General features: G+C 38.2%; 1 protein-coding gene and 1 long non-coding RNA gene across 2 annotated transcripts; one reads left to right on the top strand and one right to left on the bottom strand.

Annotated features, from left to right (window-relative positions):
- Window positions 1-25134: 25134 nt before the first annotated feature.
- Window positions 25135-36586, bottom strand: LOC146463947 (high-affinity choline transporter 1-like). The gene is made up of 7 exons (XM_085083953.1): window positions 36419-36586; window positions 35744-35851; window positions 31099-31403; window positions 30606-30734; window positions 29433-29586; window positions 28049-28281; window positions 25135-26735 (listed from the first exon to the last, which is right to left on the bottom strand). Exons 1-7 carry the CDS (start codon window positions 36579-36581, stop codon window positions 26211-26213), a joined length of 1617 nt encoding a protein of 538 aa, XP_084940079.1. The 5' UTR covers window positions 36582-36586; the 3' UTR covers window positions 25135-26210.
- Window positions 36587-55833: 19247 nt separating this feature from the next.
- Window positions 55834-65721, top strand: LOC146463946 (uncharacterized). Its single transcript, XR_014856799.1, has 2 exons — window positions 55834-56044; window positions 65426-65721. It is a non-coding gene; the product is annotated as an uncharacterized LOC146463946 (long non-coding RNA).
- The last annotated feature ends 6368 nt before the right edge of the window (window positions 65722-72089 follow it).

Below are 72089 nucleotides of genomic sequence, written 5' to 3'. Positions count from 1 at the left end.
AGGAGTTCTTACGTTTGGGGGTTAGTGTTCTTACGTTTAAGGGTGACGAATTTTTATTTTTTGGGATTAGTTTTCTTACGTTTGGTTGTTAGGAATTCTTACGTTTGGGGGTTAGTTTTCTTCCGTTTGGGGGCTAGGAATTCTTACCTTTGGGGGTTAGGTTTCTTACCTTTGGGGATTTGGAATTCTTACGTTTTGGGCTTAGTTTCATTAGTTTTGGGGGTTAAGAATTCTTACGTTTGGGGGTTAGTTTTCTTACGTTTGGGCCTTAGGAATTCTTACGTTTGGGGTTAGTTCTTTTTACGTTTGGATGTTAGGAATTCTTACGTTCAGGGGTTAATTTTCTTACGTTTGGGGGTTAGGAATTCTTACGTTTGGGGGTTAGATTTCTTACGTTTGGGGGTTAGGAATTTTTAAGTTTGTGGGTTTGTTTTTTTATATTTGGGGGTTAGAAATTCTTACGTTTGGGGGTTAGATTTCTTATGTTTGGGGGTTAGGTTTCTTACGTTTAGTGGTTAGGAATTCTTACTTTTTGGGGGTTAGTTTTCTTACGTTTGGGGGTTAGTTTTCTTACGTTAGGGGGTAAGGAATTCTTACGTTTGGGGGTTATATTTTTTACGTTTAGGGGTTAGGAATTCTTACGTTTCGGGGTTAGGAATTCTTACGTTTGGGGGTTAGTTTTCTTACGTTTGGGGGTTAAGCAGTCTTAGGTTTGGGGGTTAGTTTTGTTACGTTTCGGGGTTAGGATTTCTTACGTTTGGGGGTTAGTTTTCTTACGTTTGGGGGTTAGCTTTCTTTCCTTTGGGGGTTAGGAATTCTTACGTATGTGGGTTAGGAATTCTTACGTTTGGCGTTAGTTTTCTTAAGTTTGGGGGTTAGGAATTCTTACGTTTGAGGGTTAGTTTTCTTACGTTTGGGGTTTAGGAGTTCTTACGTTTGGGGGTTAGTGTTCTTACGTTTAAGGGTGACGAATTTTTATTTTTTGGGATTAGTTTTCTTACGTTTGGTTGTTAGGAATTCTTACGTTTGGGGGTTAGTTTTCTTCCGTTTGGGGGCTAGGAATTCTTACCTTTGGGGGTTAGGTTTCTTACCTTTGGGGATTTGGAATTCTTACGTTTTGGGCTTAGTTTCATTAGTTTTGGGGGTTAAGAATTCTTACGTTTGGGGGTTAGTTTTCTTACGTTTGGGCCTTAGGAATTCTTACGTTTGGGGTTAGTTCTTTTTACGTTTGGATGTTAGGAATTCTTACGTTCAGGGGTTAATTTTCTTACGTTTGGGGGTTAGGAATTCTTACGTTTGGGGGTTAGATTTCTTACGTTTGGGGGTTAGGAATTTTTAAGTTTGTGGGTTTGTTTTTTTATATTTGGGGGTTAGAAATTCTTACGTTTGGGGGTTAGATTTCTTATGTTTGGGGGTTAGGTTTCTTACGTTTAGTGGTTAGGAATTCTTACTTTTTGGGGGTTAGTTTTCTTACGTTTGGGGGTAGGAGTTCTTACGTTTGGGGGTTGGTTTTCTTACGTTTTGGGGTTAGGAATTCTTACGTTTGGGGGTTAGCTTTCTTACCTTTGGGGGTTAGGAATTCTTACGTTTGCGTTAGTTTTCTTAAGTTTGGGGGTTAGTTGCCTTACGTTTGGGGGTTAGGAATTCTTACGTTTGGGGGTTAGTGTTCTTACGTTTGATTGTTAGGAATTCTTACGTTTGGGGGTTAGTTTTCTTTCGTTTGGGGGTTAGGAATTCTTACGTTTGGGGGTTAGATTTCTTACCTTTGGGGGTTTGGAATTCTTACGTTTTGGGGTTAGTTTCCTTAGTTTTGGGGGTTAAGAATTCTTACATTTGGGGGTTAGTTTTCTTACGTTTGGGCCTTTGGAATTCTTACGCTTAAGTGTTAGGAATTCTTACGTTTGGGGTTAGTTTTTTTTACGTTTGGGTGTTAGGAATTCTTACGTTCGAAGGTTAGTTTTCTTACGTTTGGGGGTTAGGAATTCTTGCTTCTGGGGGCTAGATTTCTTACGTTTAGGGGTTAGGAATTCTTAAGTTTGTGGGTTAGTTTAGTAGATGAAAAAGGAGAGACCTGGGCCAATTAACAAACTCGCCGTGTGGTGTCGTAAAAATCCCAAGGTCATGAAAAGAATTACCCTGAAAAATTAGCATAAAAAATCCGAAGGTCATGAAAAAAAGTCCAAAAAAATTCAAAGGGACTTTTCATCTGCTTACGCGGAGGCCGGTTTATGAGAAAAAATCAAAGGGACTTTCTCTCGGCTTAAACTTCCGGTTATTAATGAGAAAAAATAAAAGGGACTTTCCCTCGGCAAGCCGAAATATTTCCAGAGAATTTCTCTGAAAATCACTCTCTTTTGAAATCATACTCAATGTCGCCAATCAAGATTTTTCCATTTTTGCAAGCATTTGCAATTCCAACCGCGCAAAGATTCATTCCATTCATCGCTTTCTTTCTTATGGCGAATTCAAAGCGACTTCCGGCGTTTGAAAAAACATAAGGCTTTTGGAGCTTCGCTCCGTCCCGAAGGGACTTCATTTTGTCCTTTTTTGAAGAAAGACCAAGCGCTTGTTCCAACTCATTTTTCGTAAAAATTACGTTGTTTTTTATTTGCTTCTTTTTTGCCATTTCAGCAAGTGAAGAACGAGAAGGTTGCACACTGATTTCATCGCTTTGTTTGATTAATTCAATTAAATCATTCTTTGTCTTTCTGGAGAGAAACAAATCGAAAAGACCTTTTCCTCTCAATTTCAGTTTAAAATCAATAAAATCGTTTTCCATTTTAAATAAATAGTTTTTAAATTTTTTTGACAGGTCTTTGTTTTTTTCAACCAATGAAGGAACAATGTATGTCACACGAACACGAAGGGACTTTCCCACTTTATTAATAAAAAATGGTATAACAATGTTTTATTAACAACAGAAAACATTATGGGCGCTGTTTCTTTGTCATTGCTACGGTCTGTCAATCCAAAAATATTTATCGGGAAACGCCGTTTCCCAAAATGCAAATTTCATTAATCTTATTAATATGCTTGTTTCATTTTGGGAAACGCCGTTTCCCAAAATGCAAATTTAACTAATCTTATTAATATGCGTGTTTGATGTCGGGAAACGCTGTTTCCCAATACGATAATTTAAGAAATGTTTTTCCAAAATGTTTCATCTTCTTCACATATTTCTCTAATTATTTTCATGTTTGACATAAAAGTACGTATTGAAACTCCACAGTAACCAAGTCTTGAATATTCTTCAAAGAGTTTATAAAGCGAAATTAAAAAATTACAATAACGAGTTGTAAATCCCGTCGCCTTCTGTGTATCTTTGAACATCTTCTTTGAAAGGTATATTTTTCCATCTTTAAGCAATTGTCCTTGTCTTGAAGCAAACCATGAAGTTTTCTTTTTATGCGATAAAATCGCTTTGGGCAGTTTTTTCAAAACTTGTACTAGTTGTTCTTGGGTCTTTGGTATTTCTTCCATTAAGCCTTCATAAGTCATCCACAAATGTGACGTGTCCATGAACTTCATTAAAAGATTCTTGATATGTTCTTTCTTCTCTTCATTTGGGCTTGATTTCTCCACGCCGCATTTTTCTTTAATGTCTTTGAAGCATTTTTCCAGATTAGATTTAATTCTGGGATATTTCTCACCAAGATTTGAAAAGCTTTGATGAACGTCTTGGAGCATCTGTGCGTTGTCCATACTTTTTTAGTTTGGCAAGAATCACTTACGTGTATGATTCATATCATACACGTGTATGATTTATTATTGGCTGAAAAAAGTCATGTGACAGTTAGGTCATTTTCGAAAATAGCACCAAAGTAAGTAAGTAATTTATTTAGTGTCAAATACACAGGGGGTGGTCTCCCAGTCCCCCGAGCCACAGGCTCATGATATAAGTGTTTGACAGTATAAAAAAAAGATAATAACTACTAATTAAATTAAAAAGTAACATCTAAATCCAAAGTCCAATGTCCACGGTAAAACTTCCTCGACTTTGAAAACAGGACGTTCTAACAGAGGGAAAGCCCCTCTCTTAGAACGTCTTGTTTTCAATGCCCACGTTAAAACTTCCTTGACTTTGAAAAAAGGAAGTTACAACCTTTCAGCGGGAAAGCCCCTGTATAATAATTTTTGAGGAAGTAAATCATTTCAAATAATTTTTTTATCTCTTGAAACAAACAACGAAAAACCACCCGCTCGCTTCTCAAATTCAACTATTAACTCGCTACGTCGAGAAGGGATCCGAGTTTTTTTTTTTTTTTTTTTTTAATCTCCTCTTTCAAGGCATCAACATCAACTGGCTTCGTCGGTTCGCTTTTGACTGTTGAATCCTTCCTTTGTTTATTTCGAAGGCGCTCTTTCATCGAAAAATATTTTTCAATCTCTCGCAAAATCGAGTCAAACTAACCATCAGAAATGAATCCATCCTTCAAAGCTTTCGAAATCAAACGACTCACTGACAAATGCGACGATTCAGCGAGAGAAATAGTCTTTTCATGTTTTCGCACTTTTCTCTCGCAATTTTGACTTCCGGCCATTGAAGCCGATGAGACGAGCGTCGTAATCAATGCCGTCAAACTCAAAGGAACTCCGACAGCAATCCCGATTCCACTCAATGAAGTTGCAACACTGCTTGATGCCAACAAGGTTGTCAAAAATACTGAAGCAGATGATATTTTCGAAGCGATTGATTTTGCTCTCTTGTACTTCTTGCTGACTCGTTTGTAATGAGAAATTTCATCCTCGAGTTGTTTTTGACAATCACAAATCTTTTTGAATCTGAATTCCGCACCAACTTCGTTCGCTTCGAGAGAAGGATAAAGTTGTGGCGCACTTGGGGCTACGCCCCGGTCCCACTCCGTGGGGCCTGGAATGATATTTTGTTCACTCATATTTTATTAAAGGATCTCAAATAATTTCAAATTCAAATCTCAACGGAAGCCCATTAAAATCGATGACCTCACCATTTTCTTCTGTCACTGTGATCCGCAAAGAATTGATAACTTTTTCTCCACCTGCTATTTTTCGAAACGGAATAATTTTTGAATAGTACAATTCTCTTTCGTAAGCTTCTCCTCTCACGTCAAAACACGCCAAAACAGTTGAAGGTTTTCCATTGAAAAAATTATCGTTTTTATCCACGAGATCACAGCTGATGAGGATGTTATTGAATGAAAACAAACGATTGATGATGGTATCTCCTTTTTTCAGAGTGTGCCGTTGGTTGTTCTGAATGAGGCCAAGAAGATAAGTCAGTTCACGATCAAGGATTTGCCAGGATTTTTAATCACAATTGAACCCCTTTCATCACCAAGAATTACTTTGATGTTTTCTTTTTCAAGAATATTCTTTATTTCTTTTCCAATTGATTGAAGATCGTAATATCCAGGATAAATTCTATTGACAGCATGAACGTCTTTATCATCAATCACTGTGATTTCTCCTCTCTTTTTCAAATTGTGCCAAGAATTATACAAAGAGCAACTGATCATCCGGATGACCTCAAAATTTTCGATTGGTTCATCAAGCCAAATTGTTTTATCATTTGAATTTAATAAGAAAGATAAAATAGTCATTTTCTTTTCAAAAGATAAAAAATGGAAAACTTGTTAAAATGGATAGATTCCCACCCAAAAGAAGCAAAACGACTTTCCGAACAAGCAGAAGAAAAAGCATGGCGAAACTTCAAAGCCAAATTTCCCAACGCTGACCTCAGCAAATGCGTTGCACAAGTGGATATGACCGACAAAACACACGCAACAGCTCAAATAAATTTGGTTATTGTTCCAGGTCAACATTGGCAAATTGTTTCACCCAATCCCAAAGATTGGTCTGTTGAAATGAAGAAAGCTCTTGGATTTGGAGGCTTTCCAATCGAGCTAATTCTCAATTCAAATCCTTCAAATCCAGTTCCAGCTGTTCCATTTTCAGACAAAATCCCCGAATCTTTTGGGGAAATCCTCAACCAACCAATCAAAATTTTTGTCAAACCAAATGAAAGCTTCACAACAAAATTCAGAGAAATATTCACGAAAACAAAGATCTCTCACAAAACAGGAAAAGAATCAAGAAAATGGCTGAATCAACCAAACATGGACCATTTGCCGCAACAACTCAACTTTGCCTTTTGGTGCGCAACAACAGCATCAGGCATTTCAAGAAATCTCGTCAATTCACTCCCACCTCAAATCAAATCCTTTCTTCTTTTCCACATTTATTTCACAACAAGGATTCTCTTCGAAATGGGAGGAATTAAAAGTAAATCTGCTCTCCCAGGTGATCCTACATTCAGTCAAATTGAAAACAAATTCAACATTCCTTCATACAATAGAATCTGTGCAGAATTTCAAATTTCACCAAACACAGACTTCAGATTCACTTTCGGTCAAAATTTTGGCTTGGGATATGTGAACATCTTTTATCCAGGAGAAGGAGACTTTGCACAAAAGCATTGGACTTATCCTCCAGCAACCCTTCAAAACCTATCAAGTCAAAGATTCTCCGATGAAGGCGGAACTGACACAAAAGGAAACAGAATTGATTTCATTAGAAATGATCAAGGAGCTGACAAACAGTTTGAATTTTTTATGTCAAACGGACCTCTCAATGGACTTTCTCAAGCAGGAATGGCAAGACTAAATCAATCAATTGAAGCATTTGTTTATTGCATTCTTGGAGCACAAGTCAGCCTCAGATCATCAATCCTGGGTGAATTTGGAGGTGCAAAGGAAGCTCAAAGAGAATTTCTCATCAAGATGGAAGATGCAATCAGACTGACTGACTTGTCAGAAAGCGTCCAAAGATTTCAGCTTGCGATTGATGAGGCAAAAGTCAGGCTTGATCTTGCCATCTCGCCAGGAACATGGTTGATGCCTTCAAATCTTGTTCTTAACACTCAAAGCACAGTTGGATACAACAACAATCTGAAAAAAGCAACTGGAAACATGAAACTCGGAGTCAACTCTGATGTCAATGTTGACTTAAAAAAAGTTGGAACCAATAATATGGATGGAGGACAATCAAAAACAACAGATCAACTTCGCATTCTTCAAATCCAGAAAATGAAAACAAAAATACAAAACCACCGTCTTTGGATTCACAACAAGTCACAAAACAACTTCAGGAAGCGAGTGAAAACCAAGAAAAAGAAGAATCAAGTCAACACGAAACTTTCAAATCTGGCGTCATCATTGCAGCATCACTCGGAGCATTTGCCATTTATCGGATTTTTCGTTGAGTCCAATCCAATGGATTAAACTCAATTTTTAACTCGCTATCGCGCGCTCGCTCCGCTCGCTTTCTTTTGAATCTTTTCAACCATGAAAACTGCAACAGCAAGAATCAACAGCCAAGCGTTTTTTCAAAGGAATCCAAAAACTTGTCCTGCAGTTTTGAAGATGAAACTGACGATGGAACCAATCAATCCAGGAAGAAGTTGACCAAGCTTTTTTCCAAGATCTTTCAAAGCATTTCCAACTCCTTTGGCAACAGATTTGAGTCCTTTTGAGAGCGCATTCACAATCACACCGATTGTTGTGCCAACAGCAAGGGAAACAGCAAAAACTGTGAATCCATATTTCTTGAAAATGTTTTTGATTTTCTCTCGAAGAGGCCTTTCTCTTTCTATTTCTTCAATTTGTGTTCCCAGCCTGGCAAGCTCCTCTTCATTTTCTGCAACTCTTGCCTCAACTTATGCTCTCAGTTGGGAAGAAGTGTTTTCATCTTCTAGGATTACTTTATCATTTTCAATTTGTTTTTTTAGTTCAGCCTCTCTTTCATTCAGTTCATCGATGGTTTTTGTCGTGTTGAGCCTTTCTTCAAGAGTGTTTCTTTCTTTTTGTTTTTTTTGCAAGATCAGATTTGAGTTTGTCAACCTTTGCTTGTTCTTTTTCTTTCGCTTTCACTTGTTTCTGCAAATCTACATTTTCTTTTTTTGCATTTTCAAAATCTTTTTGCAAATTCTTTTTCATTTGCTTCAGTCTTTGCAATTCTGTTTGATTTTCAAGACTCGAACCATGTTCTTCTTCCAGTGCATCAATTTTTGCTTGCGTTTTTTCGAGTTTGTTTCTATAATCTCTGATTTCTTGAGCATTTTTGTGGAGTTCTTTAGCATTCTTTTCTGCTTGTTTCAATTGTTTTTCTGCTTCTCTCAGTCTCTGCCGGTTTTCTCTTATTTCAGAATTATCTTTAGCGATCAAAGATTCAGCATCAGTTCCCAAAGCAGATAATATTTCTTTTGGCAATTGTGGGTTTAATCTTTCTTTTCCTGTTGTTTGCTCTTTGGTCATTAATGGGAAGAATTTTTTCCCACTTTTTTTCATCCTGACTTCTATCTTATCTTTGAAAAACGAAGCTTCAAGTTTATCATCTTCTGCATTTGGGTATAATATACTGAGATCATCCCATGCATCTTTTGTGAGGGATTGCGCTTCTCCCCACGTTTGTCGACCTTGAGTTTCACCTTCAATGAAAGATGTTTCTGCAGTTTTTGGTCTTGCTCCTTCTTTTCCATAATCTCTGTTCATTGTTGTCTTTGGAGTACTTTCACTGGGATTGTTTATTTCTTGATCAGAATCTTCATCATCATCATCATCATCATCATCTTTATCTTCATTTTTACCTTCTTCATCAGGATCAAGATCTTCTAAAGGAATGTATTCTGCCATTTTAAAAATAATATATTAAAATGGAAGTCAGTGAAAAAATCAATCCAAATTTTGAGAAAAAAACATCAAACGCACTCAAGGCAGACAGAACTGTTCACAGAGTCACATTCAACCCAAACAAAGCTTCCCCCGGTGAAACACTCAGGATTCCAGTCCCAAAGCTTCATGAGGGAACAGTCTTGGTTCCAGATTCACTCGCGTTGATTTTTGATTTGCTTGTGAGTGGCCATGCAAATAATTTTCTGGTAAACAATGTTTCAAGAGCGTTGGTTTCCAGATTGAAAATCAAGTTTGCTGGAGAAATTCTCGTTGACACAGACGGTTGGGATCTTTTTAAGCTCTGGGAAGATCTCTTTTTGACAAAACACGAACGAGAAAACATGTTGAGTGAGGGAATTCAATCTGAGGCTCTCTCAAAAATCAGATCCAATGCTGGAGACAAACCAACTTCTTCAGTCGTGAAGGAAAACAAGCTCAATGATATCTTCAAAAGCAAATACAGAATCAGACTTGATCACGAAATTTTGAAAGATCATGGAGTTTTTTATCCAAGAGCCTTGTCTGATGAACTGGTTTTTGAATTGACCCTTGCCCCTGCAAGCGGTGTTGTGAAGGGATCTGACGCAACAAAACTTGCATATGAATTGACAAACATTCAGCTTGAATATGAGGTTATTCAAAGCAAAAAGCTTTCAGATGAAGTCAATTCAAATCTTCTCAACGGAGATCGTTTCATGTTTGAGCATGTCACTCATCACAAAACAATCACATTTGCAAAGGGAACAGACTCAATTATCAACGAGTCAATCAATGTTCCGAGAAGATCAATGAAGGGAATCCTCCTCCTTTTCTTCGAACCTTACACTGCAGGTGCAAAAGATTCAGAAAAAACATTCAATCCTGACATCACAGAGGTGAAAGTTGACGTAAATGGAGTTCCAAACAAGATTTTCAGTCAAGGAATGAAAACGAGAGACATGTTTGACGAAGTTTTCAGAAGATTTGGAAAGGAAAACTTGTCAATGAACGCAACTGAATTCTTTGCTGGAGACAAGTTTGCATTGTTCATCGATCTCAGGAGCATGAAAGACAATGATCTTCATGGAAGTGGAATGAGATTGGTGAACACAAAAGACGGAGTTTATTTGTCAATCAAAAGAAGAGCAAGTGGTTCAGGAAATGTCAAATGCCACATCTTCATCTTGGCTGATGCGCAATTCAGCATTTTGAACAAAGAGCTTGAGAGTGTGGCATATTAATTTCTTTTTGATCAATCAAAAAGAAATTTCAAACCGGAGGCAATTCAGTTCCAGGAGGAACAATCATTAACTCTTCTCTGACGAATCCTCTTTTTGGACCATCTTTCAAATAATAAAGAACCGGTTCTTTTTATTCACAATTGCTCTGTCAATTGAAAAAACTTTCAGAGACCAATTGGGATCAGTTGCTCTTCTTTGGCCTCCTTCAAGTTCACCAGGAGCAAAAAGAAACCTCACATTCACTGAAGAATCGAGTCTCTTTTCATTTTTTCCAACAGGTCTTGAATAATTTGGTTTCTTTGAATCAACCACCTTTTCTTTGATTGCGTCAATTGGTTTCTTTCCTGTCAGTCGAGTTGTTTCATTGTTCAATGCTTTCACAACTTCTGGAAGCCTTTTCACCCATTCTGTGGATCTTTCACCAGATTTAAAGTTCATTTCTTGGGAATATTGAAAACTGAAAAGTCTTTCACCCAAAGTTCGATTGAATCTCTCAACAATTCCTTGATCACGGTGAACATTTGGATTTCCTCTTCTGATTCTTGTTTCATGTTTTGACATTTCCTTTGTGATATCACCCATGAATTCTCTTCCTGGATCAACTTGAAGAATTTTTGGCCATTTCAAAGGTCCTTTGTAGATTTTCTGAAAAGCCTTTGAAACTTCAGAAGAATCTTTTGAAGTGAGAGGTTCAGCAGCTTTGAACCTGCTTGCAACATCAACAACTGTGAGGGCATATTTGAAAATCTTTCTCCCTCTTGGGAGTTTGTCGTGAGGAAGAAAGAGAAGATCAGCTTGATGAACTGCATTGGGAAATTCAACATCAAATGTTGGTCTTTGGATGTTTTTTGGAACAGGCAGATAGATTTGCCAGATTGCTTGTTTCATCAACCAAAGTTTCGCTTCATCTTCTGGAACATTGGCTTCTTGAGAAAGTTTTTTCGCTGCTTGAAAGCCTTTCCAATATCCTTTTGGGGAATAATAAGTTTTTGACAATTTTTTGTTTGACATTTTTGAAGGAAATGACTTGCTGCAAATCCAAGAGCCAAAGCTGATGTTCCAACAAAGATTAACTCTCCCTGTTTTTGAGATTCGCTTGGTTTGTAAAAGTCTGAAAATTGGGGTTCTTTGAGATGCTCAATTTTTTGTTGATGAACCTTGTTATAAAGTTTTAAAGCAAAGTCAGTGTTTGCGAAATTTTGTTTTGCTTCATCTTTCATTCTGTCATTTGTTTGAATCCAATCATTCAATTTTGCACGATTTTCTTCGCATTTTTCGAGTTCTTTTTGATATTTTTCAACTGCCAGGTTGTGTCTCTTTTTTTCCTCAAGTGAGGCAGATTCTGAATCTCCAGAGAGAAATTTTGCGAGATAAGATCCGCCAACAAAGGCGGTTGCATTGATTATTGCTCCTCCAATCATGATTGCGATGCTTGCCATTTTAACTTGGCAATATTTTTTTTTTTTCAAGATAATCTTTTGTTGCCAATGAGGCAGCAATGATTACAGTGAATTTCACATAATTCATGAGATTTGAGGAAGGATCAGAAGTCATGGGTTCTTTGATTACTTTCTTTGCAATCCATCCAAATCCTGCAGCCAATCCAGTGATTGTTGCAGCATCAGTCATTGTTTTCACGAGTTTATTGTCTGACATTTTATTTCAGAAAACAAATTAATCCATTTGTTTTAATTTTGGAGATTTTTTTGTTGAAGCTTCAGTCACGTTTTGCCTCTCAACTTCTACCATGTGATCAATCAATTGTTTTTGTGCTTTTTCGCTTCCCACTTTGCATTTATTTTTGAAAAGATGTTTCAATTCTTCCCTCTTGTAATACAATCCAGCAAGTGAAACAATAATGCTGGCAACAGAAAGCACTTGAGTCAATGAAAATGAGCTTTTTTGTTTACTTTCGTTTTCAGTTGGAGGGTTTTCTTTTTGTTCTCCTCTTTTAGTGTCTGTTCGCGTGACTTCTTTTGCTTTTTTCTTTGCTTCACGTGCTTTTTTGTTGTGTTCAGCAAGTTTTTTTCCAGCTACAATTCTTCCTGGATTTTTCGGAACTGTTTGTTTTGTTGTTGTTGTGATTTGTTCAGAATCAACTTCTTTCTTTTCAGAACTTGTTTGAGGTTCTTTAATTTTTTCAGGTTCTTTAACTTCTTGAGTCTCCATTTTAAATGATTTTTCAATTTCTTGTCATTTCATTTAAAATGGAAAAATTAAACAAAGAAGAACTTGTAGTGCTTTTGGAATATTTCAAAAATGAATCAGAAGAAAACAGACAAAAACATCAGCAATATCTTGAAAAAGATAATCTTCAAGAAAATCATGAGTCAACATTTCATTTCTTTCGAAACCAAACGGGAGAAACAAAGACAAGACTCATGCAAGTCTTCAATGACAGACTCAAACACGAGATGAGGTTGAAAAAGGATGTCTTGAAGGATATTTAAAAACTTGTTAAAAATGAGAAAAAGACTCCTTTCTTTCACAAGTTTGTTGGTTATTCCGTTTCTCTTTTTCTTTTGTTAAAATCAATGCAAATAATAATGAAATAATTTTCAATTTTTTTAAATTTTTTTTTATTTTTATATAAAATATGACTCTTGAACCTGAAAAATTCAAATTGATCCCATCAAGTTACAAAGGCAACAATTTCGAAAAAATTCAATACGATGGCAAAGATCTTCTCCAAAAACTCAGGGGTGATTTTGTCATCACAAAATATGGTCAAAGGCTGCAACTTTGTCTGAAACCTGTCGATTACGAGATTTTTGATCGGATCCATTGTTTGGCTGGCAAAGAAAATGTTACTTGTTTTGGTGGTTTTGGAATTTCGATGAACAAAAATACTCCATTTTTTAATGAGTTCAACAAAAGAATGGATCAAAGCAAATGTTTCAATGAAAACAGAGAAATCAAGATGCGTGGTTGTGTTCTTGCATGTTTTTCATCATTTTCAAAGAACGGTGTGCTTCTCAACCTTTATGCAAAGCAAGTCAAAGTAAATGAATTTTTGATTAATGATTTTTTGAACGATGAAGAGATTGAGTCATTTTTTGATCTTGAAGATTAATTTCATTTGGTTTCCAAATGAAATCAGTTTTTTTGGAAAAATCAAATAAAAAACAATTTTTTTTCCAAAAATTCTTTTATCATTTCAATTCCATCCAAATAATGTTTTCCAATATAATCACCCAATGAATCTTTGATTATTTCAATTTCTTCAATTTCAAGAGATTTTTTTGCCGCAATATTTTCGTTATACCCATCTTCATCCAAATCTTGATAATCATTATGAACTTCATCAAATTTCAAAATTCTTTCTTCAATTTTTTTTTCCTTCGATTTTTTTTCTTGAACTTTTTTTTGAATTGATTTTTCGTTTTCTCTTATCCAATCAAGAATTTCAATTGACTCATTTAAAAATTCTCTGATTTCATCAGGATCTTGATAATTTTTTTCATAATTTGGTTCTAAAATTTTTTCAATTTCATAAAACAAATCATTATATTGTCCATTTGTTGCTGAATTAATAAATCTATAATATTTTTCGGAAATTTCATAAGTGTTAACAAGGATTTTGAATTGATCGAAAATTTCTTGTTTTTTTGCATTTCTGATTTCCCAGTGACACATGAGCTTTTTGTGAAAAAAATTTTCGTTGAAATCATTTTTTGCAAGAACTCTGGCTGATAATGATTGAAGACTTTCCATTTTATTTTAAAAAAAAAAGTTTTCTTTTGATTTTTTTTTTTTGAATTTTTTTCAAGTTGTTTCTCAGGTTCTTATCAAGTTCTTCTTCAATTTCTTTCACAGGTTCTTTTCAAGTTCTTTTTCAAGTTCTTCTTCAATTTCTTTCACAGGCTCTTTTCAAGTTCTTTTTCAAGTTCTTCAATTTCTTTCACAGGTTCTTTCACAGGTTCTTCGCTTCTCTTCGCTCCTTCTTCAAGTTTCAAACTGTTTGCTGCCAAAAGACTTGCACTCGCAGCAGCCATGTATTTTCCGTATTTCAAATAAAGACTTCCAGCAATCAAATTGAGTTCTCTGTTCACAACGAAATCATTTTTCAATCCATTCAAAAACTTTTTTTCATCAAGAGGAAGAAAAAAACAAAGTGCTTTTGCACTGGCTTGCAAAAATGTTTCAACAATTGCACCGCAAGTTTTTGAAGACAAAGAAGCTTCGTATCTTTTGAAATATTTTTCCACATCTTTCTTTGAAAGTCTTTTGATTTGATCTTGAGTGAGTTCAACTCCAATCATTTCCTTGCATTGACCACTTGCTGCCAAAATGGCGAGATTTTCTCTGTGATCTGTTTCAATGGGTTGGGGTTCAGTTTCAAGAAGTGACATTACTTCTGCCATTGATTCTTGTTCTTGGATTTCCATTTTAAATCAAATGGAAATTTTTTTCAGTTCAAAGAAATTTCAAAAGGATGCCTGAGGGAAAAATCAAGATGAGAAAATTTGACTTCTTTCAACTCTTTCATGTATTTTTCCTTTTCATCTTTTGTCAAATCTCCTGCAAATTCTTCAAATACTGTTTTCATGTCTTTTGGTGATGGGGTGAAAAAAAGAATCAAAGAAGCAATGTTTTCTCTGAAAGGTTTTGCTATGCTTGATATTTGTTGAGTGAGAACCCAAACGCTGATTCCTGAATGTCTTGCAGAAAAAGCAAGTTTCACAAGTTCATTTGTCCTTTTTTTCACATCTTTTGATGAAGCGCAATCATCGAGAATGATCAATGTGTTTGTTCCTTCAAAGGCAAAGGAGATTATTTTGAGCCAGTCATTGATTTGATGGTGTTCTGGAATGATAATGAAAAAATCTTTGTCATTTTCAGCAAAATTATCCCAGGTTTTGTTGTTGACAAATGTTGGACAAAGGAGGAAAATGAAATCAAATTTTTGGTTGAATTTTGTTTTGAGGATATTCACAAGAAAAGTTGTTTTTCCTGAATTTGTTGGACCAACAATCAAAGCATTGAATGGAATGTTTTCTGGATTCATTTTGTTATTTTATAATGCCCATGTGCAAACGTGTGAATTCCATCCTCTCTGATGATTCTCTTGTCATCATTTGCAGAAAGAGCAATCTTGTTGACTGTTTCTGTAAAAATTTCGTGTTTATGTGATCTGATGATGTTCATGGATCGCATTTGCTTTTTTCCTGAAATGAGACAATCTTTGTAATCCTGATGTGTGATTGTTTTTTTGATGACTGATTTTTTGATTCCTTTGCATTTTTTTTCTTCTTTTTTGTCTTCATGCATTCTGACTGAATAAAGTTTTGATCTCAATCCAACAAACTCTTCGATGATTTTTCCTCCAGCTTCATCTTTCATCATTCCAATGACTTTTTTGTTGATTCCAGTTGGAATGTTTGATGGATGAATCTTTGGGAAATTTGATGTGTCAAACTTTTCTTTGACATCAGCAGAAATATCCTGAAAAAAATCATCTGTTTGGATTTCATAACAAAGAGAATCAGTGTCTGTGAAAAGGAGTTTGGCTTTTTCGTGATATTTTGGTTTCATGTAATCATAATGAAATCCAAAGATGAGAGTTTTTGAGACGTCAAGAATCGACATTCCACAATAAACTGGTTTGTTGAAAAGAAGTTTCACTCTTTTCATGTGAATTGCAATCAGATTTTCATCAAAGATTGTGCAACTTTCAAAGTTTGGTTTTGCTGCGAATTTCAAAGCAGACTTTCTGTTGTTGACCAATTTGATGTCAACCCTTTTCCTGATGTTTTCCATGGTCTTTCCGAAAACAGAATTGTTCATGAGTTTGAAAAAGTCTTTTTCGAAATCATTCTTTCCGTTTTCTCTGAGCTTTGTGTTGAGTTCAATATACGATTTCAACCAAGGTTCTTCTTTGAATTTGATGATTCTGTGAATCTTTTTCAGTTTGAGACCCATTTGGAGATATTGCTTGAGATTTCTGTGATGAATCGCGTATTTTTCTTTGTTGTTGAGAGTTGGAATTAGTTTTTCAACATTGTTGACAATGATTCTCTCAGGAGCAAGTGGGAGATCATTGTGGGGGTCATGAAGTTCTTTTGGGTAATCAAGGTCAACTTCAAGAATGCAAGAAAAATTTCTCCAGTTTTCAAATTCTTTTTCATCCACCCATTCAAATCCTCCAACAGGCAAAGGCTCACACATTGCCCAGCCATAAAGATTGTTTGCGTCAAGATAAGGGATAAATGTTGAAGGTTTTTCTGGATCAAAATCTTTTCCCATATATTTGTTGATTGCTTTTCCAAATCTGTTTGAAATCATTGAAACACCTCCTCTTGTGCCTTTTTCAATCATTTGAAGCATGTCAATGTCATTTAGGAGTTCGAGTTTGACTTGTGTTTTCTTCAAAGATGCATCCCATGCAAGACCTGGAGAAGTGAAATACCATGCTGGATCAAGCTCATAGTTTTCAAGGCAAACATTCCTGAATTCCTTGAAAATATCACAAAGCAACAAAACATCTGTTCTGAGATAAAGGTCGTGATAATCTCCCATGTTTTTGCAGTTGAAAGTTTTCCAAACTTTTTGAGCATGCTCGAAGTCTTGTTGTGTGATGTGTTCATCGTTGAGTTTTGAATAAAATTTTTCTTTTGGCGGAAGTTTTGTTTCTTGAAATTTTTTGATGTTGTCCATGAAGTCATAAGGATAAACTCCCTTTTTTGAAAGAAGGTTGAGTTTTTCTCCAAGTTCTTCTTTTTCTTCTTGAGTCAGTTTTTCTTTTTCCAAGGTTTTTTGTCTTTCCTTGATTTTTTCTTTGAGGAGACTTTTTTTTGTTTCAATCTTTTTATCTCTTTCATGATTCTTGACCAAAGCATCAAGAGAAGATGCCATGAATTTGAAGCTGTCAACGAATCTGATGTCGTGTTTGATTTCATGTTCTTTTCCTTCTTTGTCGATGTAACAACCAACAACTATCTTTTTTGTGAATGAAATGTATTTTTCCTCATTGTTTGGAATGCATCGGATGTCACCTTCAGTTTTTCCAAGATTTTTGACGAAAAGATGAGCGTCATAATTTTGAAGATTGTGAAAAATCACTGGAGTGAACCATGGCTTTCTGTATCGGAGATTGCATGAGTTGTGAGCTGCTCCTCGGAATTTTCCAGTGAAGTGACAGTGATCTCTGACTTTTTTTTCGTCTCGAGCTTCGCTCGGATTCCCCGAAGGGGAATCTTTTTCAAATTCTTCTTGACATATCCAACATTTTGTTGATTCGTTGAAATCTTTCCAATCATTTTGTGTCATAATCAGGGGCTTTTTTGGAATATTTTGAATCCTTGTGATATCATCTTCAATCATTTCAACAAATATTTGAGATATGTCTTCTTTTTCATTTTTCATTCGATAAGTTACTGTTTTTGAAAGCTTTTCATCAAAAGAGCATTTGATGTGATAAAAAAACCCACAAGGTTTGTGTTTTTGAAACTGGTTGGTGAAGCACTTTTCTGGATTTGGTTGACATCCACTGATGGGTTCAACAAGAGACTCAAAATCAGCAAAGATGACAAATGGCATTTTTTGTGAGCGAATGTGATTTTCGAATTCGATGAAAGTTTCCTCTTCTGGCATTTCGATGAATTCATTGCTTTGACAAATCTCTTTCTGAATTTCAAGTTTTTCATTTGTTTTAAAAGCATTCAAGCATCTTAAACAAATATGAATTGATCCATTGTGTTTTGTGATTTGACTTGACAACAGTTTGCTCATGTCTTTGATGAGACAATAATGCTTTTTTACATCATCAGCAATCAAAAGAAGATTTATTTTGTGTTGCCCCTCTGGAGCTTTGAAAAGCCTTAGAGGATAAACAGCTTTTTTTTCATAACCAAAAACATTTATTGAAATGTTTTGATTCAAATTTTCAAAATGTGTTATTTGTTTGAAATCAATTGGAAATTTGAGGTCATTCCAATTGAGTCTTTTTGAATTTTCCCTGAGATTTTTGTCAATTCTTTCAGGATGTTTATTGACAGGAAAAAGAGCTCTTGTTACACACCATTTGAAACATTCATTATCATCATTTTTCATGTTGATAATTGCTTTTTTGTTTTTGAGAACATTCGGTAGTGGGATGTATGATCTCCCTCTGAGTGGAATGTATTGTGTCATTTGAACGTCAAGTGACAGAACTCTTTCAAGAACCCAGTTTGATCCTCTGTTAGTGAAATTTTGAAATCTTTCTTCGATTGTTTCAATCATAGAGTCAATGATTTCTGATTCATTTATCGCTTCATGATCCCCTACGGGAATCGGGCGCAGAGCGCCCAGATTTTCAATTGTTTGAGAATGAAAATATGGGTACGCATCTATAATATTTCCGTTGGTCAAATCAGTTCTTGTCATATAGCAATTGAGAATGAGTCTCATCCTTGTTTGTCGATTTTGTCTCATTATTCTCAAAACATCTGGTTTGACAATTTGCATGAATTCTATTTCATCATAATTTCCTTCTCTTTGAATTCGAAATTGTCTTGCAAAACCACGCAATGCTGTTGCTGTTTCTGTGACTCTTGTTGTTGGTTCATGACTCCTTCGGAGTCGACGCTCCGCGTCTCTTGAGAAGGGGAGTGATTAAACATATCCCAAAAATAATTTTTCCAACCTTCCAAATAATTGGTTATGTTTCCCCACCAACGAGAGTAAAAAGGCGTTTGGTTTTTTGGATTTGAGGTCTTACTTGCCATTTTATATATATATATTTTTTAAATGTTTTTTAAATTTTTTTTTTAAAAATAAATTTTTAAAAAATATATATAAAATGGAAAAAGAACAAATTGAATTAAAAATTTTAGTGAGTGGAAAAGATATTTTTCAAATCTCTTTCAATGGTTCATCACTTGATTATTTAAACCAAATTATTTCAAAAAGTGATGAAATCACAGTTTATCCAATTCATGCGAGTCTTTTGAAAATGGCAAAGAAAAAAAGAATTCATAACAAAATGGCCTACACTAATGAGGAGCTTAAAAAAGCTTTTGGATTTCCTTCCAAAGGTAAAAAATTGAGAAAGTTTGTTTTTGAATCTTCAAATGAAAGGCTTGAGTTCAACACAAGAAAGGAAGCCTTGGAGAAACTGAAAATATCGGCTAATAGAGTTGCTGATGCTATTAAAAATGGGGGAATAGTTATAGAGGGAGTTAAGTATGATTTCAAAAGAGAATGAATTATTTTTACAGAATTTCTGTGAAAATATTTCGGCTTGCCGAGGGAAAGTCCCTTTGATTTTTTCTCATTAACCGGCCTCCGCGTAAGCAGATGAAAAGTCCCTTTGAATTTTTTTGGAATTTTTTTCATGACCTTGGGATTTTTTATGCTGATTTTTTAGGGTAATTTTTTTCATGACCTTGGGATTTTTAAGACACCACACGGCGAGTTTGTTAATTGGCCCAGGTCTCTCCTTTTTCATGTACTAGTTTTCTTATGTTTGGGGGTAAGTAATTCTTACGTTTGGGGGTTAGATTTTTTATGTTTGGGGGTTAGTTTTCTTACGTTTAGTGGTTACGAATTCTTACGTTAGGGGGTTAGTTTTCTTACGTTTGGGGGTAGGACTTCTTTAGTTTGGGGGTTAGTTTTCTTACGTTTGGGGCTTAGGAATTCTTACCTTTAGGGGTTAGTTTTCTTACGTTTGGTCCTTGGGAATTCTTACGTTTGGCGGTTAGTTTTTTTACGTTTGGGCCTTAGGAATTCTTACGTTTTGGGGGTTAGTTTTCTTACGTTTGGGGGTTAGGAATTCTTACGGTTGGGGGTTAGATTTCTTACGTTTGGGGGTTAAGAATTCTTACGTTTGTTGGTTAGTTTTCTTATATTTGGGGGTTAGTATTTCTTACGTTTGTGGGTTATGTTTCTTACTTTTGGGGGTTAGTAATTTGTACGTCCGGGGGTGAGATTTATTACGTTTGGGGGTTAGTTTTCTTGCGTTTGCGGGTTAGTTTTCTTAGTTTGTTTAGTCGGATCACAGATCATGTTTCATTTCACTCAGATGTCAAAGCCATGTCTAATTCCGAAGAGAAGCCTCTCTTTTCTCTTGCATAGTATTTTGTGACCTTACTTTCTTGTGATGAACCGTCATTAAAGTATTGTTAATGACTAGCATATTCCTTCAGCCTAGAAAGTCTCAAAATATGCTCAATTTCTATATCCACCTTTTGGAAAATCGTCTCAGATAGTCAAATGAGCTTTAAAATATGAAAATATGGTGCATATGTAATATCCCTGCTTGTCTAAATCACATTTTTTGTGTCAAGCAATGTAACTGATGTTAATAGACGGTCTTGAAGCCTGAACTTAACCTGTCATTTCAAGATATGTTTTATCTATGAAACCTGTTAGCCTTTGTTTTATGGCACTCATTAAGGACATGATTTCTAGCCAAAAAATACAACTCCTGAAAGCACCGTTTCTTCTTCATTTAATTGCTACAGATTATTCTTAAGTGGTTTATGACGCAAAGGAGAATATCAACCCTTTCTGGGAAATTCCAAGGGTATAGGCTCGAATTTCCCAGAAAAGGTCAGGTACCGAAAACTCGAGTAAAGACGAGCCTGAAATAAATTTGAAAATAATTTGAAAATAATTTTAAATAATTTTTCGACCCTCGACCATTGGCCCTCGACCAAAAGGCGAACTCCGATAAAAGTGTAATTTCAGGACCGATTTTGGACGCTGTGAGAGGAAATTACCAAACCTCGTTTCGACAGGAAAATAAAATCCAAACAACTAAAAAGTTCAATTTTTGTAGCAAGTTAGTAAAGCCCTTTATTATGGCATAGTTTGAGAAAATAGAATTTTTCTATCTTAGCTTGCATGGGTATAGTTGATACAGCAAGCCGCTCTTAAGAACGAGTGTTTAAACCTGAATAAAAAAAATACAAAAACTTGTTTTCTGCATTTATCCCTGAAAACAAATTGCGCAGTTCCAGAAAATACCCATGCTCCCCCCACGGAAGTGTTTTTTTGGTTTTGAAACCATCCTCCCCCCAGGAAATTCCAGTTTAGCTTCATACTTTGCCTCTAAAATTAAAATTGCTGAAATAAACACAATCCATCATTAAGGAGGGTACCTAAGTCGTTTAAAATTGATTAAAGAGAGACTGTCGCAGTTTATGCAAATTAAGGACGGTGCCTACTATTGTTACTGCGCATACGTTCTGCGCATCTCGAGATACTCGGGTTTCCTATGGGTGGTGCCTACTAATACAGGGATATTTTGCGCGGTTTAAAACTATGCGGACAAAGCAGAACTTAGCAAGTGCTCTTAGTATCCAAAACGAAATTGGGGGTAACCATGCATTTTTCAGAGATAATAAAGCTTCAATTTGGAATAAACGCAATACATTGCTTTGTATTTTACTGCTTTTAGAATAATTTGTTGCTTAATGACCCCTAAAATGCCCCGCTACCCCCAACTTCGGATTCCAGTAGCCCATACTAAGATCTGCTTTTACCGCACAGTCACAAACCATGTAAAATAAACTTAGGTATTAAGAGACACCGTCCTTAAAGAGAAGCATGGTGCAATACTGCATGGGGTCAATTTAGTAAAACTTTCAAGCTATTCCCTTTTACGTGCGAACACAAGAAAGAACACATTTAAGAGTTCAAAAAAAAAAAACGAGTTCAATGATTCTCATTAAAGGCTTCTAAGGCCTCGTCCACGCGTATATGTTTACATTCGTAAACGTATAGAACGTTTTCTGTCCACACGTAAACGATGATCCCCCAACGTATCATTTACGCCTATCCACACGTAAACAAAGGGAAAGTTGCCTGGGAGCCAGAATTGGCATGAAATATTGACTGAGCATGCGTACATGCTCTGTGACGTAAGCGTTTACAAGTTGTGCTGTTCACACGAGAGTAGATAAACGTGTATTGTTATGCATTTACAAGTGTATCCACTCTGGCGGGCGTTTCCAAGAATATCCGTTTACAGAGATCATTAACGTTGTTTACGTGTGGACGAGAGGCCTAAACGTACAAAATATATACTTTTACGAACGTAAACGTATACGTGTGGACGGGGCCTAAGGGAATGTTTGTTGAAGTGATTTTCTGCACGTGTATGTGTGTAATTAAAATGGGAAAGTTTGTCACTATAGCTACAAGTGTGAATGTTTTATTAAATTGGTCCGTCGTACGCAAGTGCTGGATGGCCAAGAAAATCCTTACTTGAGGATACTGAAGGAAGTAAAATGGGAAATGAATTTTTTTTTTTCTGGGAGAATAGGATTTGGCGTACTTGGAAAGGGATTTTGTCATTAAATTTTTTGCACTGGAAATGGCACCTGGGGCGAAATTTTGACCGGAAACACCCCCCTCCCCCTTCAGGACCCTCTCATCAGTTACAGGACATCAGTGTTCTGTCAGGGAGATGTTATTAAAGGACTGATCAATTACAAATACAATGTGATAGACTCTACTCGCGTAAGTGAGTCAATAAGTCAGTTTTTGAATTGGTTTCTCCCAATAAGAAACATGCACCCTGCAAGCAGAGGTTTTTTGTCTTGTCGTTGTTGTTGTTTTCCGTCCCCGCGGGAAAATAAAAAAAAAACATTTAAAGACGTAAAAAGACCACCAAATAGAAGCGACAAGATAGAAAACCTCTGCTTGCAGGGTAGACTGCGAGTGGCTTCTTATTTCCTCTTAGTCTGGCAACTCTCATTACATTTCATGGTTCCCTCAACAACCATAACACGCTTTATTCACAATGCAAATATTACCATAATGTACAAATATCTCACATAAACGAAACGTGTAACCCACCATTGTGGCATTAAATTTTCGCACCCCCAAAATGCTGATAAACCTGCGCCCCTTAAACTAACAATATCTTTTTTTTTTTTTACAAACATAATGCTGACTTACTTACTTACTAGTAAGTATTTACAAAGTACTTACTTAGTTACATAAAGCTTTAATACCTTCTAAAAAAAAACTAAACTAACAATATCGATCTAGTGTTCGGTAAATATTCACTTAGGACATGAAAACTGCTAATTTATACTGTTAGATGCTGTGACAAAAAATATCATCTTGAATTAAGTTACAATCACTAAAAATATTTATGTAATAGCAAAACTTAAAGACTTGGGTTGTTGGTGACCGACTTAGCTTAGTCGGTAGCCTGTTCTCTCACTCTCTCTGGCTAGTATACAAGGATATGGCTTAGCTTTATGATGTGATGTAAACATGTTTGTGGTTCTTATCTATATTCACCAGCCGATATGATGGTATCATCACTAGATAAGGCACGGCAAAACATAACAAACAGCATTAACAGGACAACTGGTCTTAGGATTAGAAAACTGATCATCACTCAGGTTAACGAGAACTTAAGTTCAACCTGCAAGGAGACCTTGGCCGAGATACAAACCAGTTTACAGCACATCCTTGGTAAAATGTCTTGGAAAAAACAAAACAAAACAAAACAGGAAAAATAACACAAAAAGCTGATATTGAACTTTTTATCACAGCAACACTACCCCCAAAAGGCTAACATTGAACTTTGAATACAGTACTACCACCAAAATCTTTGAAAACTAAACGACAAGTGATCCAAAAAACTAATCGTCCAACACTGAACACAAACGGCCATAATTTTTCTATTTTAAACAAACACAAATAGGCCGTCTTCAGGCGTATTAACTATATTTTAAAATAAGGATATTAATGACACACTTAAAGGTGGAAAAAAAAGAGTTTGAAACTAAAGTTGCTTTCAACCGGTCTAAAATGAACAAGTGTAAACAGCAAACACAATAGAAAAGGTGAGGAAATTCCCAAACGAGGAAGACAGATTAACCCTTTCACTCCCATGGGAAATGTCGTATTTTTGTAAAACGGCAGCTGTGAACCCCTACACCTACTGTAATACACCAATTAAAAGGTTTTATCTGGGGCATTGTAGAAATCATTCCAGCAAAGACAAAGGAAGTAACAGAAGAGAATGAAAAGTGTTTAAAACGAGAAAATATAAACCTTAAAATGCATCTCACTTCTCGTATACACTGGGTATACCCCTAAACTATAGCTTAATTTGCAGATCTCAGCACATAGTTTCTTGTCAAATGGTGACTTGCTCTTAAAAGTGTAAGGGGAAAAAGTTACAAAAAATGGAGGGGTGGTTAATCATGTCTTATTTAGGAGGGGGTAAGATTTTATGCTTCCATTGTGCAGATCTCTTTAAGATCTGTTTGGTGTCCAAATTTGATACAAATTGACCTAATATTGGGCACGTAATGACTTTTTGTGCCATATGGCACTCTTGGGAGTGAGAGGGTTAAAGGAGAGCGGAAGGTGAAAATGAAATTTTGTTATTAATCTTACAACAACGAAAAAAATATTCTCAGAGTACAAATAGCAATATTTGTAAATTTACGCCCACTGAAAGCACTTTACGCCGAGAAAAAAAGGCCGTCCAAGAAAACCTTACGCCGGCCGAGAAAAATTGCCAAGGAAACGATATGATATACGTCCGCCATCTTGTCATCAATCTTGAAGGTGTGGGTGCTAAGAATAAGTAATTTTACAATAACTGTCCAAATTCCCACGTGCTGATTGGCTAATAGCTATTGTCTATAAGAGTGCAGACAATAAAAATGACGTCAGATGTAACGCTCGCGCTTTCTTAACAGAAAAAAAAGGCCAATAATTTTTTTCTGAAGCATCTCAGCGGGCCGCGAAATTGCCATTAGGGGCATCTTGTTACGACAGAAACTAACCAATCACAACAAACGTTACAATTTGTGGATACAAAGAAGAACAAAGGACTCCCATTTCACAACGTGGGCTGCTGCACAGGAACCCCGCGTAATTAACAATTAGACGGCAAGCTCGAGGTTTCTATCCGGTTGTGCCCCTCGCCAACTATCAAAGGCGATAGAAACCGAGAGCGAGCGGTCTAATCTTTTTAGCATACCTCAGTGATCGATCTATTAAACGAAAAAAACATTTTTTATTTTATAAAGTTTGATTCATTTGTGCAATGATGCATGCTAAATCGCGCGCGCGCATTTGCAAAGTTCATTCATAAAAAAAGAATAAACAAAGCTACACATTTATCTTGCCATACATTGCGCAGTCTCAGAAACTTGCAAACCGTAGAAGAAAAAAATATGTTAAGCTCAAAGTAACCTTAATTTCAAAGTCCTTTTCATTTTCAAATTCTGGAAAAGAGTTGACGGGAGTTTTTTAAGAACTGCGCCAACTTTTCCCTCTTTCTTGCTGCATTGAGCGTATAATTTGCCTTTTCAAATTCATAATCACCGACGATTGACCACAGCTTGTTAATCGGTGCTTGCTTCAATAATCTATCAATGGCTGCTCGGATAGCTTTTAGTGAAGAAACTTCGAGGAGTTCTCCAACTGTTTGTCTCACTGACATATAAAACCTCTGTAAAATTCGGCTTTGGTTTCTTGTTCAATGGGTGTTGTAATTTCTGTTTGGGTTGAAAACCAGTCTAAAAATAAGAACTTTGCTTTGACAACTTTATTTTGTTTACTTACGAACTTAAGCTAAAGAACATGTCATTTGTGGTTACTTTTGAATAACACATTTTATTTCGGAGATTTTTTTGCATTTACCTTTTAAAAATCTTCATTCCATACTTTGTAGCTTTCTTTCTTTTATCTGGATTGACACTTTAAAAATGTCTGTCTGTCGTCTTCCGAAACTTCATGAAAACGCGAAGTAGATAGTCGGTCACTGAGGTATGCTATAAGAGTATAGACGATAGAAAACTGCCGTTGATTTGTTAAATGGGGGGCCCAGATTAATAACGAAATTCTACATCAGCTCATTTTGAAAATTGGTGTTTTGTGAAGACTTACGACCGATTCGAAGCTTGTAAACAGTTGTACTGCAGAAACTGCCTATTTTGTCAAGAAGTCGAGTCTTCGATTGAAAAATTAGAAATAATTTTTCTGAACACTACTGTAAGTTCAGGGTAAAACAAGTGCGATATTCTAAGTATTCTTACTTGTGAGCGTTTTACAGTCCAAAACGCATGAGCGCAATGACGTCAGAACATCGTAGAGCCTATTATTCCTAATTTAGAAATAACAGGCAGAGACGTCGACTGTTAACGAAATGGGGCGTATTCAAATTTAAAGAATTCCCTTGGGTTTCTGCTGTTTTCGTAATGAAAAAGGCGTTTTTCACGGTTTACAATTTTTTGTAATCAGTTATCATTAGCTACAAAACTGTTTGCAACCTTCTGTTCTCCTTTAACATAAAGAGGGGAAAGGGGTAGTTATGTCTTTACGCTTCCGACTGCAAACTTTGCATCTTTTCCCTTTTCTCCATGGGGTAGATTTCATAACTACCTTCATCTGGTTTCTCTAACTCATACTCTCTGAAGCAATGCAAGAAATCAAGCTTCTCTGGTAAAATTTTCTTCTTAAACAAAAACCTCAGCGAGTAAGACACGATAATGATCGTTAAGAACGATACGATCATGGACAGGGTTTTAAACGGAAACAGTTGTTGCCCAGTTTCTTCGTCGTAATACGGGTATTTAATGAATGCAGGCATACCAATTGTTGACTCTCCTCCCCCTACGCGGAACACAAGCCCCATCATGTAACCCATAAAAGATCCGTAGGTATTGGTGCCTTGCAGGTAGATAACACAGCAAAATTGTGGAAACAGGATGACGTAAACCAAATCACTGCAAAGCTCGAACAAAGTGTAGATCGAATCCACAGCTAGAGCCAGTGATGAAGCGCACGCGCCAACTGCAACTATGGCGATACGCATTACCCACAACACTTCCTTCTCGGAGGCCTGAAAAAAAAGTTTACGAATCAATACAAATTTGCAGTGCTAGTTTTTTTTTTCCACCAAAAAGTGGCCTCACATAATTTATATTATAATCAGTATTATGTCACTGAAGCGTAAAGTTTGCAGAAGTGTGTCAAAGTGGCTCATAAATTTCACCAAGGAAAGCTGTGTCCCTATTCCAAAGGCATTGACAACTGAACACCTTTCGTGAATGCGATTCAGTTTTGAAAGTATTCTGCATTACATATCTTAAAACGCTATACTACAAATTTAATCTGCTATCAGACCAACTTATACAACGTTACTGATCATGCCTCAAGATAGCTTCAAGATCATGATCAATTTAACACTAATAAGAATCGATTTCGAAAAGCATTTTACAAGGAAAATTAACGATAAAAACGTAAAACGACGTTTGGATGACTTCATGCCATCATTTTCAAGTGTGGAGAAATTAACGTACCACTTATGTTAATTTCTCTACACTTGGCAATTATGATATGAAGTCATCCAAACGTGGTGTTACGTTTTTATCGTTAATTTTAATTTAACCTACCAATTTATTGTTTATTCTCATGTTCTATACTAGTAGCTGGGCGTGGCTTGAATTAATCTATTTTAACCCCTAAGAGGCACAGGTTTAAACAGAAAATAAAAAGCACATTAAATGGCTCAATACCCCAAAGTAACCCGATGTTAGAAATTAAACTATGAGCATAAATTAGCCTAATTACGAGTGTGTGGCGGAAAGAGGCCACGTGAGAAGAGCATGCTTTCGAGTTGTGATATTATCAGCGGATCGATGAAGTTTTTGAGTGTAGATGGTAGAAGAATTCCGTTGTTAGATCAACTTTACAGAACTGAAACAGCCTGAGTGCAGCGTAATCAGGAGGAAAATTTTGAAGAAGTCTTTATTTATCGTGAGTGGAACTAAATACTTAAAAGTCTCTTGGAGTCACCCGTCAAGCTAACGTTGGACAAACTCGTCTTGGCCTTCACACTATTTTATTGTTTTGGAACTTTTCTATAAAAGAACTCTTCACTGTGGCCTATTAATAAGCGCTTCTAATCCCCTCTAATCCACTGTAAAGCAACATTATTATCTATACAGGGTTGTCATGTCAAAATGTGTACCTTGCCAAGACGAATTAGAGAACTTGGGCTTGCTAAACCAAGGCTCAGTCTGCAATACATATTATTACTGCGCCTTTCTTTCAAACATCATTTCGCCTTTTTATAATCATTATATTCTTCTGCCTTTCGACACAACTTATCACAGAACAATTACAGAACGTTAGGTTTCTTGGATTTCATACCTTTTGCCTGAAGATAGGCTTGTAAACGTTGTGAGAAAACATTGTGCTGGCAGACAGAAAACTGGAGTCAGCGGACGACATGACAGCCGCAGACACAGCGCCCAGGCCCACAAACGACACAGCTGTTGGAGTGAGGTACTGAAGTACCATGGGTAGGATCAAAGACTTGTCAAGTGTAACAGCCTGATCTGTCGCGTTGCCGGATGGCTTAAAGAAGGCGGTCTTCTTCCAGTCTAATAGAAAAAAACACAAAAACATGGCAAAACGACTTCGGTTACTTGCGCTACTAGATTAGATCGAAAATAGTGGAGAATTAGCTTTTGGAGAATTTCAATTTTTGGTTAAAAAATGTATTTTACTAAGCTGCATAAATTCACCAAAGGGTATTTCCTGAAGGAAATAGAGAACATTTTGACCTTTTTTATGGAAAAGAAAATCCAAGTTCTTCCAACCGAGGTGTCAACGGGTTCGCAGTTTCCTTTTGACGTTTGAGAGAACTGGGAGTTTTCTTGATCTGAGTTTACCTATGCCAATCACTGGAAAAATAACAACAACAACAACAAACACCGATCAGAGCCAAAGACAGGGTAGGTCGGACTTTTTAAACCCGCCAACTAAACTTGCCTTTTGAACTATAGAGATCGAAGTTGTTACTAATAAAAAACAAAAACCTGACATTTATGTTACGTTTGATTGACCGTATTCCGGAATAGGAATAAGCGTTAAAGTTATAAGTTGTTAAATTTCTCTTTTTTAAGGAACTTGGAAAGCCATTTCTGCAAACCTTCACTGATAAGCCATTTCTTACTCCAGTAACTCCAAACACCTCTTCAGTATGAGGGATTTCTTGTCATCGTTGTATGTATTCCTATTCCGGAATAGGGTCAATCGAACGCACCCTTAGAATCACGTGCAACAGGTATACAGCTGTTTCGACAAAGGTTGTCCAAAAAAAAATGCGTAAAAGCGTACACGACGATGCCGAAAGGTTGTCTGGGAAATACTCAATAAACTTCAATAACAGCTCAGATTCCATATTGTACGCTATCTCAAGTCTTCGCCGTACCAGGTCGAGCATTATGGATTCTGCGCTGTTATTGAAATTTATTGGGTATTTCCCAGACTACCTTTTAGCATTGTCGCGAACGTTTCTACTCTTTTTTTTTTGGACAACCTTTGTCGAAACAGCTGTATATGATATTTGTAGTCTAATTCTTAATCATATAATATTCGCTAAGGGACTAGGCCCATCACTTCGTATGTAACCCATCACTGAATATTTTATTTTATTAATCTGGCCTGTTGTAAGCTCAACAATGACGAGGGACCTTCAGCAGAAGCCGAATTTATAAACCTGTTTTACTGAACTTAAAACTTGTTTTACCTGTAGAGGCACCAATAGCTCCAATTAGAGCGGCTGGTACAGCCATCAGTACACATCCGAGCCCGGCTACCACAGAGAGGCGTTGGGCCCTTTGTGGTGATTTACATGAAAGCACACGTTGAAAGAAAGCTTGCCATGGAACACCACCAAATATCTGCAGAGAAAACCGAACATATGTTAGAATAAAATTAATTTCATCCAAGTAGGCGGAAATATCTTAGGCTGGACTTGGTGTGTTGGTAAATATGATGAACAGATCAGCCCTCCAATATTGGAGTGGTCGGAGTCACCTAACTTGTAGCTTGTAGTTTATTTTAGAAGTTCTGATTCAGATATTGATCACCATACATCAATCTAGCCTACAGCCTACGCTAAAAGTCCCTCCGCAACAACTCTGGGCCCTGTTGTTCAAAGCCTGATTAAGCTAATCCTGGGGTAACGTGAACTTTGATTCAAGTATATTTACTAAGCCATAAGGATTCGTCCAAAAGATTTTTGTCTTTAAGTCTTGCCTTAGACTTTTCTTCACCATTAGCTTAAAATGAGCCTTGAAAACCATTTTTAATGAGCGAGATGAAAACCTCGGTGAACTTTTAAGCGTGGATTAGCGTTAATCGGCTTTCAAACAACTCGGCCCTGGATATTAACCTTGAACCCACTCAAAGGTACTGATCATGTTTTGTCATGTATAACCAGGAATGTGCTTTATGCCTGTTTTATTATCTTGAGATGGGAAGGTAAAAATCGCTTGAACTAGTGAAAGCAAATATATACAAACTAAATAGACAGACCAAACCTCTCACTTCCACCATAAATAAAGTTGGCATAAATAAATGATTAAATAAATAAATAAAGCATAAATAATTGGCGTAATTAAAGTTAATCATAACCATAATTGGCATAACTAAAGTTATCATTGGCATAAATAAAGTTATCCAATCTAATCCACAAGAATGAGAATTTTGACTTTTTGACAGCCCGTTCAGAAATCAAATTTGATGAATTGTAATCCACTTCCAGCCTTCTAATTCCTTACTACTCGTTACCTTCTGCTTTGTATAATCTTTCAATTGAATATTTGGTTGCGTTGGGTAACATAAGAAGGAAAGTATTAGGTGAGTAAAACTACGATTTTTGGTGGGCAATGTTGTTCTAAGTGCTTAACCAATTTACCAATAACAATCCATAGTCCAGCCACACTCCAAGGTTCTTGTTAGACCACTCTCCCATCCAATGTTCGCCGGAATTTTCTGAGATACTGCTGACTGCTGAGTGTGTCATGGCGAATGGGACACTGATCCACTAACGGAGACAAAATCAGTAAGACATAGAATTAAAAGACAAATGATCACCTCCTACCAAGGAGTTCCAGCTCATACGGAGGTTGAGTGGCCCAAATGTTTAGGGCCTTGCCAATCTCGTACCCAGAGTCCTCAGGCTTTTTGGCCAGCGGATAGCCGGCAGGAGAGACTCTGGGGAACTGGAATTGTATTACCGCAGGATTTCTGCGGTAAAACAATGCAAGGCGTTACGGAGCAGCTAATCAAAAAAATTAAATAAGATTCCAGCTTCCCAGAGTCACTCTTGGCGACTAACCGCTGGCCAAAGAGCTCGAGGACTCTGGGTACGAGAATGAGCCTTTGCCAAAAGTGCTGATCCTACTTACCAGTCCAACAAAGATGCAGGTAAGTTGAATGACATCAGTGTAAATGACAGAGTAGAGTCCGCCAAGCAGTGTGTAGGAGACAGCGATGCATGCTGACCCAATGATAGATGACGCACGATCCAAGTTGATTACGACGCTGACGGTGGCGCCGAGAGCAGCAAGAATGGCCGCTGACCAAAATATTTCACCCGACAATGCAGGGATGTACAATAGTCCACCTATGAACCGACCGTACTTCTCCTGGAAAGGATCGAGTATTGTAAAATACTCTCTCTGACGCATGATTTTGGCAAACGCCAATCCACCTGAGAATTAAAACCACAAAACAAAGAGAAAGGAATGGCACGCTTCTTTTTTTAAGAACGTTGCCTACTTTTTTACTGCGCATACGTTCGGCGCATCTGGAGATACTCGGATTTCCTTTAGGGGGTACCTACTAATACAGGGATATTTTTGCGCTGTTTAAAACTATAAGGATAAAGCAGAACTTAGCAAGTGCGCTTTGTTTTTAAAAAGAAAACTGGGGGTAACCATACATTTTTGAGCTTTAATTTGATAAAAAAACATACATTGCTTTGTATTTTGGCACTTTTAGAATTATTTTTCTCAATTACCTTTAAAATATTATTATTATTATTATTATTATTATTATTATTATTATTATTATTATTATTATTATTATTGTTATTAAAAGATGCATGTTTTCCCCCAATGTTTTTGGAATCCAAAAGCCCTCGCTAAGATTTCCTTTTCCCAAATAGTAATAAACTGCGCAAAAATACCTTTGAATTAGTAGGCACCCTCTTAAAATCCAATCTCTCTGAAAATCAAATATTGAGACATGTATTGATGACCTGAACGTATCGGCACTGTGTGTGGACTAATTCAAATGACATCACATTGTAGGGTCCTAAAATGGTTTAGGACTTCAGAGACCTGTTGTTCAAGGCTCAATTATCCCAATCCTGTTTGAACCCTTTAACCCCTAACATCAAAGAACAAATTCTCTGATCTTGTCCCCATACTTTTCTTATAAAAGTACTGGGGAGAATTAATAATTTTTTTAATATCAAGAGTATTCACCTTAGGTGATCATATCCTTTATTCTCGTGACCTCACGTGCCGAAAAAACATTGACATTACAAGGAGAAGTTTGATGCTGATCACTGTTAGGGCTTAACCCTTTGACTCCTGAGTTTTTCAGTAATTTCTTGTTAATCATGACATGCACTTATAAAAAAGCCTCTACCAACTTTCCTTTGAGAGTTAAGTACCTATAACCATACATATTTAGAAAGTAGACATGTCAAGGATTCCAAATAATTTATTAACTTTTGGTTAATGATTAACCAGTAAAATAATTTATTCAAAATGGCAGCTGAAATGAGAAAAAATGGATCTTTTACATACATTCTTGTTCAAATTTTCACCTTTGTATAATGGAAAAGTAAAAAAAATGCAATTCTGCGAAGTATTTAGACTCTGTGAAGTACAAAAATCTAAAAAAATTTCTCTTGTCTAGTTATATTTGACGAAAAAGGCAAGATAATCAAACAATGTATATGGTGTAAAAATTCTCAAGTTTTAACTTTTTGTTTTCAAACAATTACTCTGAGTTATTGCATATGCACAATGTAAAGTGTAAAGTTCTGACAAAGAAAAAAGTTTTGTTTGAGAGAAAGGATTTATTTAGGGGCTATTTACTGCCAAACTAGCATGATAAAGATCATGACACTTGTCACGACACAGCCGCACCCTGCACCTAAGGCATCCAAATACAGTCTCTTTTCTGACTTTCTTGTTTGGACCCATGCCACATTGATGGCATCTTCCTCTCTTTAGTGCTCCATCTTTCACCAGATTGACAGACTCATGGCCAGGTGAACGAACAAGAGGCAAAGGGACAGCAGATGGTCGCCCTGTGGGTCTTCTGTTTGTGAAGGTGCCACAAAGGGATTTCACCAGACTCGATGAAAACTCCTTTTGATCCAAACGACGAGGAGGATCTTCCTCCATAGGTCCACTGTTCCATTTCTGGTAACATTGTTGATACATTATAAAAGAGTTGACTCTGCAAATGTCCAACAAATGTAAAAAAATACGCACCCACCATCGCCTAGACTTGCGATCAATGGCATATGACTTTTTCAATTGGTCATGTTTGTCAATAGCTCCCATATTGTTGTTGTAGTCTTTGACTACTGGTGGTGCAGTTATGGCATGAATGGAGCCATCCTTTTGTCGCCTTCCCACGGTATCCTGCCCCCTGGATGAATGGACATTTGAAATAAAGGATACATCTTTTGTATCCTTCCAGACAGTGATAGTAATGCCATCACTGCTTGCTGAGTGGTAATCACCTCTCTTTAGATTCTTCAGGAGGGCCTTGTCTTTTAGGGCTAAGGGGTAGTCCTTTCTGTTTGGCCTCAGAGTTCCCACAGAGTAAGTGCCAAAGCCATGAAGCTTCTTGCATAACCCAACACTGCTGAAGAAGTTGTCCATGTAAACAACATGGTTTCGGTTGTCAAGAAGGGGGTGGCACAGATCAAGAACGACTCTGGAACTCAATCCGTCTTCAGTTGCTCCTGCTTTTTTGCCTGCATAAATCTGGAAGTCCCACAAGTATGCACAGCAAGAACAGCCAAGGCACCAGAGTTTAGATCCTCTTTTGATTGGCTTTGCTGGCATATACTGCTTTATGGGGTTGCGTCCTTTCCCCTTTACCATAGCTTCATCCACACTGACATTCTGACCTAAACTGAAATTGTCCTTGAAGGATCTTGAGAGAATATCCATAATGGGTCTGACTTTGAACAGTTTATCAAAATCTTCGGCACCTCTTTGAGGAACTCTTTCATTGTCTGCTAAGTGTACACAAGACCACAAGGCCCAGAATCTGTCTTTGGTAAAAAAACTAGCAAAGGCTGGGCAAGCAACAACCCAGTCTGAGCTCCAGATGTCATTGATTTCAGCAACCTTGTTGATGGAGATTCCAAAGAGAAAGCCAATGAAACAACGCATTTCTTCCCTAGTAGTATCATTCCAGTTATTTATATTCTTCTGTCTCGCGTATCTATTTGTCTCTGTCACCAACAAATCCCACAGCTCATTGGTAAACAATGCATCAAAAAAAACAACAGGTAAGGAATCCACCTCAAAGTCAAATGTTGGACCATGTTCAGGGCCTCTAAATTCAGGGTACTGAACCACAAACCTTTCGTTAATTGCACTCCACTCGATAGGTGGGTTTTGCTGAGCAGCTCTTTGTTGTTGGCGGCGTCTTCCAACCAATACTCGACGTGCTGGAGCTGTCGAGGTGCTTGCTTGTTCACGTTGTTCAAAACCACGTGGCATTGCGGCGCTTTCCGACTCTGAATTGCTGCCAGAATCTTCACCCGAACTATCGGACCAATTTGAAAAGGAATCGTCGCTGCTATCCGGCGTTTCCATGATTATTCGATGTATTTCATCCATGTCATCAATACGATCCGCCATTTTTAAAGTGCTTGCGAACAGGACTTGAAAAAACTCGAGGAAATTTGGTCTAATTTGGCGAATACTCCGTGACAGTGAAACGAGTGCGTAAACAACTTCATGTAAGACAAATTAAGTGTCTTTCGACAAAATATGGGGCCTATATGAGCCTTTTTTGGGTCAAAACGTACCCCTAATTTGGAAGCGCGCGTAAATGCGCGCTCAGGAGTCAAAGGGTTAAATGGTTAATGTGAACTTTGATTCGAGTTGATTGCTAATCAAAACGTTTTTTACCAGAATATATGCCCCTAGGTTTTGAGTTAGACTATTCTTTACCATTAACTTTAAATTTAGCTTATAAAAACAGTTTTAACGAGCAAGCGAAGTGCTTTCAAACCGGAACCAGGACTCCAAGTCTCCAAGAAAAGAAATCAGTTCTAGGGCTATGTATCTTTAACTTTCTCCAGTGCTCCGTTTAGCCAGAGTAAGCATTTTAAATCCGGACGGCAATAGTAGATAGGCTTTGGGATTCAGGCTCCAGGGCAAACGTTTGGGGTTCTAGAGTTCTAAAGAGCCATCCTTTAGGACAGCTAATTATAATTCAAGTTCAGAAAGAATCGAATCTGAATTATATTCTGTTCGACTTTCAAGACAATACTAACCACCTTCCAAACCACTAAACTATGTTAGGTTTTGGTTGTGTCCACACTGGGTTGAAATTCTGGGCTATGAAAGCTAGTTCGTCCGTAAAAAGACTGAAACATGTACATAGACCGTTTATGCCCGGAAAATGTTTAGTCTCTCAGTTGCGTCTTAAAGTGTGGTCAAATTAATGCGTCTTTAGTATAAAAAATGTCCTGATTTGAAACTAAATGGTCTCGCTTCGGTTCCTTCATCTTTGAGAGGTTTAGATGTTTAAGATGTTTGTTTAAGGGAGTGGGTAACATAGGTAATAGTTAAAGTGTATAAAATAAGTTAGAGATTGTAACTGTAAGTAGCATGTAACTGTCCTTACGTGTGACGGCCTGACGTACTTTAGAGTTAATATTGTAATAGGATTAATGTATAAGTGTGAAGTCTTTCCGTTTGTAATGTAGTCCTGTAAGTGAAGCAAATCAATAATAATAAAATATATTAATAATAAAAAAATAAAATAAAACAATGCCCTCACCTACAACCAGACTTAACGAATAGCCCCAGGGAGCCTGGGTCCAAATTAGACCTCTATCATAGATAACTTCTGCTGTTCCATTGATGTAGCCACCACCAACCCAAGTTGCTATGGAAATAACAATAGCAACAAATTCAGTTTATATATCCGCATTAAATGCTTATGTGAACAAATAATTATAATATTGAAGGATGTGTAGAAATTGTCGCGGCACTTTGTCCTGTATACCTTTGCCGCTGCATAGACAACTGTTCATAGAGTATAAACAGGGCAAGAACAATCTAATCTTTTTCGAGATGTGATATTTTTTTCAAGTTCTCCTCTTGTGTAGAGATTTTGCCTCTGCGTTTGAGTCAAATCCCGACTTTGGATAATCTACTGAATTCCTATAGTTTCCGGCAGAACTCGTTCATCTGTTTGAACGCGCGCGCGAGGGAACCCTGATTGTCACAGGAGTAGCATAGGAGTGGGTCCCCAAAGTTTCATATACCTTGTGTCTTCGGTAATCGCTAATAACTGATTATCGTTGTTCCTACTTCAACAAATTCGCTTGATACCTTGCTCTTTGTGTTCTAGGAGCATTTCCGCGTATACCGAAAAGGTACCTAGTTAACGCTCAGCACAATTTTGATCCAAGAAAGTGGAAATCTTCATAATACAGCCCCTTTAAATTACCTGTTAATGAGAAGGTGCCCACAAATATTCCAATACTTCTGCCTGCTAACATAGTCTCCTCTTGATTTGTCTTGCGGCGGCGAGCGGCCCATAAGCCGACGGAAAGCATTATGCAATAAAACACAACAATACCAACCAAGCCAACAACGTTAACGCCCGCCATACTGTCTTTTCACTTTTGTGAGTTTATAGAATGTGATGAGAACCTACAGACCAAAGAAGATACAATTTAGAAGGGTAAAAGCAGTTCTGTCGAGAGTATCCATCGATTTTATGATGCACCTACACACAAAACACGTTTGTAAAGCACAGTGCAACCGCTAAGTCTATATTATCAGTATAAGCCGGTATTAGCCACTCCAAATCTGCTCGCGGGTTCCTTTAGCCTTCGTTGTTTTAATAAAAACCGTTACAAATCGTGTATTTTATAAATAGCTAAACAATAAAGATTATTGCTAATTTCCTTCTATGGGGTCACACTTTAAAGTCTTTGAATAATGAAAAACTGAAGCTAAAACTCCTCAGAAATGAAGTTCATGTTAATTAAAAGCTAAACGAAAGAAAATGATGAGCACGGCATTTATTTTTGACAAATTTGTCTCAAATGCGTTTGTTCCGTAGTTTAAATACTGAATTAATACAGAGCAGATTAGGGAAGAGAAATAATGAACACTAAGAAATATAAACTATAACTTTGGAATGAAAAGAAGAATTCAAATTCGCAGCTAAAGTATTATAGAAAAAAAATTGCCTGACAACATGTCGAGGAAAAGGTTGTTTTTGTTAAACCTTGAGGCGACGGAAGAATGACTCAAACATTTCATGTTTTCTTACTACTTTCAGTAAAATCTAAGTTAATTCGGGCCAAATGTTAAAAGTTCTTGTCCCGTAGTTACGCGGGATGCACTGAGGGCGACACAGCGGCAAAATGAGTGCGCATGCTCCGCAGATTTGTGATTCGAGCGAGAAACGATTACGAATGCTCCACTTCAATCACCAAATTCACACCAGTTACCACAATATTTTTTTTAAGTTGAATAAGATATGTGATGGAGCGGAAGTTCGAAGGAACCTTTCCTGAAAGCGGCAACCTTATCTATTTTGATTTGGGCTTATCCTCGCAAAACGAAAACAAACAATGGGAATTTTAAAAATGCCGCCATTTTGCCGTAAGATTGCTCACGCGTGACGAGCATGCGCACTTATTTTTGGGTGTGGTATCTTTTTTTCGTCGTCGTTGTCATCTTCTTTTCTTCATCGTAGTCACAAATGGTAATGAATGAATTAATTGAACCTGAATTAATCTCTGTTCTCCCCTGAAGGGAATAATTTTGTCCTGTGTTGTTGTCATTGTCTTCAACAAAAACGGCCCAATCAGAATCCATTGTCTGCTCGTATGTAAGCAGGAAGGGGATCAACTCATCAAATCTACTCATCTCTATCTTTGTGAAGCCAAATAGCTTGAAGTCAAAAGAAGCCATATTGTTTACATGTTTTAGACTCAGGTATGCCGTTTTCAGAAAGAAAATTAACCCTTTTGAAGCAGTAAATCGAATCGAAAAGACAAGTTGCAAGACGTACTCGACAGTTTAAATTATGGGAACTGGACAGTTCACGGCGAAGAAATTAGGCATTGACTGGCCAATTGTGTTTTCCAATACGGAGAGACATAGATCATTACCTGCTCTGCAGACTTTGTCAAACCAGGGCGGATAGATGTTGGAAAGTGAAACGAACAGGTCCGAGCAAAAAGGTGTGATGATGGTCTCGAATTAAAAGCTAACTTAAAATGGTGGCTAGTGCTGAACAAAACGGCAAGGCTAGGGTCTTGACCCGTGAGAGTGAAACTTCTTCAGAGTTATCAGTAAGTGCGAAAAATATATTTCCTTGCACGAATGTCAATGCATCATCGCTACTAGCGTTAGATAAACTTTTAATAGGTTGGGACATAGCAGCAGATAGATCTCGACTGTCGAGGAGTCATTTGCTGCGATATTTGTAAACACGCAGAGTTGAACCGGATAGATCTACGGATTTTTTAACATCGGGATTTAAAAATTACACTCGTGTTTTCTGAATAAATTTGCGATAATTTCTTCTCACTTAGTTTGTGTAATGTGGCCGAACTATCCAGGAGCTAATGTCGTAGGAGCGGCATTTTAGAAGTTGAACGAGTTTGAATAATGGTTTTCGTGTGACTTTTCCGTTATCGTTGGGACCTGCTGCGACGACGATGACCACAACAAGAACGTCAGAAAACAATAGTTTGTAGTAGCAAAACACTGGCCCTGCACGTGCGTTATAAACTTTGGTACATTTCTTTGTCGTCCTCTACAAAACAACGACGTGTAATCACCATTCAAGGTTTTATGGAGAACGTGAACGCTTGATGATTTATTTTCTTTTCTCTTTCTGAACTTTTTGAGCCCTATTTGAAAAGTGAGGAGTTTCGTACAATTCGTGCACATTCTAGGAGCTGTAATGGTATAATTATATACTGTACATGTATGTTCCAGTTTATAGGTAAATTGTTTTGTTGCACTGAGCTGCTACATTATAATTTTTAAAGTTGTGAAATTTGCATGCAGATAATTCAAATATAACGACTGGTTTTATTAAGAAAAAAAAATGAAGTGTATAAAGATTAAAGCCACTGTCCAAAATTTTAGTCCATTCCATTTTATGTTTATGGTGAGACAATTAGGGAACATTTGCAGGCCTGCACTGGTGCAGGTCCCAATGCAACCTTTAAGTGATTAAATTGCGAACTTTTTCAAAATTCCATTATTTCGTTGTATTGTCTTGGCATGTTAAGGTGGGGGTAAACGTGAATTTGAATGGAATTTTAAGAGGTTTGAAGAAGAGATAAAAGAAAGAAAATGATTTTTAAAACACCAACAGACAGTTGATAACCACGCAAGAGCACCCTAAGTTGCTAGTGGACTAACTTAGTATTCGTCTATTAATTATTAACTACAAATTCTTAAAACTTCACTAAATCTTCACTATTTCTTATTTCTCTTAATTTTACCAATCCTTCTCCTCCCAAATATACCCAAAATTCACCAAAAAATTCACAAAGCACCCCACAACATAGCTTTACGGGATAAGCAGAGAGTTTTTGGATTGCTTGAAACGTGAACGAGATATTTCCATTAAACCGATTTTAGGCGGCGTGGAAACGGCTTTCAGGTTTACCCCCGCCTTAAGTGTGAATCTCTAGTTTTTTAATTTTATTCTTTTATTATTGCACTGTTTTATTTAAGGTTTTTAAATAACGTTTGTAGTTAAGTAGTAATCAGGGGCACCCAACGACAATTTTCTCTCAGATCGCTGGAGTGGCTTTCAAGCTCTATAGGTTCATTTTAGGCAGCGCTATAATATATTTATCTGTTCGGTCATTCTAGGGGAAATTGAGTCTTTTCGAAATTAATGGGGCATTTTTGTCCATTTCTCGAAAACCTTAGGTCTTATTTCCTTTCCGAAAATCTTAGCTCACCTTCTTTTAATTTGGTACTCGAAACAACATTTTTACCAATCCAAAAACACTAGGCCTTAAATTTCCCACATCACGAAAGTTCGTGGTGAAAATTCCCTTTATAAAATTGTAGGGGATTACGGGCTTTCCGAACAGATAATTTACCGAAACGACCCGTTGGGTGCACCTGAGTAATGTTGATTACTTTTAGCTTAATAAAGAGGAGCCGTAAATCACTAGTTATCAGTAAAGTTGGCATCTTCATTAAAGTGCACCTAACAGCAGATCTTTTTATTCGGCGAAATAAATGTACTTTCTTTCTAAACTGTTCCAGCGAAAAAATTTTTTTAATTGGTTGAATCCTCGATTTTCTATGCACTTTTGAAGTTGGGACTGTGTTGTTGCACCACCGCGTTTTAGGAAGCCTGGAACGAGGGTGGTTGTGACGTCACCCCAGGGACCACACGATATCGAATGCGTCTATTTTTCGGTTTATTTCTTTGCGATTTACTCCACATAGTCCGTTTCAGAATGTGTTTGTCTTCTTCTTTACGGTTATCAGAAGAGTCCAAGGAGCCCGAGGAGTCTGACGAGATCGAGGAGGATTTAGAAGATTCGGATGACTCCAAAATGATTTACATCTCCGAAATCGAAATGGACGATTATCGACAAGAAGCTTCAGCAAGCGCAAACCCATTTGATAACAGCGACCTCGAACAAGACCTGTTTTAATACGGATGAGCCGCGTGCCGACCCGGAATAGACAGCCAGATACAAAACACTTTATACTGCGCACCAGCAATACATTCTTCTCTAAATACTACAATTGTTAAGCTTTCGAAAGAGATCAAAATGAACCATTTGGACAGGAATTCGCAGATCTGAATTCTCGAGTGTGATAGTTCTGTTTGTTGTGAATTAATTTTGCGTTCGCGAGGGACGGACACAAACAGCGCGCTCTGCGATTTCTTTTACAATTTCGATTCTACTTCGCTAAGACTGTTTGATCTGTATACTAGAACAGTGAAGTTATTTACTGGGTGATTTCTTTTTACTCGGCGAAAGAAATTGAAGTCAAAGTAATACTTCAAAGTTACGAAGTCTTGAGCGCTTTCGAAAAATTCACCCGTTGTGTCATTTCCTCTCGTGTTTACAAGGTTAAAAGCAGCTTTCTTTTATACATCGCATCAGGAATATTCCTTTTTCTATCCCGTACATGTCTTAAGCTTTCGAAAGAGACCAAAATGAAACCATTTGAACACGAATTCGCAGAGATATGAATTTTCGAGTGTGATAATTCGATTCTGTTTGTTGTGAATTAATTTTGCCTTAGCGAGGCGCAGATACAAACAGCGCGCTCGGCGATTTCTTTTATAATTCCGATTCTATTTCGCTAACACTGTTTGATCTGTATACTAGAACAATTTAGTTAATTGCTGGATGCTTTCTTTTTACTCTGCCAAGCGAATTGAAGTCAAAATAATTTTTCAAATTTATGAAGTCTTTAAGCGCTTTCGAAAAATTCGCCCGCAGCGACATTTCCTCTGAATGTTTTGAAGCTTAAAAACGTCTTTTTATATACAGTGCATCAGCAATACATCTTTTTCTAAACACTACAAGTGTTTTAAGACCTATAGAAACGAAAGTAAGGCGAAAGGATCGAATAAAGGGAAGAAATTGGTTTCACAACATTGGATAATATACAAAGAATCGAAGATTTTCTCACCTTCCTATTGTTTCGGTCAGACTGAGGCACATCGACTGGGGCTCCAACGGCATGAATTTTTAGCCAGACAGTGAATCCCATCTCATCTGTTATTAAATGTGGCCAGAATGGTTTTACTTGGCCAAATAAATTGTGGAACTGTCTTGTGAAACAGTCCTTCTCAAAATGAGCCGAGCAAATGTGAGAATATTCCGTTGGTTCCCACTTCGCTCGCTTGAGTTTTGCAAAATCCACCCATCGTTTCCGTCTCTTCAAGGCGACGGTACGATCGTCACCATAATATGGTAGTAAATGGAGACCTATACCCTTTTCTAGATTTGGTACGTTACCACAGCCTCCAACAACACATCGGGAAGGCATATTAGGTCATGTAATCACTGATGTAATTGCAAAACATGAGTAGAAAGACTGGAAAGCGAAAGATCCTGCGTCCCTGGCGTGACGTCACAGCAGCTCGATCCATTCCCCGCCAAAACACGGCCGCGCATCAAAAATGGCGCGATTTTCAAACCTTCGCTGAAGCACCAAAAATCGAGGATTCAACCAAATCAAAAAATTATTTCGCTGGAACACTTTAGAAAGAAAGTAGATTTATTTCGTCGAATAAAAAGATCTACTGTTAGGTGCACTTTAAAGATTCCGTAACATCATTCAATCAACTGTGTGGCAAGAAACTGAAGCTGGTCAGTCGTCGTTCACAGCGAAATAATCTAGCTTATCGACTCACTTCGGAAGAATCGTTTATCCCTTAAATATAAACAACTTGTACAGAAAACTTGTTAGCCGTTAACACAACAAAATGAGACCAGTCAAGGACAAAGCATGGGAACCTTTATTCTTCAGATGCTAATTAACAAGATACGTGATACCTAGGAGTACAAAGTACATTCTGGGAGATTGATTGAAGTCATTTCCGGTCATACATAACAAACAACAATAGCAAACTAAACAATCTAAGGCATTGTTCACGGTTCCCGACAATAAGACAACGTCCTGTTCGTTTATAGCAAACAGACCAAACCGCAGATATTGCGGCGACAATACGTGTGCATTATATCTAACCCGTTATTTCGTTTTCATAGTGATAAGGAAAAACCTCGTTTGCATTTACTTTCAACACTTTCACTTTACTTTCGATTTTATCTTAGTTAAGTATTCCTGCGGGTTCCACTCGATCAGCCGATTTCAAGGATGTTTCTTCCAATGAACTTACTTACAATCTTACACAGAAATACATTGGTATGCACGGCTATAAAGCGTAGGAAGGCGGCGAAAGTGAAACTGCTCGTTCAATTCGTTTCAGTAAACGCTTCACTGAGGAGAACTCAGTGGTGCGAGGTAGTAACCTAGTGGGTCAATGTATAAATACTCCTCATTGATTGCGAGCCATTTTTTCAGTGACATTTTTGAGAATTTGACATTTTATCAACGCATTAGATATTTCTTAGTTGATGAATTATTGATGTCGGCAGCCCGGCTGAAGGGTTTTTTTTTTTTTCTTTTTTTTTTCTTTTTTTTTTTTTTGTTGTCGTGTACAAATCATTGGTTTTTATACATTAAAGTTAGCATCCTCATTAAAGATTATCAACATTCATTCACAACGTTGCAAGAAAGCTACATAACGTCGTCGTTCGCCACAAAGAAATCTAGCTTGTCGACTCACTTCGGAAGAATCGTTTATCCTTTACGTGCAAACAACTTGTAAAGAAAACTCAATGGACAACTTGTTCATTTGCTATCAACGTTTACTTAGCTTTTTTGTTTTACGAGTTTCATTATACTTATTTTTAATTAATGTAGTTTTCTCGTGACCTGGCATTACTCCGTTCGTCACAGGTCTTCATTTCCAAATATTGAGTATTGTTTCGATAAAATTCAGAGGACCAAGCATTTGATCTTTCGTGTCATCCAAATGTTCGGTGTTTCTTTATACGTTGGCATAATTGAATCATGTAAGCCATTTCAGTCGGGCGTACCGCGAATAAACTTTTAAAATCTTCGCTTTTTTTTATCCTTTAGAATTTAAATGAAGAGATTAAAAAAAGTCGGTACTGATTATCGTGCAATTGCTTTAGAGTATAAGAATACCGCCGCTGACGTTACGATTCATTGGAGCTTCCTGTGTATTGGTCTTCTATATTTAAAGACATGAGTTATGAGACAAAAACAGCAAATAGTCAGGAGGCATACAGACGATAATGGAGAGGATAGGAATTGAAAAAGACCTATCATGTAATTGGTTTGAGTTTCACTAGGGCGAGTCTTTCTTGAAATGGAAAATGCTCCCGGTATCACATTTTGGCAATTCTTTCACAAGTAAGGAAGGTGGTGATTGGTAATGTCCGTCCACAAAAAGACACATCTTTTACTCAATACATTTGGTAAAGTGCACATCAATTAGGTTATAAGGCTAACGTCTCACTTTCACTTTAACCAGGCAGCAGTAAGTTTATAGCAAACAAACCAAACAGGCATTCTTAATGGATGCATCGACGATACGTCTGCATTACGTAACCCGCTTAATATTTCGACTTTACCTTACCTTAGTATACCTGCCGCGGGTTTCACTCGATCAGTCAATTTCAAGGATGTTTCGTCCAGTTAACTTAAAATCTTACACAGTAATGAACTGGTTTGCACGGCTACAAAGTGAAAGTCGGCGGCGAAACTCAAACTGCGCGTTCAACGTAACTCGTTTCAGTAAACGCTTCACCGAGGAGAACTTAGTGGTGCGAAGTGGTAACCAAGTGGGTCAAGGTATAAATACTCCTCATTTATTGCGAGCCATTTTTTCAATGACAGTTTTGAGAATTTGATATTTTATCAACTAGTTAGATATTTCTTAGTTGATGAATATTTTGGCCATTGTTTTGCTTTAGATATCAATTATTGATGTCGGCAGCCCGGCGGTTGCAGTTTTTTTATCGTGTACAAATGAAAGCTGCTGTTTTCTATCGCATCGTATCCTGTTGTATTGCATCAGATTAACGTTGAGGGGTCTTTATAAATAGATTTGGAAAGCTATTTAGGTTAAAATCTATTACGCATTTGCTTTTTTTTCTGTCTAGATGGCGCATACTTGAGGAGTGGTTATGAAACCTTTCCATGAAAACAATGGTGCTACAGTTTATGTTGGAAGGGCCTCGACCCTGCACAATCCTTTCTTTTAACGTTCACACCACAGTTGAATATCTTATCAAAAACATTTCGATTGGTCAGTTGCTCCAACACATTCTGAATTCTATTGTTGTTTGTGCAGGGTCAAGGCCAAAAAGGCAAACAAAAACATATAACAAACAAGTTTGTCAGGTTTCATAACCATTGCCTTCAATTAACTATGGACGGCGCTATCAATCACTAGTTTCAAATTACTTCATGAGTCAATGATCAAAGCAAGTTCTATCCAATCACACAGAGCGGCGATGAATGCTTTTAATCAAGCCGCTCAACCGTAATACAAAATAACCTTTCTCAGAAAAGAAGTTCGACTCATTACAACTAACTGTGAGAAATTTAATTCATGCAGGAGCTTATGCACGCTTGTCGGTTGAGAAAGGCAACCATTATTTAAAGAATACACAGATCATCACAATTTGTTGCTTCTCTCGACCTGGCATTACTCCGTTTGTCACAGGTCTTCATTCTCACATATTAAGTATTGTTTCGATAAAATGTAGAGGACCATTAGCATTTGATCTTTCGAGTGATCAAAATGCCCGGTGTTTCTTTATACGTTGCGATAATTGTATCATGCCGTGAAGCCACTTCAGTCGGGCGTACTGTGAATACACTTTTAAAAGCTTCTCCTTTTTTTATTCTTTAGAATTAAAATGAAGCGATTAAAAAAGTCGGTAATTATCGTGCAATCGCTTTAGAGTAGAAGAATACCGCCGCTAACGTTACAATTCATTGGAACTTCCTGTGTATCGGTCTTCTATATTTAAAGACATGTTATGGGACAGAAACAGGAGGCATACACACGGTAATGAAGATGATAGGAATTGAAAAAGACCAAATTGATTGAGTTTCAACAGTGCTACCCTTCAGTTGAAATGAAAAGTGCTCCCGTAATTACATTTTGCAATTCTTTTTCAACTATGTGGCGACTGGAATTGTCCGTCCACAAAAAAAAAACACATCTTTTACTCAACACATTTGGGAAAGTTCTTAAAACATCAATTAACTTATAAGTGTCAAAAACGCACCAAGAAACACATTTCCTAGTTGATCAGCTTCTTTATTCGAAGAATCACTCAACTTAAACTCAAAGGCCCAGTTGTTCAAGGCCCGATTAAGCTAATCCTGGGTTAACGTGAACTTTGATTCGAGTATATTTACTAATCCATAAGAATTCGTTCAAAAGATTTTGTCCCTAAGTTTTGCCTTAGACTTTGCTTCAGCAGTAGCTTAAAATGAGCCTTTAAAATCATTTTTACTGAGCGAGATGAAACCTCGGTTAACTTTTAATCGTGGATAAGCGTTCATCGGCTTTCGAACAACCGGGCCCAGGCATACTACAGCATCAACTACGACTCGACCGTGAGGGAGAGTATCATGGGGTTTTTTTTATATCTTTTGTTAAAAATGACGAAATAAGACCTTCAATCACCTGCCAAATAATTCTAGAATGACGAGAGGAACGAAATCAACTCAATTCTTGAAAGAAACAACTTTTGATCTGTTCTAGTGCATTCAGTTGGAAACAAGAATGCGAGAACTTGAAAAACATTAGCCTTATATTTTTCAAGTGTCAATCCAAACCGGCCTACCCTGTCTCTGGCCAGAGGCACTAATCGACAGTTTATTTGCACTAGGGTGATAATTTTTAACAAACTTGACAATTACTTCGTTGTTTCTGCTGACAGTTAAACATTTTTGGGTTTTGAAATGACAGCAAATTTTCGTGATACTTAACAAGGTACGTGATACCAAGGAGTACAAAGTACATTCTGGGAGATTGATTGAAGTCATCTCCGGTCATACATAACAAACAACAATAGTAAATTAAACGATCTAGCATTGTTCACGGTTCCCGCCAATACGACTATAAAACGTCCCGGAAAAAATTTATAGCAAACAAACCAAACCGCAGACATTTTGCGGGTTCCACTCGATCAGCCGATTTCAAGGACGTTTCTTCCAATCAACTTACAATCTTACACAGAAGTACATTGGTTAGCACGGCTTTAAAGTGAAGGAGGAGGCGAAACTCAAACTGCTCGTTCAATTCGTTTCAGTTGACGCTTCACTGAGGAGAACTCAGTGGTGCGTGGTAGTAACCAACTGAAGTGGGTCAAGGTATAAATACTCCTATTTGAGAGCGAACCATTTTTTTAATGACAGTTTTGAGAATTTGACGTTTGATCAACGCATTAGATATTTCTTAGTTGATGAATTATTGACGTCGGCAGCCCGGTTGAAGGTTTTTTTTTTTTTTTCTTGTTGTCATTTACAAATCATTGGTTTTTATACAGTAAAGTTAGCATCCTCATTAAAGATTATCAACATTCATTCACAACGTTGCAAGAAAGCTAAAAAACCAGTCGTCGTTCGCCTCCAAGAAATCTAGCTTGTCGACTCACTTCGGAAGAATCGTTTATCCTTTACATGCAAACAACTTGTAAAGAAAACTTAATGAGACAACTCAAAACAACGCAGGGAAACTTTCTTCAGTCATTCTTCAGATGCTTGGCAGGAAAACGAGTTCTAATAAAACTTGTTCATTTGCTATCAACGTTTACTTAGCTTTTTTGTTTTACGAGTTTCATTATACTTATTTTTAATTAATGTAGTTTTGTCGTGACCTGGCATTACTCCGTTCGTCACAGGTCTTCATTTCCAAATATTGAGTATTGTTTCGATAAAATTTAGAGGACCAAGCATTTGATCTTTTGTGTCATCCAAATGTTCGGTGTTTCTTTATACGTTGGCATAATTGAATCATGTAAGCCATTTCAGTCGGGCGTACTGCGAATAAACTTTTAAAATCTTCGCTTTTTTTTTTATCCTTTAGAATTAAAATGAAGCGATTAAAAAAAGTCGGTACTGATTATCGTGCAATTGCTTTAGAGTATAAGAATACCGCCGCTGACGTTACGATTCATTGGAGCTTCCTGTGTATCGGTCTTCTATATTTAAAGACATGAGTTATGAGACAAAAACAGCAAATAGTCAGGAGGCATACAGTCGATAATGAAGAGGATAGGAATTTAAAAGGACCTATCATGTAATTGGTTTGAGTTTCACTAGGGCGAGTCTTTCTTGAAATGGAAAGTGCTCCCGGTATCACATTTTTGCAATTCTTACACAAGTAAGGTAGGTGGTGATTGGTAATGTCCGTCCACAAAAAGACATATCTTCTACTCAATATATTTGGTAAAGTGCACATCAATTAAGTTATAAGCCTAACGTCTCACTTTCACTTTAACCAGTCAGCAGTAAGTTTATAGTAAACAAACCAAACAGGCATTCTTGATGGATGCATCGACGATACGTCTGCATTACGTAACCCGCTCAATATTTCGACTTTACCTTACCTTAGTATACCTGCCGCGGGTTTCACTCGATCAGTCGATTTCAAGGATGTTTCGTCCAGTTAACTTAAAATCTTACACAGTAATGAACTGGTTTGCACGGCTACAAAGTAAAAGTCGGCGGCGAAACTCAAACTGCGCGTTCAACGTAACTCGTTTCAGTAAACGCTTCGCCGAGGAGAACTTAGGGGTGCGAAGTAGAAACCAGGTGGGTCAAGGTATAAATACTCCTTATTGATTGCGAGCCATTTTTTCAATGGCAGTTTTGAGAATTTGACATTTTATCTACGCATTAGATATTTCTTAGTTGATGAATATTTTGGCCATTGTTTTGCTTTAGATATCAATTATTGATGTCGGCAGCCCGGCGGTTGCAGATTTTTTATCGTGTACAAATGAAAGCTGCTGTTTACTATGGCATCGTATCCTGTTGTATTACATCAGATTAACGTAGAGGGGTCTTTATAAATAGATTTGGAAAGCTATTTAGATTAAAATCCATTACGCGTTTGCTTTTTTTTTCTGTCTAGATGGCGCATACTTGAGGGACTGGTTTTGAAACCTTTCCATGAAAACAATGGTGCTACAGTTTATGTTGGAAGGGCCTCGACCCTGCACAATCCTTTCTTTTAACGTTCACACCACAGTTGAATATCTTATCAAAAACATTTCGATTGGTCAGTTGCTCCAGCACATTCCAAATTCTATTGTTGTTTGTGCAGGGTCAAGGCCAAAAAGGCAAACAAAAACATATAACAAACAAGTTTGTCAGGTTTCATAACCATTGTCTTCAATTAACTATGGAAGGCGCTGTCAATCACTAGTTTCAAATTACTTCATTAGTCAAAGCAAGTTCTATCCAGTCACACAGAGCGGCGATGAATGCTTTTAATCAAGCCGCTCAACCGTAATACAAAATAACCTTTCTGAAAAGAAGTTCGACTTTCTACAACTAACTCTGTGAGAAATTTAATTCATGCGGGAGCTTATGCACCCTTGTCGGTTGAGAAAGGCAACCATTATTTAAAGAATACATAGATCATCACAATTTGTTTGCCCCGTCTAAGCGACGACGCATCCCCGTCATGACAAAACCTCTTTTATCACATTGCTTCGCATTGCTATCAACGTTTAGTTAGCTTTTTGTTTTACGAATTTCATTATACTTATTTTTAATTAATGTAGTTTCTCTTGACCTGGCATTACTCCGTTCGTCACAGGTCTTCATTCTCACATATTAAGTATTGTTTCGATAAAATGTAGAGGACCATTAGCATTTGATCTTTCGAGTGATCAAAATGCCCGGTGTTTCTTTATACGTCGCGATAATTGTATCATGCCGTGAAGCCACTTCAGTCGGGCGTACTGTGAATACACTTTTAAAAGCTTCTCCTTTTTTTATTCTTTAGAATTAAAATGAAGCGATTAAAAAAGTCGGTAATTATCGTGCAATCGCTTTAGAGTAGAAGAATACCGCCGCTAACGTTACAATTCATTGGAACTTCCTGTGTATCGGTCTTCTATATTTAAAGACATGTTATGGGACAGAAACAGGAGGCATACACACGGTAATGAAGATGATAGGAATTGAAAAAGACCAAATTGATTGAGTTTCAACAGTGCTACCCTTCAGTTGAAATGAAAAGTGCTCCCGTAATTACATTTTGCAATTCTTTTTCAACTATGTGGCGACTGGAATTGTCCGTCCACAAAAAAAAAAACACATCTTTTACTCAACACATTTGGGAAAGTTCTTAAAACATCAATTAACTTATAAGTGTCAAAAACGCACCAAGAAACACATTTCCTAGTTGATCAGCTTCTTTATTCGAAGAATCACTCAACTTAAACTCAAAGGCCCAGTTGTTCAAGGCCCGATTAAGCTAATCCTGGGTTAACGTGAACTTTGATTCGAGTATACTTACTAATCCATAAGGATTTGTCCAAAAGATTTTGTCCCTAACTTTTGCCTTAGACTTTTCTTCAGCAGTAGCTTAAAATGAGCCTTTAAAATCATTTTTACTGAGCGAGATGATAACCTCGGTTAACTTTTAATCGTGGATAAGCGTTCATCGGCTTTCGAACAACCGGGCCCAGGAATACTACAGCATCAACTACGGCTCGACCGCGAGGGAAAGTATCATGGGTTTTTTTTTTATATCTTTTGTTAAAAATGACGAAATAAGACCTTCAATCACCTGCCAAATAATTCTAGAATGACGAGAGGAACGAAATCAACTCAATTCTTGAAAGAAACAACTTGTGATCTGTTCTAGCGCATTTTGGAAACAAAAATGCGAGAACTCGAAAAACATTAGCCTTACATTTTTCAAGTTTCGATCCAAACCGGCCTACCCTGTCTCTGGCCAGAGGCACTAATCAACAGTTTTATTGCACTAGGGTGATAATTTTTAACAAACTTGACAATTACTTCGTTGTTTCTGCTGACAGTCAAACATTTTTGGGTTTTGAAATGACAGCAAATTTTCGTGATACTTAACAAGATACGTGATACCAAGGAGTACAAAGTACATTCTAGGAGATTGATTGAAGTCATCTCCGGTCATACATAACAAACAACAATAGTAAATTAAACGATCTAGCATTGTTCACGGTTCCCGCCAATACGCCTATAAAACGTCCCGGAAAAAGTTTACGGCAAACAAACCAAACTGCAGACATTTTTAATGGACGCGATGACAATACGTCTGCATTTTATCTAACCCGTTGTTTCGATTTTACCTTAGTTAAGTATTCCTGCGGGTTCCACTCGATCAGCCGATTTCAAGGACGTTTCTTCCAATCAACTTACAATCTTACACAGAAATACATTGGTTAGCACGGCTTTAAAGTGAAGGAGGAGGCGAAACTCAAACTGCGCGTTCAATTCGTTTCAGTAAACGCTTCACAGAGGAGAACTCAGTGGTGCGAGGTAGTAACCAAGTGGGTCAAGGTATAAATACTCCTAATTGAGTGCGAACCATTTTTTCAATGACAGTTTTGAGAATTTGACATTTTATCAACGCATTAGATATTTCTTAGCTGATGAATATTTTGGCCATGGTTTTGCTTGAGATATCAATTATTGATGTCAGAAGCCCGGTTGCATTTTTTTGATCATATACAAATGAAACTTGCTGTTCTCTGTTGTATTGCATCAGATTGACGTAGAGAGATCTTTATAAATAGATTTGGAAAGCTATTTAGATTAAAATCTATAACGCGTTTTCTTTGTTTTCTGGCTAGATGGCGCAATCAATCACTTGTCCCCTGGCGCCAAGATGGCGCATTGGGCCGGCGCTATCCATCACTAGTTTTCAAATTACTTCATGAGTCAATGATCAAAGCAAGTTTTGTTTAATCATACAGAACGACGATGAATGTTTTTTTTTTTTTTTAAATGCCCAGTGTTTCTTTATAAGTTGCGAAAACTGAATCATGCAAGCCATTTCAGTCGGGCGTACTCTGAATACACTTAATCTACGCCTTTCTTTATCCTTTAGAATTAAAATGAGGCGATTTAAAAAGTCGGTAATTCTTTTGCAATCGCTTTATAGTAGCACAATACAGCCGCGCAACGTTACGATTCATTAGAACTTCCTGTGTATCGGTCTTCTATATTTAAGGATATGTTATGGGACACAAACAGCAAACAGACAGGAGGCATACACACGGTAATGAAGATGATAGAAATTTAAAAAGGCCTTATTGATGCGAGTTTCACTTAGGGGTAGTCTTTCCCAGTTGAAATGAAAACTGCTCCCGTAATTACATTTTTGCAATTCTTTCACAAGTATGTAGCGACTGCCGGGAATTGTCCGTCCAGGAAAAAAAAAAACATATCTTTTATTCAACACATTTGGGAAGTTCTTAAAACGTCAATTAACTTATAAGCCTAACGCCCAGCGTTCATTTTAATCAGTCATGGATAAGTTATTGTGCGCAAACAAACTAAACAGACATTCTTAATGGGTGCGACGACAGTACGTCTGCATTACGTAACCCGTTATTTCGATTTTGCCTTACCTTAGTATTCCTGAGGGTTCCACTCGATCAATCGATTTCAAGGACGTACGCCTGTACTTCGAATTAACTTTTAGTTACACAGTAATCAACAGGTTAGCACGGTAATAAAGTGAAACTAGGAAGCGATTCTCAAACTGCGCGTTCAACTCGTTCCAATTGACGCTTTATTGAGGAGAACTCAGTGGTGCGAGGTAGTAACCCAGTGGATCAAGGTATAAATACTCCTTATTGAGTGCGCGCCATGTTTTTAATGATGGTTTTGAGAATTTGACATTTTATCAACGCATAAGATATTTCTTAGTTGATGAATATTTTGGCCATTGTTTTGCTTTAGATATCAATTATTGATGTCGGCAGCCCGGTTGAATTAAGTTTCTTTCTTTTTTTTTTTCGTCGTGTACAAATGAAAGCAGCTGTTTTTTATCGCATCGTATCCTGTTGTATTGCATCAAATTAACGTAGACGGGTTTTTACAAATAGATTTGGAAATCTAAAAAAAAAATAAGCGTTTGCTTTGTTTTCTGGCTAGATGGCGCTGTCAATCACTAGTTTTCAAATTATTTCATGAGTCAATGATCAAAGCAGGTCGGTCTAATCAAACAGAGCGGCGATGAATGCTTAATCAAGCCGCTCAACCGTAATATACAAAATAACCTTTCTGAAATGAAGTTAAACTAATTATAACTATGAGAATTTTAATTCATGCAGGAGCTTTTGCACCCTTGTCGGTTAAGAACGGGCAACCATTATTTAACGAACCCATAGATCATCCCAATTTGTTTGCCCCGTTTAAATGCGACGCGTCCCCGTCATGACGTAGCCTCTTTAACACATCGCATGCACCTCATATTGCCAGCCATGCTTGCCAATCGCGAAACCGGGGCATCTCTCGAAAACATTTTTTTTTTTTGCATAATAGTAAGAATAAGGTTTCCTGCCATTAACTAAAACTGTATTCCTCTACTACTGACTTGTTTTCCCCTTTTCATTCCAACCAGTGCACATTTTGAGATGCCGCGGGAATTCCAAACCAGCATCTTCACTACATATCCTAAGGGTTTGTATCAAGAAATCGATATTTAGTTCACTCTTTGACCGGCAACAGCCTCATGGAGCAGTTTTCGGAATGATGGCATTTTTCTTTCCCTGCTCTCAATTTTTCAAATCTCTTTAACAACATTTTCGGTTCTTAATTGAAGACTGAGCAATCCCATTGGTAAGCAATTCTGGCTATCCACTTCCATACTTATATGACAATTTTATTGGGCTACACTCAGTTAAAAAAAAAACCTCTGTCGAATATATACATGGTAGTGATGAGAGTTTAAAAAGGGGAAAGGACGCGAAAGGGACACTTAGACCATCCATGGCGCCTCAGGTTCTCCTTTTCTCTTCACTGGAGACGAGATTGTCCCTTTTTCTCCATCCGTAACCAAGACAACAGAACCTCTGGCTGTTTTCTTGTAGGACGAGAAGGATATGACGTGGAAGTTTGCGAGGACCCGTATCTGGATGTATTATGTTAGTGAGGTCAGTCCCCTTCCGCCGCCATTTAATCCACTGGCTTGCTAGACGATACCACTGGATTAACAAAGTGAGCATACATGAACTGAACACCGTACTATGGCCAGCGCCACTTTTTACTAGAGATACCTGGGTTACCAGGAATTTTTAAATGACTTGAAAAAAGCTTAAGCATATAAAATAACTTTTTGGGTCAGTTATTAATAGAGAGTTTAGACAATTCAACACTGAGAAAAATTAACGATAGTAAACAGCATGACGTTTCGACGACTTCATATCTTCATTGTCAAAGGAGTAAAATGGAAATAACGGAAAGGCATATTTATAGGTATTGAAAGTGAGAAAATAAATAAGCATGAAAGCATTCAGATAAAGAGTTTCGCGCGAATGGAATCCGCTTGCGTGTTCAGCTCCTGAATGCTTTCATGCTAATTTATTTTCTCACTTTCAACACCTATAAATATGCCTTTCCGTTATTTCCATTTTACTCATTTGACTATGACAATATGAAGTCGTCGAAACGTCATGCTGTTTTACTATCGTTAATTTTCTTGTTGAAATGTTTCTCTAAATCGTTTCTTATCAGAAGTTTAGAAAATGTTTCACAACACCACGTTATAAGCCATTTTCAATGTTGCCAACAATTATATCTAAACATCGTCTGCTGCTAAGAGCAACAAGAAGGCTTGCATCCCAAACTAGAAAACTAACACTTTTTATCTACCTTAAATAAACCGCTTATAAACAGGTTTGGAGGCCCACTGATCGTCTTAAGCCGCGGCCTTAGTTAGACTCTGTTTAAATAATTGGCCCTATGTGTTTTCCATAAAGTAAGTGCATAGAAACATCAACTTGTACTTCTATGCAGCAACGAATAGCGGTGTTTTGTAACATAGCCAGCTAACTCATTCGACGCTTTAACCTGCCTGACTATTCCTACAAACGCATGGCAGTCTGTATCATTTTTCTACATCAAGGTAACACAGAAAGCCGCAAAAGTTTACAATAAAAATTTGTCTCCCAAATCAGCACTCTTAATCCCCAGGGAATTAACGAACGATTTTCGTTCGACTTGTTTATTCTTTTTTTTTTTTTTCACGTTCCCATGCTTCCACCAATAGTGTAGCTCCACTGCTTACTACATAAGCCACATACAACCCACAATTCCATGATTCGTTTGATGAACGGCTAACGCTCAAAACGTCAGCACTCGAATTTCTTTACGGTGGACAAATTTCCTCATCAACTCTGTTGATAAAAGCAAACATTCGTTCCCACTCCTAAAGGTACAGCTCAAAGTTTCTTTACAAACTAACCCCCTTAACTCATAGAATAATTTGTGTTATTTTAAGTGATGATTTCCTCTCTATTTCAGTGTTTCGGGTGTATTAAAACCAAAGAAACTTCATCTGCTCGAGTGAAGACAAGCAAAAAGAGAGTAAGTTTATATTTCCTGCTAGAATAATTGATTAGATATGTCCTATGCTTGGTAAACACATTTCCGTTTTCGTTTGAAAACGGAACTTATTCTTTACGGATTGGTCTTTCGTCGGCACGTATCTGGTGTAAACAATCACCAAAAAAACAACTTTTGCAAAAGCGATCACAAGCAGTAAACATCTGAAGATGGCACTTTTCGAAAACAATGACTTCACGAGATCGTTCCACGGCCATCATTTGCGAAAAGTTCCATTTTCGGTGAGCGATTTCATCGGATACGTGTGGACGACAGGAAAAAATACGGAAAGAAACGCTGGCGTTTTCAAACGAAAACGGACAATCGGGATGAGCAAATACCATTCAAAAACGGTAGATGTGTGTTGACAAATTTTTAAAAAGGAAAAAAGCTTTTGCGTTTTTTAAACAAAAACGGATACGTGTGGACGGGGCCTTTACAAAACAAACCAAAATTCTGTAAACGAAACTAAAAATCTACCAGCGTGGATAAAAACTTTTCATTCAATATGATTGTTAGACTATCAGACAATTTTTGAATGATTAAGATGGGATATTAAATAACCTATTTTATTTCAATTGCCCTCATTGTTTTAGAATGTTAACATAATTCAATTTGATTTGCTATCTTAAACGTTTTGTTTCTGTTGTTTTCCTTTTTAGCGCAAGTGGTTATGAAAAATCTTATCCACCGTTATTTATCCGCAAACAAAAAGGCCTCAAAAGAGGAAGCAATTGAGGAGATCCCTCTCCCAGACGAGCTACAGACCGAGGAACCCAGTGAAGACGTCTGTTCCCCGGATGAGATACAAAACAAACTGATGGAGGTCACAAGGACACTGCAGACACTGCAATTCGCGGTGAAGCAGTTCCAGGCTCCGACGGTAAGATACACACTTAAGTTCTGCAATACTTTCGAGTGGTATACCGTGAAATATCCCACGAGTGACTTGATTTTTTCTTAGGATACACACAAGCCTTTAGGCGAGTGTGTATACAAAGAAAAACCAAGTCACGAGTGGGATATTCACGGTATACCATGAGAAAGCATTGCATAACTAATTAATCCCATGCCACTCATTGAATTAACAAAAAACGTCACTCTTCAATGCTTTCACATGAAATACAATCAGTGAAAAAATATTCAAAAGATTGGCAACGTTTCTTGAAAGCACATAATTTTAATAAAAATTTAAAAAGTATAAATAGGCACTGCTCATTAAATGTTTAAAAGCCTTTTAGCAAAAGGTAAGAAGTTTTTCAGGAAAAATTTGTAGGCCGCGAGGAAAGCCGGGATTTTTTCGTGGAATACTACCCGTTGTATACCGCTGAATATGCAACAGGTTTCTAGCTTTCTGATTGGCTGTATTCTCTGTGGCTTGGGATAAATACCAGTAATAAACAAAGATTAGGGAGTACAGTAAGATGTACAGGCTCTCTCTCCTTTTCCAAGTTGGCGATGATGTCATCCGCCCCTGCAAAATCTTCGGGGATGCCAGATACGCGTCCCAAGATCCATTCATTCATTTTCCCATACAATCTTCACTCCAATCTGTATTAGGAGTCCGTTCTTTCTACGTGGAACGCAACTAGTGTAACCGATGATTAGGAAGCGCGTTTGAGGCCGGGCGTCTCAACATGTTTCATAGTAACTCAGACATTTTCTTTGGCAACGCAAGATAATTAACTTTGCCGGGTAAGAACGGTAACAAAACGATGAAATGAACAAATTTTTAAGAGTAAAAACTTGATATTGGAGCTTTATGAAGATGATAGAAACGTAGCACTGCATCGTTCCTTCAGGCTTTGAAGTAGTATGCCCACGAATTTTTCCTCGCGAAGCGAGGGCCGAAGGCCCGAGCGTAGCGAGGTTAATAAATTTGTCGGGCCGAAGGCCGCGCTTGGGAGCTAAGCCGTGCGAATTCGAGCCGAACATATATTTATATATATGTTTATATATTTCCGTGAAGGTGTCCGTGCAACACAACCTCGTTCCCAGGGTTGGGAAGAAGAGAGACCCTGGGAATGAGGTTGCTTGCAACAGTGCGCAAAGAAAGTATGAATGACGTCAGACAAAAGAAAGGTTGCTAGGCAGCAACAGAAGACAAGATGACGTCAGACGCATTTCGTAGTTGCTATGCAACACAACCGGTTTCAACCGGTCTAAAGCTGTCAGTACTGGTAACTATAAAAGAAAACCGCTGCCTCTCAATGGCGCACTCTCATGTTTATTCATTGAAGGCCGAACGTGTTATTATTCACGGAGTGAAAAATGTTTAGTATTGGTGAAACACGACCAAATTGTGATGCAAATGGACCACAGGAGGACGCACAAGTGACAAGAAATTTTCGCCGAGGGAGATTAAACAACGAAACTCCTGAACAACGTGAAAGGCGTCTTCAGATGCAGCGCGAGCAGCGAAGAAGAAGGAGACATCAGGAAACCAGAGAGCAAAGACAACATCGCTTGGCCCAGCGAAGACAGCGCCGTCAGGAAGAAACAGAGGAGCAGAGGAACCGGAGATTGGAATATCACAGGCAGTACAACCAAGGTAGGCGTGCATTAGAAACTGTAGAAGATAGGCAATTTAGGTTAGATTTAACTCGTGCTCGGTTCAATAACGAAACCCCTGTTGAACGTGAGCTTCGATTACATCGAATTCGAAGTAACCAGGCACAACGACTGATTAATGAGACTGAACAGGAACGAGATTTACGATTACAAACGCTTCGGACAAACCAGGACAACGACTACTTAATGAGACTGAACAGGAACGAAATTTACGATTACAAACGGTTCGGACAAACCAGACACAACGACGGATTAATGAGACTGAACAGGAACGACAAATACGACTACAAACGCTTCGGACAAACCAGACACAACGACTAATTAATGAGACAGAACAGGAACGTGATTTGCGATTACAAACGCTTCGCACAAACCAGTTCATACGAATACAAGCAGAAAGTGAACAGCAAAGACATGACAGATTACAAATCGCTCGGGACAACACTGCCCGTAGAATCGAAGTTGAAACTAACGAGGAACGACAAAACAGACTCCAACTGCTTCAACAAAATGGTGTTATGTACAGAGAGAACGAGAGGCTACAGCATGTACAAGATCAAATTAATCGCGACAGTTATATTTCCAACGGGTGGAGAAATGCAGAACAGCCTTTACACGAGCAGCAATGGGTTCACACTGAGATGGCAAATTTCCATCGTGCAATGAACAAATTAGAACACCGACAATGTGTAACCTGTAAGGAAGCTTGGCCAACCAACAATGGTTTAACACTTCAGAGTTTTGAATGCCTAAGATGTAAACGTGATAAGGGAAATCCCAAATCATTCTCCAAGGAAAATGACATGGATCCGGGTTGCTTACCAACAGCATTACAAGGCTTAACTGAAATTGAGGAAATGCTTATCGCAAGAGCTTGCCCAATAATGTGTGTTTATCGGAAACGTGGAGGACAAAGGGGTTATAAGGGACATGTTTTAAATCTTCCCCAAGACATTCAGGGTTTTCTCTCTAGACTTCCTCCTAATGTCGCACAACTACCTTACCTGATAATTCGAAAACATGGAGCTGACAACACACACAGAGATTGTAGAGTTAGAAGACAGAAGGTACTTGAGGCAATCACATGGCTGAAGGATAACAATCCTTTTTACGCTGACATTCAAATTGACTATGAAGCCCTCCACCGCTTACCCATTGATGGATGTCCGTCAGATCTCCCTACCGCTGAGGATCCAGAGCAAAATGCAGAGGAACATACTGCTGACGAAGACACCTCTCAGAACAATAATGATGGCGAAGATTCTCAGCACAGTCATTCCTTCCTCCCGCTTCCGCAAGCTCAACAGTCAGAACAGGATGCAATAAGGGCTTTAATCAATGGAGAAGATCCATTAGACTGGCCATCCAATGATGGTGATCCTATCAATGAATTCCGTACAGAGGGTTTGGCTACTATGGCATTTCCAACTCTTTTCCCTTATGGAAAAGGGGATCCCACTAAGAAAACACGCCTTCGAGAAGTTTCTTTAACGGAAGGCTTCAAACACCATATTAAGTATGTAGACCGTTCGACAGCAGGAACCTTTTCCTGGCGCTTTGCATCACACCCTCGATTTCCATATTGGGCACTCAACATGAAACAACGCCATCAACTGTTGTCCCAAGCTCGCATCTATCTCAGGCAAAATCCAGAAGACTCCAATTTAACAATCGAGGAACTTCGTCAAATGGTAGGGCAGATGTCAGCCAACCAGCTCATGAATCGCCTTCAACGTTACGTTGCCAAGATTCAAGGGACAAAGCAGTACTGGTATCAGCGCTACCAGGAACTTAAAGCACTCATTACACAAAAAGGGGCTCCCACCTTTTTCTTCACTTTCAGTGCAGCTGACAACTACTGGCCAGATTTACACCGACTGCTACAGGAGCCAAACAATGCAACACCTTCCATTCGTATTAAAGCTGTCATAGACAATCCACACTTGACAGATTCTTACTTTGTTTCAAGACTGGATGAATTTTCCAATGTTTGGCTAGATCGAGTATTGCACACAGAATGGAAGTGGTATCGTTTCGAGTGGCAGGCGCGAGGCAGTATTCATGCACATGGCTGTGCAAAGCTTACAAATGATCCAGGCCTTTGCAACCTCGTAAACACAGCTGTGCAAGGGTGGAAACTAGAGCGAATTCTGCAACTGCAAATGGAACAACCAACCTATGAACAGATGGCAGCTGACTTTCAACCCCAAATTGAAGCAGGACATCAAGCAACAACAACTGTTATCAATTATGCAGACTGGTTAGTAACCACAATTAATGAGGCCATTCCCCAGGAAAACTGGGTTGTCCCTTCCCCACATCCATCATCTTTACTTATTGAAAATGTGCAAAATTTCAATGATGACTACCAAGCCCTTGTCAATTCAGTTGAACGTCACACAAAATGCAGTACAGCATACTGCTTTCGGAAGAAACCTGGACAGGAAGCAACATGCCGCTTCAATTTCCCAAAGGACTGTCAAGAAGAAACATCTCTCGACTTCCAACTGATAAGAAAAGCTGGCAGCGATGACCATGAACTGACAGTTGAAGAAGTCACCCAAGCTCGAGTTAAAGTAACCCTAACTACTAAACGTAATGATAATCGTATTAACTCCCACAACCGAGTAATGCTACAGCACTGGAGAGCCAATGTTGACCTTCAAGCAATTGTTGATACTGACCAATGCATTCGCTACATGGCTAAGTATGCTACTAAAGGTGAACCAAGATCCCAGTCAGCCACTGAAATCCTGAGTCTCTGTGTAAACAAGCTTCGGGACACAGACATGGCAACAACTGCATTGCGAAGTGCAATGGTCCAAGTTGTTGGAGAGCGTGACATAGGATCACAAGAAACCGCTCACCTGCTTCTTGGGAAACCCTTGTATTCATCAACATTCTCGTTTCTATGTGTGTCATTAGATGGTAGTCGAAGAGTTCGGACAGGGCAAGACGAAAATGACAATCAAGGCGATGATGCATTAGATCCTTCAGTACTTGATGCTTATGCTGTTCGAGCTAACTGGCGAGAACAGACCCCAAATATTCTTGATCTCAACTTAGTTCAATTTGCCTCAGCTTACTATGTGTCGAAGGGAGAGCTCAAACGTCGTAAACAAGAAGTAATCATTCGAACATTTCCCAATTCTTCCCCCAATCCATCTGGACAGAACTATGGAAAGTACTGTAAATATCAGCTGATTAAATACAAACCTTGGTCTGGTGAAGTTAATACTGCTTGGAATGGACTTCACGACTCAGATGACATTTACATACAATGTTACCATGCATTCCTTACATCGGACAACGCTGGAGATTACATGCCCATGTTAGCGCAAGAGCAACAACAAGCTCGGCGTTACACTGAGGAAGAACAAGACGATGATGATGAGGAAGATGATGAACCACAGCATGAAGAAGAACCGGAAGAGTGGATGCTCCTGTGTCGCTTAAATCAACAATATGACCAAAGTGTATCACAAGAAAACCCCACTCAGTAAAACTTCCACTTTGACTGGACAACAGCAGGAAGGACAATGCCTGCTGGTTTAGTTCGTGACTCTGCAAATTGGATCACAAAAAGGAGAAATGAAGCACGCGAAGACCCAACTGTTGTACACAGGAGACAACACCAGCCTGTTAATCTAGAACAACTAAATGTAGATCAGCGCCTTGCTTACAACATAGTTGCTATGCATCATGCAGCCCTCAACAGTGAGGCACCAAATGACCCTCTTCGCATGATAATTACAGGAACAGCAGGATCGGGCAAGTCATTTTTAATCAATGCATTAATGACCATTCTAGGAGATAAGTGTAAGCTGACAGGGACTACTGGAATTGCTGGATACAACATTCAGGGTTGCACATTACACTCTGCGTTGCAGCTGCCAGTGCGTAACCACAACAATTCAGACTTACAAGGACAAGCACTACAACGTTTACAACTTCGCTTCACTGGCAAGCATTACCTTATTACTGATGAGATGTCTATGCTAGGACAGAGGACATTGGCTTGGGTCGATAAGCGTCTGCGCCAGGCTACAGGTAAGCTTAATGAACCACTTGGAGGAATTTCAATGATCTTGCTTGGAGATTTTGCACAATTGCCACCTGTTGGGGACAAGCCTATTTTTCAACATCGCCCAGTTCAATTCTAGGTCAACATGGTTATTCAATATATACTCTTTTCGAAACAGTTGTGATGCTAAGGCAAAACATTAGACAGGCAGGAAATAATCCACCGGCTGAAGTTTTCCGAGAACTTCTCATGCGTATGCGAAATGGCCAGAGCACGCAATGCGACTGGCAACAACTTTGCGAAGTACACCACAGCACATCAACATGGACAACTTCAAAGATGCACCACGGTTATTTTTCGACAAGGCAAGTGTAGCAAACTACAATTATGAGAAACTTAGCAACCTAGCAACACCAGTTGCTCGCATCTCTGCTGTTCATTCAGGCAGAAATGCAAAGGCTGCTACATCAGATGATGCTGGAGGTCTTGAGGCTGTCACATTTCTTGCAAGAGGAGCAGCTGTAATGCTAACATGTAACCTTTGGCAGGAAGTTGGACTGTGTAATGGTGCAGCAGGTGTTGTACATGAACTCATCTTCCATCCTGAGCGCCCTCCCCCCTGTTTGCCTATTGCAGCACTGGTGGATTTTCAGCACTACACAGGACCACCTTTCCTGCACACATACCCTCAGATTGTCCCAATACCATCACACTTATTTGAATGGGAAACTGAAGGCCAACGATTGTCAAGACAGCAACTGCCACTCCGTTTAAGCTATGCAATGACCATTCACAAGTCGCAAGGCCAAACATTATCTTCAGCGGTTATTGACTTTGGAAAAGCAGAAAAAGCTGCAGGATGTAGTTTTGTGGCACTCTCTAGAGTACGCTCTTTAGATAATGTAGTTCTACAGCCATTGTCCTTTCAAAGACTCCAGGCAATAGCTAAAAGCAAGCAATTACAGCAAAGGCTAAGAGAAGAGGAACGATTACAACAACTGGCTGATATCACCGCACGTCAATATCAGAACCGCGATTAATTTGCTCAATCGGCAACCACCCATATTTTACAAATGAAGCCTCATCTTAAAATCTCATACAGGCAGTATCTAAATGCTACATATTTTTTTTTCTTCTTAAGGTAAGTGATTACAAGAAAAGTCCACTTTTGAAAATTTTTTATTTCAGCATAAAATTTATTTCATACATTTTAGTTCAGCTAGTGTTCCCAGTATAGATGTAGCATAAACATGTATCTTAACATTCTAACCTCTTCTGCAAGGTAAGTGACAACAAAATTGCAGTTCAATGCAAAGACATAACTTTTGTCATTTAGTACTTTTTGCTCAATATCAAAATTATTTATCCAGGCTACAGTAAAAACAACTTCATTACTGAATAGTAATGAGATGAGAGTAACAGGAATGGACTTCTTTGACAAAAAAATAGTAATATCTTATCCATTCAATTTTCCCTCAGTATTGCCTCGCAACTATTCACTGACCACTCATAACAAAGAGAAAATTACGTCACTGTTATAATTGAAGGAGTGTGCGAAATAAGGCCTAAATGACTTTTGATGTAGGGTAAAATTCTCCTTTTGTTTCACAAGCGAATGCAAGGAAATTTGGAAGGAGAATTTAGCAATTTATCAGAAGTAACTAAGTGCTTTTTTCCAGGCACCTCTTCAATTACAATCACTTCCCATACTGCCAACTGAAATTGTATTCTTCAAAGCAACCGCAATCACATGTTATCACTACAATGTACATATTTTGTTTATGCAAATAAAGCAGTTGCAACTATAACAAATGTTGTACTTATTGATTAGCATGGAAGCATGGACGGTATGGGGGGGGGGGGGGGGGGTGGTTGGGTTGAAGTTTTACCAACCCAAATATATCAAATGTTGTACTTATTGATTTGTATGGTGGGAGGGGGGGGGGGGGGGGGTTGCGGGGTTGTAGAGCACAAAGATTAGCTACGGTTACATGTACCATCTTCTAAGAGCTCTCTGTTAAATATCATTTGCAAAGTATTGTACACTTCTACCAACCCTTTCACTATCAACATATCAGAGCTAATTCTCCTAAGTAATTTTATTCCTGAGAGTTTGGTGTCATAGCAAGACACTACCCCCTTATTCTTTTTATTTCCTTAATTCTTATTACCTGTCTGTAGATGTCTGCTTGACAGTGTATTGAAATTATAAGGAGCATTTAAAATAATGCAGATCACTTCTGTTAGTGATAGGATTGGTGGGAAAGGGAGACCGTTGCGCAGGATAACCATTATTTTGCCCTCTGTTAAATGCTTACACTATTGAGTGAATACTTCTCAAATCCGTGAAGACTAAGGAGATCAATGCAATTTATAGAACCTTCTGGTCAGGGATGCACCATTACAATTGTGAGGGGGAGAACTGTCTGGAAAGATATGTATGTTTTTCACAACCAGAAGGGTGCAATCCTTTTTCATACTTCCTTTCCAATGCAGGATTCTCTTTGCCTACATGTTGGTTTTCCACGATTTTTTTTTCCTGATTTGGGACACCCCCCACCCTCCTTCACATTTCTAATGCTGTATACCTAACGTGCTGTTAACTACAGTGTATCACTCCCATAGTCTGTGAGAATGACATCACACAGAGTGGGTGTGGCAAAACCAATTTAAGCAGGGTGGGGCTGTTTAAAGAAGAACACGAGACCATTGATATTTTCTAGCTGCCTTTGCCTTTTCCCTACAAATCAACTGTACACCTACCCCGAGCTTCGCGAGGTTTTGCGAGTCACGTATTTCTAGTTTAAGAATGACTGAATAAATGCATTTACCTTCTTCTAATTGATAACTACGTTGAAACGGAAATGTAACACCAACGCAAGAGTCTCTTAGCAGATAATCCAAAATGTACAGCGTAAATATACTTCCAGTTTATATTCAAATTTGAATCGCTGTTGTATGAAAATGTATGTCTTCTTCTATAATGTATGTCTTCTTGGATGAATGTCAAAGCCAAGTTCAATTCTGGTGATACCTTTATAGGCGCGTTTGCTTTCCATGTTGTGCAGTGGCCTGTTTAGTGATAGCATTAGTGCCATTGAAATGTTGGATATACACTGTAAGCCCTGTAATACAAGTGAGATTTGAAAACTTCTGTCGAAATTCAACAAAATTTAAAAACTAAATATTGAGTGCCAGTATTTTGACCATTTCATTGGCCACTCCCGTCAACAAGACATTTGTCAGTAATAATCGGAAATAAGAGGATGATTTTCGGTCGGAGACTTTCCGGAAAACCTTTCCGAAAATCGTCTGTTTTGAACATTCCTAAGTGAGTGTAATATCACTGAAACTGGCATGTATAAATGTGTGCTGTGTAGGCACATGTTATGCTTTGTCGATTGCCGGTCGTTGTGCTACATCTTTTTAATATAGGCATATACTCCAATATTTGAGTTCAATTATACAAATATTGCGATACGCAGACGTTTTACCTGAATTCGAGTCACGTTTAGAGCGACAAAATAAGTTCGGGCGGGTACCGCCTTTTTATGATAGACTTTGGCAAACTTTTCTGTATTCACACAAGCCTTTTAGCGAGTGTGTGCAGTCTAAAGCATTGCATATTTAACTGAATTAGGACATTCACTGTCTTTTATTCTTTTTCAGAAAGAGAAAAGGGACCAGGAAACCGAAGTTAGACATGCAAACGGAAGTGAAGAAGCCGGATTCTAAAAAACGCTCAGCTTGTACTCAGTTTAGTTCATTCATACCCACGCGATGATTTTCTTGCATAGTTCGTGTATGATGGTAATATTGATATGGAGGTAACTAATTCTAGTGAGCGATGAGCTGTCCACTTTCATCATATCTGTAGGATATCTCCCTGCCAAAAAACTGTGAACGCAGCATCTTCCCAACGTTTCTTTGACCAAGCTGTAGCCTGCGTGACAGGCGCTAGAAAGAGGCAGCGTTTACACGAACGCGGTTTCATTTGTAACCGCATCGCTTTCGATGCGGTTACACATTCCGTTTACACGACGCCGGTCGAGACTGTTACCGAAACCGGGTCGATTTGAAAACGCTGACAAAAGTGGAGCGTTTTTCAAAACAATACGGTTTCAGCTGTCGTCTAAACGGCGAAACTGCATCGATTTGAATACGGTTACTATTTTGGCGCGAAATTTCACTTGGGCGCGAAGATTCAAAATGGTGAACCTCGGCCGTTTTACAGATTTTGTACTCGTTAGTTACTTTCAAACGTTCAAGAGGAGTTCTACTTCGTCGTCAGTCCATGTGAATTGTGCGCTATTTCTCGCCATGTTGCCAAAAACATAATGGCGGCGTAATAATCGAACACAGATCCCCTTCCTCAATAATGAGTGCCTGGGAACCAGATCGGCATAACGTTAGCAATGAAAACGGTGAGATTGGCACTGTGTAAACGCTTTGAAACCGTTTCGTTTTCGATGTGGTTTTAAGGGTCAGTATAAAACCGTGGCGATTAGAAACCGCGCTCGTGAAGGGAGAAGGGAAATCGGGCGTGTGCGCGACCCGCGGGGAATGCGAAGGAGAAGGGAAAACTTTCCCCGCGAGTCGCGTGGGCGACTCCCTTTTTTGCGAAGCATAAAGGGAGGCGACTATGACACGTGACAGTCTCTTACAATATTAGCTGAAACTGGTTATCTTTAACGTTTTGCCGATGGCACCTTAAGCCAAGAATCATAAGACAACTTGAATTGAAAAGACATTCACAAATTAAAATCCTGCAAAACGATTGTAGTCAAACCACAAATTGACTCCAGAAAAGGAAAGACATAGACATGTTTTCAAGGACATGCACCGCACGATATTCAGTATTAATAGCTGTGGATCTACTGGAGAGGATGCGTTGGAAGGGAAGTACGGACCACTAGTTTGGTAAAATTATGGTCCACTTCAAATGGGAACATTTTTGCACCCCCTGCCCAAGCCCTACCATTTTCCGCAGTGTTTCCCACAAAAGAACAATTCTTAATCCGCCAATGCATAGCTTCCCTTTCTATAAAAGGGGATATTCCAGTTTCTGTTGGAGAGAGCTTAACGAGTCCTTACCTCCGCTACCCCACCGCCCAACCACCCTTCGTATGGTTTCTTTTGGAATGTCAAATATCTTTTTTTTTGCCCTGGGTCGAGAGCAACTGCCCAAGCAATTGTTTGATTGTTGGAGGGGGGGGGGGGGGGGGGGCAATAATAATAGCCAACGTCCCCCAAACCTTCCCACAATCGCTTGGGCAGCTACTCTCGACCCAGGCCATCACTCTTTTTCAAAGTGGACTATGCAAGGCCCGTGTGTAGAGCAACAGGTTTTTTTTTTTCTATAGGCGCTCTCAGAATGAGTGTTACCACCAAGCTTAAAATGTGGTAAGAATAGAAACCAAATGCTATTTACAAAAAATGGTAGAAACTTTATTGTACATTGACGAAGAAATATAATACCGTTACCTCAACATCCCCTTTGCCAAATTATATTTGGGAATTCCAATACATAGAAACTGGTATCGATGTCAAAAAAGTATTAACTCAAAGATTACACGAGTAAACATAGAAAAGAAATACTCAAGGAACTTGTACATCTGTATGTTCGTTAAGACTAATAACATTGGACCATACAATTAATCAAAATTAAAATAATGCACTTAGTGTGTATGTACACTCCTGTAAACAATTGGTTACAGAGATTCTATATTCGTCTGTAATGGCGTAATTCATTCACCCTTTAAGCCCCAGTATCAACAGACATACTCTCCTTACTAGTCTTGATACATTTCTTATGATACTGGTTGGGAGAATATGTTTCACATTAAGGAATTTTATCTTTGATGGATTAAGTAGTGACCGTTTGTAAGGAGAAATTATCAGCTGCTCGCTACTGGGACTTAAAAGCTTAAAAAAAAACTAATGACGGATAATATATCATAACTTGCTTCCTCACTGTTATACAGCGATTGAACGTACTATGCCCTTAAATGTAAAGATTCTTTTCGTTTTTAAAGTAGCCGAAATATCTTTCTTCTCCGAATGCAACAATTTATCTACTAAAGCAATAAAACTAATAACTGCGAGCTCTTGTTCGAGTTATCCCAGCAGAATAATTTAATAGTTTTATATCCTACACAACTCCTACATTATGAGAAATGTTATTTTAGTTAAAACTATCCAAAGGAAACTCTTCTTATCGGTTAAAAAAAACATTTTTTTCAGTATCAGTTTTCGCGCGACTTCTCTACTCATACAATAACTAAAGTAAATAAACCCCTTCAGACGGCTGGTATGTCGGCTGATAATGTCCGTGGCTGATATTGTCCGAAAAATGAATATTTGGCCGAGAAGCGAAGCTTCGAAGGCAAATGTGAAATTTTGAGGACAATCTCTCAGCCAAGGACATTATCAGCCGACATACCAGCAAGCCAGAAAGGGGTTTATTTATTTTATAACCCTCCCATTATTTTTATATCGTGCGAAAACCGCATGTTTGGTTGACATTTTTGTACTTTCCGGAACGGCATTTGTTACCAGCTTTTTGCTATAACCATGACCGGACATCTACAAAACGAGTTTGATTTTCTTCCATGTAAAATAATAAAGATGAAAAGGTGAAACTCTTGAACTGGCTTTTTTTCCGCTGGCTTTGTTTCTTTTCAATGGAAATAATAGGAGGGCAAATATCGATGCAGGCGGGGGTTATTGCGTGTTAATCGTCCTGTGAATTTGCACCACGTGACGTAAAGTAGCCAATAAAATCGCGCGAAAATTGATGGGTGGGTTATAAAGGCTGATAGCTCCGATTAGAGAGCCAGTCAGGGTGCGCAAATGTTCATATCTAGGGGCTGTTTATAATAACTAAGATCATTTTTTCTAAAACCGGCTAACACCTTACCAAACTGAGACTCAAGTCAACAATAATCTGAAATTTGTGTCGACTTGCGAGTCAGGTTGGCAATCAATTACACAAATATCGCCTGAGTATTGTTTAAAGTGACGCGTCGAGTGAACAGAGAGAAATAACGTGATTTGTCCACTCCCACAACTACTCAGTGAGAACAGTTCAATCACTCTATTATAGAGCTTGTGCTACAACTGTGGAGTTATTTTGCAGCATTGACAATTAAAAGTATTAAATTATTATATACACAGTTTCTATCACGTACCCCGATACTACGTCATGTAAATTACATTGCGTCCCCTCTGTACTACACGTAGTGACTTTTCTTATTCAGTTTACGAGAAAACACGCTAACTACAGGAACGCGTGACCTACTGTCTTGTTTATTAATTTGCATGTTCAATATGGGAGGAGTCTCTCTATAAATCATAACTGTAACAAAGTTAACGACGGCAACTACCTATTTGAAACTACATCTGGCAGATGGGCAATTCCTCAATGAAGTACAATGGGTTCACCAGCATTTAACTAGCTGTTTAGTGGATAAAGTTGCGTTTTGCTGGAAGTAAAAAAAAAAAAAAGCCGTTGAATATTTTTAATCTCAAACAAGGTTTTAAGGCAATAAAGCTACGTAATTGGCAATTTTAGCCGCTAAGAGATGGCAAAAACTTTATTAAAATTGATTTCCAAGCAGTTCAAAATAAAAGCATCGCATCGCCGATTTTGGAAATGGTAACGTGAAGGGAAATTCAAGGTTTGTATACTATAAAAGACGCTTGAAATCAGGTTTGATAACGTTTTACCATCTGTAACGTCGCTTGCCATGGGTAACCGCTTTAAACTAGGTTTACAAAATATATAAGTAGAAAAATACCAATTTTGCGCCATTAGGTTTGGTATTAACAGAGCAATAACTTGAAAGGTCCAACCCATGGAGGTAAGCCACTGAGCCAAGTTTGTCCATTTAAAAAGGCACTAAATCAGATGGCCGGCGGGCGCCTGCTAATGAGAACTCCATCTTGTTCGAATAAGATTTTTGGTAGTGATGAAAAGCCAAGAACTTATTTTTAAAATGGCGCTTAGACATTCAACTTATTTCACAATGTAAAGAAAAACTTGCATCAGTTTCAGGCATTGATTTAAGTCACTTACGCTCTTCTTCGCGGCAAAAAGCGACGGCTGACGTTACAGACGTGGCCAGCGCAAGGGGAAAATCATCACAGCCAGGTTATGTTTAGAAACACTTCAAGCCTCGCCTTTTCACTTCGATTGTTTCGTCAACACGAATCTCATTCTTGCAATATCGTTTCAATTAGTATCTAGAAAAGCCTTGCATGTACTTCATTCACATCATCTTGTGCAAGTCGCTGTAAATTAGCGCTGAGTTGGCGGGTCCAAGAGGAAAGTGTTTTCTGATAATACTCTCTCGTCCTGATATTCAGCACTGGATGTCAGGAGACTATCCCACAATGACTTAACGTAAGGACGTAGAATGGCGGCAAGGACTCCAGACCACAACTTTAAATACTCTCTACTTGAGTTGCTGGAGAAAGCGCAGGGTGTCCAGGGGTCAGCGATGGCCTGTTAAAAGACTCTCACTCAGTGGGGATTAAAAGAAAGCTAACCTGAGAGCAAACGCGATAATAAAACACGCGCAGATTGAATTCGAGGCGAATAATGAAGATCTATTTTGATCATGAGTTTGTCTGGGAGTCGCCATCTTTAATTCATTCTCTGTTTTATACTCAGAATACTGCAATCAAATTCACGAAGGAAGCTCTTAGCTTTCTGACCGGTTGTCGTGCTGCATTTCTTCATCCTCACGTTTAAAGCTCTCCCCTTTAGATTTAAATGCTGTAAAGATACAGCGTTATTCTCGTAATTTCCTTTTCTCCTGGGCTGAGTAGCTCGAAGCATGGTTAGCGCTAACCATTGGTTAAGAGGTATTAAAACCTATCGGTTGTCATGGTATTTAACCCGGGTTAGCGCTAACCATGCTTCGAGCAACTGGGCCCTGGGCTTTACTTATCTTTCGCTCATTCTCGTCCTTGCTGGATCTATGTTTAACTTCCTTCTATTGTTGTTTATTTTATCGATCTCACTTCTCCCAACAAGGACGTCTAGCTACGTTCATTAATCAAAGCGAGAAAGCAGTGAACCTTAACTGGGTAGAATCAAGAGGTATAAGGGCATCAGATCTATCAATAAATATAAATATCGCACTACTGTAGCTTCTGTGCCAAGGGTATTGGCACATATTTAAAACGAAATACCCTCAAGTGGATGTTGATACTGTTCCCAGACAACCAGCGGTTTGGCATCTTCTAGTTCAATCTAAGGCAGCTTCATCAGCGGAAAGATACACCAAATACACAAAAAACAGAGAAAAGAAACTCAAGGCAGTTAGTGGGTGTTTTTCACCTTAAAATTCACATGTTATTTCAAGTGCACGCGGCTCTGACTGAAGTGCCGACTTCAAGTCTTTCCTTTCAAGTTGTGTAACCCCAAGTGAACGGTAGCTATCAGCCGTCAATGAGTGTTTTTCACCAAACAATTCACCTCTGATTTCAAGTACACACTGTTTTGAATGAAGTGCCGGCTTGAAGTCTTTCATTTCATGTTGTGTAACCCCAACTCGATCGTAGCTGTCTGCCGTGAGTGAGTGTTTTTCACCCAACAATTCACGTCTGATTTCTGAGTACACGCTGGAGTGACTGAAGTGCCGACTTGAAGTCTTTCATTTCATGTTGTGTAACCCCAACTGAATCGTAGCTGTCAGCCGTCAGTGAGTGTTTTACACCAAACAATTCACGTTCGATTTCAAGTGCTCGCTGTTTTGACTGAAGTGCCGACTTGAAGTCTTTCATTTTATGTTGTGTAACCCCAAGTGAATGGTAGCTATCAGCCGTCAGTGAGTGTTTTTCACCAAGCAATTCAGGTCTAATTTCAAGTGAACGCTGTTTCACTGAAGTGCCAACTTGAAGTCTTTCATTACATGTCGTCTAACCCCAAGTGAATAGTAGCTATCAGCCGTCAGTGAGTGTTTTTCACCAAACAATTCACGTCTGATTTCAAGTGCACGCTGGAATGAATGAAGTGCCGACTTGAAGTCTTTCATTTCAAGTCGTGTAACCCCAAGTGAATGGTAGCTATCAGCCGTCAGTGAGTGTTTTTCACCAAGCAATTAAGGTCTAATTTCAAGTAAACGCTGTTTGACTGAAGTGCCAACTTGAAGTCTTTCATTTCATGTCGTCTAACCCCAAATGAATAGTAGCTATCAGCCGTCAGTGAGTGTTTTTCACCAAACAATTCACGTCTGATTTCAAGTGCACGCTGGAATGACTGAAGTGCCGACTTGAAGTCTTTCATTTCATGTCGTCTAACCCCAAGTGAATAGTAGCTATCAGC

This window comes from Pavona decussata, unplaced genomic scaffold, assembly GCF_977016875.1.
Source record: "Pavona decussata unplaced genomic scaffold, jaPavDecu1.1 SCAFFOLD_174, whole genome shotgun sequence".
Taxonomy (NCBI): domain Eukaryota; kingdom Metazoa; phylum Cnidaria; class Anthozoa; order Scleractinia; family Agariciidae; genus Pavona; species Pavona decussata.
This window is presented reverse-complemented; position numbering and strand designations above follow the sequence as displayed.

Excerpts from the sequence above, each read along its gene's own strand:
- LOC146463947 (XM_085083953.1), bottom strand. The coding sequence starts at position 36,581 with ATGGCGGGCGTTAACGTTGTTGGCTTGGTTGGTATTGTTGTGTTTTAT. Across the intron at positions 35,852-36,418 it reads GGGCACCTTCTCATTAACAG|CAACTTGGGTTGGTGGTGGC; the intron begins GTAATTTAAAGG and ends TTATTTCCATAG. Across the intron at positions 26,736-28,048 it reads AGCCTATCTTCAGGCAAAAG|GCCTCCGAGAAGGAAGTGTT; the intron begins GTATGAAATCCA and ends CTTTTTTTTCAG.